We start from the raw sequence: 72,089 nt of genomic DNA on the forward strand, positions 1-72,089 counted from the left end.
AATCATATTGTGCCATAAAAAGAATTTGGTAAGACTCCGTGTTTGCCTATTTTTTTCAAATAGTTTATATAGTATTGGGATTGTTCTTAAAATGTTTGGTAGAATTCACTTTTAAATCCATTTGGTCCAGGGCTTTTTTCTTAGACAGCTCATTGATGGTTGCTTCATTTCTTTCTCCCTAAGACAGGTGTTTTTTTTTTGGAGTGGAGAAGGCAGGGCATTTGGGGTTAAGTAGCTTGCCCAAAGTCACACAGCTAGTAAGTATGTCCAGTATCTGAGACTGGATTTAAACTCAGGTTCTCCTGACTCCAGGGCCAGAGATCTACTCACTGTATCACCTAGCCGCCCCAAGAGAGAGTTTTTTAAGTATTCTATTACTTCCTTTGCCAATCTGGGCTTATATTTTGGTAAATTTTCATCCATTTTACCTAGATTATCAACTGTACTGGCATATAATTGAGCAAAGTAACTCCTAATAATTGCTTCAATTTCATCTTCATTAGTGGTACATTTGCCCCCTTCATTTTTGATACTGGTAGTGTTTTTTTTTAGAATAAAATTAACCAATGGTTTATGTATTTTATAAGTTTTTATCATAAAACCAGCACCTAATTTTGTTTATTAGTTCAGTGCGTGTTTTTTTTACTTTCAATTTTATTAATTTCTGATGTTGAAGTGTTCCATTTTGGTGTTTAATTGGGAATTTTAAATGTTCTTTTTTCTAGCTTTTTTTCAGTTGCATGTCCAACTCATTGATCTGCTCTTTCTCTTACACAGTCTCTCAAAATTTTTTTTAGTTTATTATTTATTTATTCTTAACATTTTCTTTTTAAATTTTGAGTTCCAAATTGTCTTTCTCTTCCACCACTACCCCCTGCCTCAGCCACTGAGAAGGCAAACAGTGTGATGTCAATTATACATGTGAAATCATGCAAAACATATTTCCATGTTAGCCATATTTCCAAAGAAAAATAAAGTGAGAAAATTATATTTCCATTTGCACTTAGAGTTCTTCAGTTCCCTTTCTGGAGGTGAATAGCATTTTTTCATTATGAGTCCTTTGGAATTGTCTTAGATCATTGCATTGATCAGAGTAGCCAAGTCTTTCACACTTGATCATCATTACAACTTGGCTTCTTACTCTGCATAGTGATCTCCCAGTTCTTCTCATTTCATGGTGTGTCAGTTAGTATAGGTCTTTTATTCGATGACCTGTGGAATCATCAAATCTTGGAGTTGAAGGGAAAAATGGAAGTTATCTAGTCCAACTTATTTTTTACTTTTGAGGTTGGTTTCCCTGCCACAAATCTCTTCCCACTCTAATCCATCCTCCACTTAACTTTCAAATTGACCTTCCTTGAAATGCAGGTCTGACCACATCACCCTGCCATTCCATAAATTCCTGTGGCTCTCAGTTACCATCAGGATCAAATACAAAATCTCCTGTTTGTCTTTCAAAGCTCTTTGTAACCTACACTTCTTCCTACCTTTCCAATCTTCTTACCCCTTACTTTGTTCTGAGGAGTCTGCCATCCAATGAAATTGGCCTCCTTCCTTTCGCTAGACCCTCTGCTGCCCAATGCTGAATATTTTCATTGGTTGTCTTAAATACCTGGAATTCTCTCTTTCCTCGTCTCTGTTGCCTAGGATCCCTGGCTTCGTCAAGCCTCAGCTTATGTCTGACCATTGGCAAGAAGCCTTTCCTGGTCCTCTTTGACCTTAGTGCCTTCCCTCTGGGATTGTCTTCAGTTTCTCCTGTAAGGATCTGGTTTTTATAAAGTTGTTTTATTTTGTCTCATACTTTTAGATGGTGAGTCCCTTGAGAGTGGAGACTGTTTTTTTGCCTTTCTTTGTATCCCCAGGCACAGTGCCTGGCATATGGTAGGTGCTTAATAAGTGTTAATTGACTGGATTGACTTTTAAAAAGCTTTAGAAAAAGCAGGATCTAGGATTGCCTTCTTGGAAGGTCCTGGGGCTCCCAAGCCTGACTTAACTCTTGCTGCAAATAGATGAAGTTTCTTCCCCTGAAACTTCCCTACACCAATGAAATCAATGATTTAGTCCCTCTCCGGTCCCTAGGCCCCTACTCAGTCATAAAGAGCCATAGCCTTCTTTTGAGCCATAATTTGCCTCCTTTCAATTTCTACCTACTGACTTCGGTTTGATCTGCAGCCCAAGTCACTTGCATTGGGTGTAAGTTCCCTGGAGGCAGCACTTCTTCCTCTTCTCTCTGTCTGCCTGGGACGACAGATAAGACTCCATGTGCAGAGTGGGTATGTGAATGGTATTGACAGACTGACTTTCCTGTCATCAACACGGGCACAAATTGAGACTGAGTAGATCAAGACTGATCTCTTGAGTGAGATCAAACCCTCCTGCACCTTCATCCAAATCTTCAAGGACATTTAACTCTCCTTGTGCCTCTGTATTGCATCTTCCCCTTTGTCTTCCTCCCCTTAGGCTTGGGTAAGAGGCTAAAACCTCTTGTGTGCTTAAAGAACTCACAGAAGGTGGCACCCTCCATGACAAATCTAACATTCATTTTGGGCAGTGGGTTGGGTGGGTGGGTGGGAATTACCTGATACAGTTCCCAGTCCTAATCAGGTCTCCACTGGCTCATGTCATTTTGGGCCAGGCCTTTGGCTGGAGTATTTCTATGCAAAAGCCCTCAGGGAGCCCATGGGACTGGAATGTCTGTTGTCTGAGCCAGAATTTGCAGTTCCTCCTTCCTTTCCACACACCCCCTTTTCAAGCCTCTCACTCCTTGGGTGGGAGCTCAGAAAACATTCTTCTGAGGCCAGAGAGTGTCTTTTCTCAAACTAGGTAGGAAGCAAGATGTGTCTCCCTAGTAGCCCTTCTCATATGCTTTATCAGGGCTCCAATCCCCATCCAGTCCTCATCCCACCTAGGAACTGGATCCAAGACCTGGCTGGACACATGCTAAGCTGCAGAAGAAAGCCTTACACCTCCTACAGGCAGAAAAGAAGAGGAGCCTGTAGAAAAGAGGAGAGTGGTGTGTGGAGACCACATAGGGGACAAAGGTGGGCTGTAGGGAAGAAGGGAAGAGCCAACATCATTTCTATAGAGATAGGAATCAAGGCCTGGAGCACAATAGCCTTTTCCAGTAATGTTCTTGAGAATTTCCACTCGAGAATGACCACTAGACACCGGGTCTCATGGATCCCTGTCACCCCCAACACTGGCTGCCCAGGACTCTTTCAACTATAGAAGATCCAAGGCTGACACTCAAAACCCTTTGTGATGTGCCCCTAGGTAACTGAAATCCAGATAATTAAAAAAAAAGTATCGGAGTCAAACCAGTATCTTCTTCACCTTTGCTGCCCACCCTGGAAAGGATCTTAGAGATCACCTTTTCTAGGGATTGTTAACCTGGGGTCCATGTATCCCATAGATTTCCAAAGGTCTGAAAACTTGGATGGAAAAAAGTGACATCTTTATTGTCATGAACTGAAATGAAACACACTTTGATTATTTGAAAATATTACTCTGAGAAGGGGTCCATGGGCTTCACCAGCCTGCCAAAAGATTCCATGACACAAAAAAAGCTTAAGAACCCCTGAGCTGGTCCAACTTTCCCATTTCACAGATGAAGAAATTGAGGAACAGAGGGTTAAATGACTTGACTAATACCTCATTGAGAGTAAGTGGTGGAGCATGGATTCTACCTGACTCCAGACTGAGTTGCATTTTCTACTGTAATGTGATTCCTTTTAGGGTGAACTCTAAAGAAATGGTCCAAATGGGTGTGTGTGTGTGTGTGTGTGTGTGTGTATGTGTGTTTGAGAGAGAGGATGGAAGGATTGAGTACAGGGGACAGACAAGAGTAGAGAGTTGATATGTTGATATTATCTCTTTCTCCATGGGAGCTCTGAGGAGTTTCTGGCAATCCTATCCACTGACCTTAGGGAAGGTCTGTGCTTGGCTCAAATAGAGAGAGCTTCCCTTAGGCCAATACCCTCTACACTTCCCTTCATTCCCCTAACGACCCAGTGATCCACAAAGAGCAGCTCCCAAATCAGGACCAACAGCACCAGTACTTGCAGGCCCCCCACCTGGTTGTCATGGAAACAGATTCAGATTTACTTAGGAGGGTAAAGTTAGGAGCTTCCTCCCTTCCCCTGACAGAGGCCAACATTCCACTTCCATCCATGTCTCATCATCTAAATTAGTTTAGCCTAAACCCCATTTCTTCTTCTCTCTAGACCCCAGGGTACCCCTCCCCCTGCCTTTGATCAGACTCAATCAGGCCATGGGGCTGGGCCAGGGCTGGGTCCCTGCTGGCTAGCAGCTCGGCAGAGAGGCTGGAGCCATAAGGGCACTTGGACCCCCCCCCCCCCCCGGGAGTACAAAGCAGGGTGCGGGGGGGAGGGGAAGGTGAGGCTGTGCCAGGGGAATGTTTCTACAGATTAGCACTGGCACGGGTGCAGAGAGCAGGGGCAGTGGTGGAAGGAGCATGCCTTCAGGAGGGAGCAAAACGCCAGGCCAAGTGGGAGGGAGGAGAACAACCCAGGGGAGCTGAGGGCAGCCCAAGAACAGGAGGCCCTTTTCCCTCCCTGCCCCCAGAATTCAGCCTCACTTAGGTTCTGGTCTCAATGTCATTGCTCCCTCCCAGGGTTGCTCTCTGTTCCTACTGACCCTCCACTTTGTGTGTCCCCTGGACAGAGCCAGGCCTTTGTTTCTCCAGTACATAACCAGAGGCAGAGCCCTCATCAGCAGGGACTGAGCTCTGGGTACTGGTCACTTTATTTCCTCTCACGTTAGTTCAGATTGTTTCATATTTGGGTTCCTAACTTCACAAGAGGGAGAAGAAGAGGGAAAGGGATGGAGAGAGAAGCAAACAAGAGAGGGAAGAAAGTATACGAGAGGTCCGGGAAGTGGGGATCCTAGGGTTAGAACAACAGAGGAAAGGATGTAATAGAAGTAGTTGTGTACAGAGGGTTAAGTGATAATGCCCACAAATGAAAATCTTCAGTAGGAAAATAAATTGATTATGAGCCTGATGCCCCAGGCCTGAAAGTTAGCAATGGGGTCTGGGAGAGGCATGTTCCATGGTAGTAGGACATGAGCAAAGAGATCTTGGGGATGAGGCTAAAGCTTCCTATATTCTTCCCCCTACCCCGCCTCCACCCCCATCACTGAACCCCTGCTTATGGACAAGTCTGGAGTTGAGGCAAGAAGGCGGGCTTCATGGATTAGTCCAAAAGTCTCCAGCAAAATAATGTGTATTCCCCCCCCACCCTGTCCTGAGACTGTCCACTTTGGAGGAGGGCTTATGCCAGGGCAGACAGTAGAGATCATCACCATCCTCTCACAGCTCATGTACAGCAGAATGAGGTTTGGGAACCTTCTCAGTATCTGCATTCTGGATCAATTCAAACAGAAATGTCACCTGGTTCTCATAGGCTTGGATGGAGATCCTTTCATTTAAGCCATGGACACTGGGAAACAGAAATGGGGAGAGGGGCTGTATTACTATAGTATCTGCTCTCACACAAGCAGTATAGAGCCCCCTTGAGGCTACCAGTCTCTGTCCCTGCAGGAGTAGGAGGGGGAACAGAAAGGAACAGTATACAAGTGATTATGATTACTTCTCAATGATTCCACTCCTAGTTTTTTCTTTTAAGTTTCAAGTTATATTTAGAAGACAAGTTCATTTGTAATATTAAAACTTTCCATCAAGGGAAACATTTTATGGTTACCTATCAGTATCACTGAAGACCATTTACAGTTTGTACTATTTAACCAATTATAGAAAAGTCACGTAAACAATATTGATCTGGTGTCCAATCCTTCACAAGTATGCAAATCGCAATCACTGGATTATCAACATTTCAAGCATAAACAATATAAAGTCAGTCATAGTAGGATGAGGCACTTTAGTCATGACCCCCAAAAGGTGGATAAGTATAAGAAGCCATAAGAAAAATAGTTTTTAAGATTCAACCCGTCCTACATTTCAGAAGTAATCCCACAGAACTTCAAAATGATCCTTGCTGTCCTGTCTCCCTCCCTGCAGATTGCTCTCCCGTGGGAAGACTCCCCTGCATTCCTTGGGGGCTAGATATATCCACCATGAAAATCCCTCTCCTCCTTCCAGAGATCCTCAAGCTATGAGGAAAATAAATAGTTTCGCAGAAAGTCCGGGGAAGACAAATATTCAAATGAAGTTGCATGTTCTGAGTATACACTGACTGATGGGAGATCTGCCAGGGGTATGCAGGGAGTCAGTGGGGTCTGTCATCCTGGGATTAATTTTCTGAATAACTTATAGGTAATTAACTGAGAGTTGACAATCATCTCTTAGAATTCATAAAATATTTTCTCCTAAGAACTCTCATGTCCTAGTGAAGTGGGAAAGAACAGAAAATTCTTCATTTTGGGGACATAGAGACTGAGATGCAGAGAGTTTATATAATCTACCTCTGAGTGGATTAAAACCAAGATTGATATTAGACCTCAAGAGTTTTGATTTTCTGGGCTCTTCCTACTCAACTTAGACTCTTACATGAGTAAGATGCTTTATTAGGACAAGGACCAGTTCTTATACATTTTTATATTCCCTACAGTGATTAACACATAGAAGGATCAGGAATTCTATGTAAAATGATTCACCTTTCTGAGTGTTGCTGACTTTAGGGTATCATAGATTTAGATCTGAAAGGAATGACTTACCTAAGGTTACCAGTGGCTAATCTGTGATTTGAACCCAGGCCTTCTTCCTCGAAATCCAGCATGTTCTTAACTTTCCCATAGTACTCAACAAATATTTGCTAAACGAATGCATCAGTAAACAATTTCTTTCCAAGAGAATTTAGGTGTCAATGCTAAAAAATGCTGGAACGGGGAAGACCCTGGCACAGAGGGCAGTTGGTTGGGTTTATCCAAGTTTCCAGTTTTCCTTTATAAGACTTTATGCTCTTTTATTCCATAAAGGGGGTGGGGAGGTTAAGAGAAATACTACCCATCATCCCACTGCCTCATCTTCTGCTCCACTCACCTCTTGAAGCTCTCTTCAGAGAGAGAGACAGGGTTAAATCGATAGAGGCCTGTGGAGATGTTAGCGTAGTGTCGGACATCAGTGTTGCCAATACAAATTCCTGGGGGAAGAGAGACAAAAAAGGCAGTCAGGCAGTGACCTACCATAGAGCTATGCCTAGAAATTCTTAGGAACCTGTGGCAGGGCCGGATTCCTTAGCCACTCTTCCATCCCCTATTTCCATGTTTCATACAATTTCTCTCCAAATAGGGGGCTGTGAATTTGTTTTTATATATATGTATGTACATATATAAGTGTGTGTATACACACAAATGTACATTATATATGTATATATATATTTATGCAGAGAGACAAAGAGAGAGAGAAACTATTTTAACATAATTGGTTTCCTTTGTAATCCTCTCTATTTTGCATTATATATTTAAAAACATAACTTCAAAAGGGTCTCTAGGTATCGCCAGCCTGTCAAGAAGATCTATTACCCCCAAAAAGCTTAATGGCTTCGGCTCTGCATTTGAGCCAAAGTACATGCTATGCTTTGTACCACCTTCCCCCTCTACTTCCTTCCCTCCTTCATCTTTATCCCACATTTCTACCTTGAACCTTTGCTCTTCGCTATGTCTAGACTCTACCCTTTGCAATTTCTCAGCTACTTCTTTTCCACCCTTTAAAGCCCAACTCAGATAGCACCTCTGTAAGGCTGTCTATTCTGATTCCCTAGGAGGTAATGACCTCTTTTTCCTCACAATTCACCTTGTCCACTTCTCTCTCTCTCCCTCTCTCTCTCTCTCTCCAGTCAACAATATTTTATTTTTTCCCCAACTGCATTTAAAGACAATTTTTAACATCCATTTAAAAATATTGAGTTCCAAATTCTCTTCCTCCCTTTCCCCTCCCTGAAATGACTGATACTGTTCATAAAATCACATCTCTCTTATGCACTTATCACCTACCATTTGCAAAACATGGTTCTCTCCAGCTACTATACTATAAGCTCTGTGAGGGCAGGGACCTTTTTTTATGTAAACTTTATATCTCTCTCAGGGCTAGGCATGGTGCTCTGTACATAGTAGATATTTAAGAAATATTTTGTTAAACAGAACTGGAGATTTTCCTTAAGATCATTAAAGTAAGGCACTAGCTGGCAAAGTGGATAGAGTGCTGGACCTGGAGTTGGGGAGACCTGAGTTCAAATCCAGCCTCAGTTGTATTACCCTGGGTAAGTCACTTAACCTCTGTTTACTTCAATTTTCTCATCTGTAAAATGTGGATAATAATAGCACCTCCTCCCAGGGTTGTTTTGAAAACCAAACTTGTAAAGTGCTTTGCAAACCTTAAAGTTTAGATATACCTTAAAGATATGGATATATATATATATATACACACACACACAAACACATATTTATATATATATGTCTGTCTGTGTGTATATATCTATATCTGTATATGAACTTTCAAAAAATAACCTTTGAAGTTATATAAATGTTATTATAAAGTAATGAACACAGTGTCCTATCCCCCAACCCCCAGCTCTGGAGCCTCATTCCTAGTCACAGCTGTTGGGGAAAAGCTAACTAGGCTTCATTCTCCCTCAATATTGGGGGAGGAGGGGAAGAAAGGAGAGTTTACAATCACTTGAATGGTTCAAATTTAGGACAAATCCACTTGCTATCTCAGCTGCAGTAGTTTGTGCAGACTTCCCCTCAAAAATCTCTCTCCAGACAACTCTTTTTGAGAATTTCAAACCTAGCTGCAAGGTTAACCTAGCTGTTAACCTTGGGGGGACTGAGGCTCAGGGTGAGCAAAGTGTGCTCCCTCATGGGAACAAAACTAGTTCTCCTTTCACCTCCAGGATGGCTGGTGGGATTTATTATTTCTGTCTCTTTCCTATTCTTTCCTGTTTGCTCTCTTTCTTCTACTCTGATAGAAGAAGACAGTTAACAGTTAAAAGATCCACCTGGGCCAGGGGAGGAAGGGAGGAAGGCAGTCAGCTGTTTCCAGTCATGAACAGCTGGAGTGAGGGTGAGGGGAAAGGGAAGTCAGATAGGAAACCCTTCCTGGCCACCTTTCCAAGTGCTTACCCCTTGTGAAGTCATTACCTGGGACAACAACAGAGACCTCTGGGAAGACATCTTTTATGGTCCTTCTGAGAAGCTGGTAGCCAAAGGCCTCATGGTCATAGGGGCTTAGGGGGAGGGGGTTAAAGGCATAGAGCACTTGATACTGGACTCGGTCATCAGCCAAAATATTCTGGATCATCTCTAGCACCTTTTGAAGGAAACATAATGGAATTAGGACTTCCACCCAAGCACCCTGGAATCCAAACAGTACTGGTCTTTTAGCTTCTGAAAGACTCAGTCAATCATTCAATCAGTAACCATTTACTGAAAAAAATTATGAAGTGCCAACTCTACCAGGCACTTTGTTAGACCCTGGTGACACGAAGACAAAAACTGAAATAGACTTTCCTCTAAAAGAGCTTACATTCTAACTGAATTGGAACCCTGGGAGGTAGTTATCAAAGATCAACCGAGATTACATTTCTGTGCATGACTCAGTAGGTGTCTACTATGTGGTAGGTACTGTGCTAAGGGGTAGGGATACAGAGAGGAAAAAGACAGTGTTTTCACTCAGTCTCATGGAGGGGACAACATGCAAACAATTATGTACAAACAAGATATATATATATATATATGTGTGTGTGTGTGTGTGTGTGTGTGTGTGTGTGTGTATGTGTGTGTGTGTGTGTGTGTGTGTATGATCAATTGGGGGAAGTTGCAGAAGGAAGACAGAGCATTAAGGAGGACTACAGTAGAAAGGCTTCTTGTAGGAGATAAGATTTGAACTGAGATTTGAAGGACACTAGGAAATCCAGGAGGCAGAGATGAGGAGCAAGAGAATTCCAGGTATGGGAGGGCAGCCAGTGAAAATACCCAGAATAGCACCAGTTGATTACTTCCAGGAGATGGAAAATTATTCGGTACTTATGGGTCATAAACTCAGCAAGAAGGGCTAGAACTTGGTGGGTTTAAGTGAGATGGAAGAAATAACTCCCTCATATAGCTACCACTAAGAGTAAGATCCATGCAGTTGAACAGATCAATTTTCAGAGCCCTGACTACATGACCACAAGGGAAGAAGGGAATGGGAACCCAGGAGTCTTAGAATTATGGAGTTGGAGGAGATCTTACAGGTCATCCAGCCCACCCCATAAGCAAACATGAATCATCTTTATAAGATCTCTCTTTTCTTGGGGGGGGAGGGAATAGTCAATCAGGGTTAAGTGACTTGCTCAGGGTCACACAGCTAGCATGTGTCTGAGGCTGGATTTGATCTCAGGTCTTCCTGACTCCAGGGCCATTGTTCTATCCACTGCATCACCTACCTGCCCTACCTTTATAAGATCTTTGACCCTAATTATTCAGCTTCTGCTTATAGATGTCCTGTAATGAGGAATTGCTATGTTCACACACAGTACCTGGACATCCCAGGTAACTTAACAACAATTTATTTAGCACTTACTATATGCCAAGCAACGTGCTAAGTGCTTCACAATTATCTTCATAACAATCCTGAGGTAGGTGCTAGTATTATCCCCATTTTACAGATAAGGAAACTGAGTGACCTATTCAGAGTCTCACAAGTTGGCAGGTATCTGAGGCTGGATTTAAACTCAGGTCTATCCTAATTTCAGGTCCTGGGCTCTATTTCCTGTGCCACCTTTGTTGCCCAATTGATCAAATAAGAAAACTTTTGTAAAGTGCTTAGCACAGTGCCTGTCACATAGTAGATGCTTAATAAATGCTTGTTCCTTGCCCTTTTCCATCCTTGATCCACAAATCTAGTCCCTTCTGCCTGGTAACTTGAAGAATGTTGGAGCCCTGTTACTGACACTCTCCCCCATTTCAGTATAGTAACTCTCCTTCTTCCTTAGCAGCTACTCTTGACCTCATCCTGAGCTAAGGAAAGATTGCTAGGTCACAGGGGGAAGCTTCGTTTTATGCAAGATGACTTGGATAGTCTCTTGGGTAAGTTTTAACATCCCTGTGCCTCAGTTTCCTTGCAGCTGCAAAATGAGGTGGAACCAGAAGACTTCTGAGGTCCTTTCATCTCTCTAAATCTACAATCCTCTCTGATCTTGACTACTGGGGTTCCAAGTGAGCACCTAACATTTAGGGGCAACGGGTTAGAAGTTGTTGAGGCAAATTTTGGCATGATGCAAGGAAAAACATCCTTTGAAGGACAAGAGGGTCCCTAATCACTGATGTGAGTGATTGTTATTGTTTTTCAGGCTGGACTTATTGGGGATGTTGTGGAGGGGATTCCTCTTCAGATGTAGGTTCGAGTAGATGATGCTTGAGGTCCTTTCCAATTTAAGCATTCTATGAATTCCAAGCAGTGTTATTTGCAGATGAAGGCAAACAGCTGTTTCTGATCCCTCCTGAGAGTAGGATGAGGACAGAGATGCTGGTGGAGTATGAAGGGGAGAGGAGAATTTGGATCAGACACCCAGAAAGACTTCCAATGGTTTTGAACTTTGGGCTAGATGACTGAAAGTGATGGTGCCTTTCTGTTTTTTGGGAGGGAAAAAGGAGGGAGAGGAGAGACTCTCACCTCTCTGGACTGGAGGGGGTGGTGGTGGTGTTGTCTCACCTTGAGGAAGGGAGATGGACATGATGAACTCTGAAGGATCTGTCATATTAGTGATTAAAGTCTCACACCGTTTCCCCTCCCTGGGGACCCCTGCTTCCTGTTTGTAACCAGCTACATATAGAACCAGGAAAATGATCTCAACAGTCAAGTCAGAGACTGGGAGGGGAGGGGGGGACTTAGACTAAGCAGATTTTCTTTGCTTCCTCTCCCTGTAACTATACAACTTGGTCTGGGGTTATCAGAGCTTGCAGCCCAAATCAGTCATGCTCTAAGGTGAATGTGATGAGAGAAAGCTTTTAAGATCTGGTCTCAGGAAGTCTCAGAGAAGTTAGGTCTGATGGGATCCCACTGGAACTATTTGGGGTGGACCGGGGAGATGGTTTGGGGTGATCAATATCTCACTCATCCTTTTAGGGGCTGTACTGGGACTGGTACATTTTCTTTATGGGTATGTTCCTGACCTAAGACTGTCTCTGAGAAGGGCTGGGAGTCATGCAGATGGCTTGGATTCTTTCTAGTGAGAAAGAATCTAAAAACATTACCCCATTAACTTTCCCTGTAGAAGGTAGATGTCATGCCCAATTCCTGTAGTGAGCACGATTAGTAGCTGGGTCCAGGGAGGTGTTCTTATTGAATCCAAGCCCAGTTGCCTCTTTTCTCTAGTCTCGTATCCTCAAGGACCATCAGTCTAGACCTTGGAGGTCATCTAGTCCAATGCATTCATAAAACTTAGAGATGAAGTGACATAAGGTAGCGAGCAGCCAGGAGTGCAGCCCAGATGTGTTGGCTCCCGATCGATCACTTTGCTGTGCTGCAACTTTTCAGCTCCTTCCTTTCAGTCCAGCTTCTCCTTAGCACCAATGGGACCTTGGACTTCGAAACCCAGTAGAGCAATCCAGGTAAATGAAGGGCCTTGTGCTCTTCCTCTCCAGAACTGCTCTAGCTCTTCTAGAGTGCAGGATAGAAGCCATGTAGCTTTATATTTGTCTCTAATCACACTATCCATGACATAATCTCCTTCCCCTGAACAGAGGACAAGGAAAAAAGGAATGGACTGGGATGCAGGAGCCTTGCATTCTAGCTGCCATTCTTCCCTTCTCACACTAACTTGCTGTGTGAGAATCAGGGGGATACAGTGCAAAGAGTCTTATGTTTCAAGTCTGGGAGACCGAGGATAAATCTGGACTCCGCTACTGACTAGTTGTGTGACCTTGGGTAAGACAGTTTATCTCTCTAGGCCTTAATTTTCTCATGAGTAAAATGAAGGAGTTGGAACAGAGGATTTTGGAAGTACCTCCAAGTTCCAAATCTATGAACCCATGATAGATAGACAAGTCACATTCCCTTTCTGGACCTTGGAAATCTGTAAAATAGAGGGTTTAGAGAAGTTGGTTTCTTAGGTCTTTTCCAAACCTGAATCTGTGATTCTATCCTATAAGCTCCTTGAAGGCAAGGATAACATCTTATAGAATCTTGAGACTTGGGAAGGACATTATAGATCCTCTAGGCCCTTTTCCCACCTCATGAAAGAATTTCCTCTCAGATAGATGTGTCAAATTCAAGCCAATAAAATCCTGAACTGGATTAAAATTATCACTCAAAAATTTTTAACAAAATGAATAAAAATACATAGATAGGAGCAGTGAGGCAGTGCAGTGGATAGGGTACTAGCCCTGGATTCTGGAGGACCTGAGTTCAAATGTTGACTTAGACTCTTACCAGCTGTAGGACCCTGGGCAAGTAAATGAAGCCCAATTGCCTCCAAAAAAAAATACAACATTAGATAATGTTAATTTATGGTTTTCTAAGTGAATATGTGGCCAGCAGGGATCCAGATTCTACTTGAGTTTGACACTTGTTCTACAACATCATCGACGGGTCATCTGGTCTTTGTATGCTTCCAGAGATGGGGTGGTGTTCACCCTCTCAAAAGAAGGCTCATTCCATTTTCTGAATAGCTCTAATAGAAAATTCTTCCATATTTTGAGACGAAGTCGGCTTCCCAGTAGCCTCCAGTGGTACCTTTTTTGCACACCCCATCTCTTGTGCACACATAACAGGAGATGAATGCATAATGCTTACTGAGTCATCTTGTATAAGAAACGTCTCTTAGCCTTAGATTCCTCATCCAGGAAATGAGGGGGCTTATGATCTCCAAAGTTCCTTCCTGCTTACAGAATCTGTGAGTATGCAGCAGTTCTTTTTGTGGTGGCCAAGAACTGGAAACTGAGGGAATCAATTAGGGAATGGCTGAACAAGTTGTGGTATATGAATGTAATGGAATACAAATGTGCTATAAGAAATGATGAGCAGGAGGACTTCAGAAAAACCTGGAAAAACTCGTATGAACTAATGCTGAGTGAAGTGAGCAGAACCAGGAGAACATTGTACACAGTAACAGCCACAGTGTGCAATGACTGACTTTGATAGACTTAGCTTTTCTCAGCAATGCAAGGATCGAAGGCAATTCCAAGAAACTCATGATGGAAAATGCCATCCACATCCCGAAAAAGAAATATGGAGTCTGAATGCAGATCGAAGCAGACTATTTTCTTTTTTTGTTTTGTTTAGTATTATGTTTTTCTTTCTCATGGTTACTCCCTTTCATCTAATTCTTCTATACAACGTGATTAATGGGAAAATATGTTTAATAGGAATGTTCGTGTAGAGCCTATATTGCATGCAGCCTTGGGGAGGAGGAGGAGAAAATTTAACACTTATGGAAGTGAATGTAGAAAGCTAAAAATAAATGAATTAACTTTAAAAAAAGGATCTATGACTATGCACAGTCCAAGATAAAGCTGAAATGCAGGGATTCAATGGCATGGGCAATAATAGGGAGCTATTGTAGATTCTTGTGCAATCATATTATGAATGATTGTTTGGGATGATTCTATCCGCCATGGATTTCCTTTGTTGCTACATTTATGTTACTGTTGTTTGTCCTTCATTTTCAAAGAGAACCAATGACATCATAGGTGAAATCTTGACTCCTGCATGAATTGGATTTAAGTGAGGCAGAGTTGCAGAAAGTCGTCAGTCTCATTCTCTCTTCTAGAGTCATCGAAGTCCAGTGTCAGGACAAAGTCAAGATGGCTGGTAATGGCCCAGGTTGCATTGGATGACCTTGGTGTCTTTGATGTCTAACTAAGCTCCAACCACTCTACAATGTCTACTTCAAGTGCCTTCATGGCCATTGGAACAAATTGTTCTCATCTGCCCGTTCTACCTGGAGAAGTCTTCACAAGCATTTATGTACTGTTGAAAACTTGTGAAGTGCTGTACCTGTGTCATCACATTAAGTCCTCACAACAACACTTCGAGGCAGGTGCTTTACCGATGAGAAAACTGAAATAACTAGTAAATGTCTGAGGCAGGATTTGAACTCAGGTGTTCCTGACGCCAAGTCCAATGCCCTCTCCACTGTGCCACCTAATTGCCCAATTTTGTAATGCCAATTCTCAAACACTTATACGGGAGTGCTTTATATGGTGGTGCTGGTTTGGGAAAAGAAGGTGACTAACCATTGAGCTTCAGCATTGCCGAGGGCTTTTCAGACAATGAGGGCTTTCCACAGATACCTGTGTGTGTGTGTGGTGTGTGTGGGGTGTGTGTGTGTGTGTGTGTGTGCTGGGGGCGTGGGGGTGAGGATTCCAGAGAGTTTCATCTAGACGAGCTTAGGAAGGAAGGCCCCTGTGGCCTAGGCACGGAGGAGAGGGAAGAGAGCCAAATCCAGGTTGATATTTCCATGGTCATGAGGGAAAGGTCCCAGCTGGGTGGAAAACATGCCCTTGGAAAGGGCAGGAATGGTGCTGGGGTGGGAGAGAATGAGTGGAAAGAACCTAAATTTGGGGAATGCTGGGATTTCCTGAGATAATGGCTCCCCCTTAGGGAGAAGTCAGGAGACTGGGGTCCCTGCTCCAGCTAGACTGCTCTCCAGTGCGTGACTCTGGGCAAAAGGCTGAACCTGTTTCCCCATTTGTACCAAGGGGATAATCAGCTCTGCTATGTAGTGAGGCCAAAACAAACAAACAAACAAACAAACAAACAAACATCAGATGGGAAAATGCCTTAAACTGTTGGAATGTGAGACCCTTGAGGGCAGCTGCTGTGGTTTTGTGCCTTTCTTTGTATCACCAGCACTTAATAACCACATATTAGATGCTCAATAATTTATTTATTTTTTTGCCTGACTTAGGAGGAAGGATGCTGGAGAAATTCACATGGATCTAAAAATACTCTTTACCTTTTCCTCTCATTTGATTGTGCATTTATATTTGAGTGGAGTTAGTATTGCTACTATTTCTATTGTTACTAATAGTTATTATATATAATAGGAGTTAGTATAGTATGTAGGCCATCTACACAGTGTTTCATGTGCATTTATATTTGATAGGAGTTACTATTACTACAATTTCTATTGTTACTTAATAGTTATTATATGTAGTAGTCGTTAGTCTATATAGAGTGTATACAAATTATAGTGTTACATGTATTACATATATGTCCATACCTGTGCACATGCATCATACACATTTATACATTAGAAAACTATTATATACATACTATAACACTATAAACACATGATATACACATGTATGTATATACACACGTATGCATGGGTTTGTTCTTTAGTTACTTGAGTCATGTCTAACTCTTCACGTGTGTGTATATACACACAGACAATACACACACACATATACACGTACACACAATAACATATGTGTATGTATATGTATGTCTGTGTATGTATGTATAGTATATTCCCAGGCTGTCTCTCCCTCTGGGGGCAGGGGTGTTTTTTTTGTCTTTCATTGTAGGCACTTATTAAATGCTTGTTGACTGCCGTGGTTTTGGAGAGTTGTCTAGAAGCACTGAGAGGTTAAGTGCCCTTGCTAGGGATACACAGCTAGTTATATGACAGAAGTAGGACTTGAATGCAAGTCTTCCTGACTCCACGTCTACTGTGCTGTGCTGCCTCTCTATCCAGGCTAGTACCTGGGCTTAAATACCTGAGGAGCTCTGGTTCACTTTGGCTAAAAACAAAAGTTTTTATTTGTATGCCTAACTTTAAAATGTCTCACTTCTAATATAGTGTTTAATTCTGTTTAGTCATTTCAGTCATGTCAGACTCTTTGTGACCCCATTTGGAGTTTTCTTGTCAAAGATGTCAGAGTGGTTTGCCATTTCCTTCTCCAGCTCATTTTACAGATGAGGAAACTGAGCCAAACAGGATTAAATGACTTGTCCAGGGTCACACAGCTAGTACGTGTCTGAGGCTGGATTTGAACTTGGGTGCTCCTGACTCTAGGGCCAGCGTTTTGTCCACAGCACCACATAGGTCCCCATTAGTTTTAATAGTAGTTACTTAAACTAGAATTCTAATACATAATATAATAATAGTATTATATCATTTTTTACAAAGTTAGCCTACACTTCCCCTGGCTCCACTTCTTCCCGGACTTGACTCTTAACCTTCTGTCATCTGATTTCTGAATGCACCATCCAATTGAAACTACCCTGTACAAGACAACCAATGATCTCATAATTGCCTAATCCAATGACCTTTTCTCAGTCCTCATCTAGCTTGACCTTTCTACATTTTTAATCTCTCTTCCTTCTTGATACCATAACCTTGCTTGGCTCCTGTGACTGGGCTTTTCACTGGTTCTCCTGATCTTGAACACCTTTGCTGGTTTACCAGTGCCTTAACTTGGCTCTCTCCCTTCAGGTGTGAGACATCCTGTGAACCTTTGTCTTTGACCTTCTCCTCTTCCTACACTATCTTCTTTTGTAAGATCATCAGCTTTAATGATTACCTCTATGCAGATGACTCTCATATCTATATATCCAGCTTCAAATTCTCCCATAGGCACAGATAATCTCCTGCCTCAAATTATATTTAGCTTTAGAATGTGTTATAATAAGATGTTTGTTATTATGTTGCCTTTTTTTTAGCAGCAGCAGCAGAATTTTCTTTTCTTCTGAACATGGTCTTCCTCAGGGTGATATTAAAACAAGACCTTATTGTTGAATGAGGAATGAAGGCTGTATTGTTTGGGTCCGTATAGCCCTACTCCAGGGAGAGGTGGCCCAAGAAGACTCATGGACGTCAATGGGGAAGCTGACTTAATATTTGCCTGGCTAATCAAGGCTGACTCAAAAATCTTAGAGCTAGAAGGGATGTTGGAAGCCATCTAAGTGAACATTTTCCTTTTGCAGATAAGAAAACTAAGGTTCAGAGAAAAATGACCTTTACTAGTTAAACCCACATTGGGAAAACTGACAGTACTAGACGAGAGTCCTAAATGTATCTGAGCAAAATCACATAACAAGTCATATTTCTATAATGTTTTAAGGAAGGGGTGGGGAACCTGAAGCCTCGAGGCCACATGTGGCCCTCTAGGTCCTCGGGTGCAGCCTTTTGACTGAGTTCAACTTTTACAGAACAAATCCCCTTAATAAAGGATTTGTTCTGTGAAGTTTGGATTCAGAGGGCTGCACTTAAGGACCTAGAGAGCCACAGGTGGCCTTGAGGCCAAAGGTCCCCCACCCCTGTTTTAAGGCTTATAAAGTTCTTTCCTCACAAAAATCTTATAAAGTCATAAATGAGAGTATTACCCCTATTTTATAGATTGAAAAAATTGTAGCTTAAAAAAGGAATCCCAGGATCATGGAGTTTAGAGCTGGAAAGGACTCTAGAGGTCATCCAGTACCACCCCCTATTTTTACTGATGAGGAAAACGAGACCCAGAAATGAGAACTGAAGCGTTGAGACTCCAATTCAAGCCTGCTCATTGTTCCATGTTCTTTCTACCATACTACCCTGAGTCTCTTATCCTCATGAGAGTTAAGTCCTGCTTATTAAGGACATAAGGGGAGCACTGAAACTGCGTCATCCCATAGCTCTTGAAAAAGGTTCATTTGGAGGACCTGTTGGAACCACCTTATTTCTGAGTAAACAAGCCCTGAGATGAGAGTGACAAACTCTGGGTCATGAGCGTCATACACCTTTGCTACTCCCCCCCAAAACTTCTGGATCATACCTCAGAGATGGTCTGGCCAGGATGGATCCGAAGATTGACTATTGCCTGGGCGGTCGGGGGGATGACGTTTATCTGAGGAGAAAAAAAACGACACATTTACATTACATGTACTACAGTTTGAACCAGCTCTAGATCCCTATATACCCAGACAGGCTCCCTTTACCCAGCTTCACAAAGAATGACTGTTGAGAAGCCAGAGAGTATCTAGGTAATGGAAATCTCCCATTAGTCAATGTTCTGGAAAAATCAAGTTATAGAAAGCAGAGGATGTTAAATTTTATGCTTTCTTTTTGGAGGGGGAAAGGCAGGGCAATTGGTGTTAAGTGACTTGCCCAAGGTCACACAGCTAATAACTGTGTCAAGTGTCTGAGGCTATATTTGAACTCAAGTCCTCCTGACTCCAGGGCCAGTGCTCTACTCACTGCATCACCTAGGTGCCCCAAATTTTATGCTTTGGTTCTGTTTTTCTTTTCATCTTGGGCCTTGGGTAAGAGAGTTGCTGAGCAAGGGGACACATGCTCATTCTCAGGGCTAGAGACAGAACTCAGTGTGAAGTCTATGAAACTGGTGTCAATCCCTTCCTTTCTCTGGGCCTTGGTTTCTGCTTCTATCTAATGGGGAGGTCAGACAGATGGTGTCCAAGGTTACTTTCCAACCCTGTGATTCTGATTCCTGCCTCATAGCTCTATTTCCAAATCTCCTCTGGGTCTCCAATGAAATTACTGAGAAAGTCTCTAGCCATGGAGTTTCTTCCATCTAGATGCATCATTGACTGAAAGGCCTTTACAGGTCACTTGGGCCAACCCCTTATTTTATATAAACAAGAAATTGAGAGGGATGGGAAGTGACTTATCCAAGGTCACAGAATGACTTAGAGACAGACATAGAACACATATCCCTTGACCCCTAATGGATGGTTCTTTCATGAAATCATCACCTGGGGAAGGTGGAGTAAACCAGGGATCCAACCTCATTTTACAGGCAGAAACTGAGACCCAGAGAGAAGTGACTTGTACAAGGTTGCTGGACTAGCCAGTGACAGAGTGAAGAATTGTATCAAGTCTCAGGTCCCTGAGTCTTGGGCTCTTTCCAACTGATTCATTTGTTTACTCGTATCAGACTCTTTGTGACCGTTTTTGGGTTTTCTCAGCAAAGATATTGGAGTGATTTGCTACTTCCTTATCCAGCTCATTCTGCAGATGAGGAAACTGAGGGAAACAGGGTTAAGTGACCTGTCCAGGGTCACATAGCTAGGAAGTGTCTGCAGGCCAGATTTGAATTCACGTCTTCCTGACTCCAAGCCCAGTGCGCTATCTACTGCACTGCCTAGCTGTCCTGGGCTCTTTCCATTTCACCTCAAGGAGACTCTGGGTATTTCAGAGGAATTCCATTTCAAGAACACCTTAGATAAAATGCCAACATGTTTCCTAGAAGTGGGTAATACCCATTGGCATGTTGACACATCAGCATGCCTTAGTTTATTATATCAATCAATGTCATATGGGGGAACGGGACATGGGTCCAGTGGATGGGGAATGGGGATGTGGATGGGGATGTGTGGATGGGGAAAAAAGATAAGAAAGTCTGGAGCTTTATCGAAGGCTGGGGGTGGGGAGGGAATGAGGTGATCTGTGGCCTGATTTTATAGATGTCTACGAACCACAAACTAATAGAGCCACCTGCATAGACTAATTCTACTTGGCACAAGAGAAATGAACCATGGCTTGTAATGGGTGGAAGCTATAAGCAAGTCATTTTCAGTTCTATATAAAGGAGTTCCTCACATTTTTAGGTGTCTAGAGACTGAATGGAGGTAGTGAGCAGCCTATCACTGGAGATGTTTAAGCAGAGTTGGATGCCCACTAGTCAGATATGGTGTGGAGGTGGGGGATGGGGCTAGATGGCTTCTGAGATAACCTCTGATTCCGAGAGTCAAGGTGCTTCTGGTATAGTATAAAGTACGCTGCATAACGAGAGTGTTGATGTAATAATGGTAATGATGGAAATGATAATAACTAGCACTTATAGAGTACTTTAAGTTTTATATCCACTTCCATTATTAACATCTATTAACTCATTTGATCCTCAAAACAACTCTAGGAGGTAGGTGCTATTATTATCCCCTTTTACAGATTAGGAAACTGAGGTAGGTAGAAGTTAAGTGACTTGCCCAGGGTCACACAGCTAGTAAGTGACTAAAGTCAAACTGTACTTCACTGAAATCCAATTCACATGAAAGTCAAGACATCACCCCTTGATGTCGTTGGTCCTCTTCGAGAACAAAGAACATACACCAAGGTCATACTGGAAGTCAGGTCTTCCTAACTACAGGCCTAGGGCTCTATCCACTGTACCACTGAGTGGTCAAGGTGTAGAAAGGGCCAAAGAGTCTGGTTTCACATCCCAGGTCTGCCACTTAACCTGTGGGAAATTTGGGAAAAATTATTTAACCAAATCAAGTCATAGTTGCCCTATCTTAAAATAAAGAGATTCGGCTAGATCATCTCTAAGGCCCCTTCCAGCTCTCAAATTTGGTTTTTCTAAGTCTGAATGTATGAGAGGAGAGGCCATTTCCCATTCTACAATTCTCCCCTGGTGATGCTTGTGTCAGAGGGAGGATGCTGATGGCCTTTTGTGAGGATTGCTTAATTTGGTTCTGAAGAGACTGCTTTCCCTCCAGCAGGCCAAGGGCATTAAAATGACCTGTTCTTTGGAAATTCAGGTGCTGTTTCTATTCTGGCCACTGAGCAGCACCCTTGGTTCGCTGAATGACTGCTGTCTCTGTGCCTGGAACTCTTTTGAAAGGAAGCAGTCAGCACTGCTGTCCTGCTTTTGAGATTGCCTAGCAGAGCAGGTCTGAAGTCCCTTCCTGGCTGGACTTCACTTGGTCCCTGGGATCTCTGCATGAGCTGTCTCCATTGTGAGGAGGAAGCTATCATTTCCAGGTTTAAAACCTGCCCATTCCCTTCCATGACAGGAAATCTTGGAACTGAGGGCAAGATGCCCATCATTCATGAGCCAGGGAGGCCAGTTCAGAATGGGGGCATGGGGTGAGGCTGGGAGGAAAGAGAGGACCTGGAAATGTTATTCACAGAATTTAGAGGTGACTTTCCCAAGTCATGTAGCAAGTTTGTGGCAGAGCTAAGTTTCTTACCTCCCAGCCTATGTATGCCCATTTCACAATTCCACTGTATTCTGGAGGCAGGGAATGACCCCCAAACTGTCTGCATTGTGTAGTGGGAAAAGGCCTGGAATGGACCTGAGAAAGGTAGATTCTCAACCTCCATCTGTCACTGAACTAGATGAATTACTCTGGGCAAGTCACTGAAATCAGGCGAATTCCTTCCTCTGTCAAATGCTTGTCCATTGTTTACATTGTTACATTGTCCATGTAACAAATAAATAATAAATAAATAAACCAAGCAAATGAATGAATGAATAAATGGAATAAAAAACAAATAAACAAAATGGGACTGCCAGTTTCACCAAGCTGATGTGGCTTACGGGCAGGCTCACTGAATTAGAATAGGAAGGAGACTTATAGCTGGATGTGGGGGTGTTTGAAGGGTCTAAAACCAAAGGTATTTTTATTTTGGGGAAGTATCACAGGCAGATTATTCTGCTTTGTAAATAGCTTGGGGTTGGACAATACACTTTGCCAAAGAGGATGCTGAAAACTGAATTCCCTTCCAAAGCAGACAGTTGACTTTGTCCTAGGTCAGTAACTCACATCCAAGGCACATTTATCTGTATGGACAAAGTGAGTAGTTAGAGCCATGCTGAATCACATTCTAGGAACACAGGGTGGGTTAACACTTCCAGAGGCACTGGAGGTGTGCCAATGGATTAAGCCAAGAGGATATGGGAATGGTGTTGATCCTATTCTATATTTGTCTGAAGTGTGCCATAGAAGGGAAAGGGACCTGTGTGGGACCAAGGAGAGAATTTCTTCAGTCTCCCAGATGGGGAGTAAAGCATCAGGAACTTCCTGGGGGTGTTACCTTGATCCCTGCATTGAACATGGTGACTGCCGCAGTGGTTCGGAGCATCGCATTAGTGATGGGACTTTTTTCAAGTACTCTGAAATAGGAAGGATTGAGGTCAGACCTGAGGAAGAACAGCCCAACAGGGAAAAGGAATAAATCCTCTGAACCAGGGAAATCTTAAAGGGCTAATATCCATATGGGCTATAGGCAATGCCCTTTTGGAAGGAGGGAGCTGGTAATATGGGGCTGTTTGGACAGGGCCTGATTAAATAAGCACAGCAGGCTGGGGTAAGAGGACAAGAACTCTTTACCTGCTCACAATGGGTCCAAATATCCACAGGTTGGTCAGGATTACATTCAGTGGGAAGCCAAACTAAGAGGGGAAAGAGCCAGGTTAGCCGAATTTCCAAAGCCCAGGGCAAAGGGGTTGGCACATGAGGGTCAGTGTGTCTGAGGTCAGGATCTCCCAGTAATCTAGGTCTATACTAACAATGCATATTGGGGCCCCTGTGATCAGGACCTGGCTGGGCTTTGTTGGCTCTGTGAACACTGGGAAATAATAAGTGTGAGGCTGTGATTACCCATCTGGGTTTGTCTGTCTGGTTAATGGACATGGTCAGACCAACCTCCCAAGGGGCACAGAGTAAGCTTGCATTGTTGAGTGCAGAGAAGGAATACCTTCCACCTGAGGGTTGTGGATCAACCCAACATTATGGTATTGGTGTGGGAGGTGGGGTCGGTAGTGGGTCCCCTCAGCCATGGCTTAGTCCTAGGCAAAGATGAAGGGAGGACAGAGGATTCTGGAGCCTCAGATGATCTAGCCATTCTTTCCTCAGCAGAGAGTTCCTCCCCCTCCCCTATTTCCTACGACCTCCCCAGACCCATACCTGTCCTGCAAGCTGCTCTAACATACTCTTCTCAGTCCCATATCCAAACATATTAGGCATTGGTGTTTGTTCCAGCCTGAAAAAGACATCAGAGTGACAATGTGGGGACATGGAGAGAGTATTGGACTGGAAGTCAGGAACACTTCTCCATTCTTGCCTCAGACAGTATCTGTGTGACCATGGAGAAGTTACTTACCTGCTCTCAGCCTCAGTTTTCTTACCTATAGAATGGAGATAATAGTGCCTACTCACAGGAGTGATTGGGGGATCAAATGAGGTAATGTCCTTGAATACTTGGATATAGTACAAGAATAAAAACAGAAAAAAGTCTTGCATAGCAAACAGCTTCCACTACCAAAGTTCCTTCGGTACTGATGTTACACTTGCCTCTTCATTTACTTTTGTTCTTTCTTTCTTATCCCTTTAATTTGGTGTCTGATCATCTGCTTTGTGTAACCCGATCCACCTGACCCTGTCTACCTGGCTTGCTCTGATTGAACCCATGCGTGACCCCAAATGGACAGATCATTCCATTCTCAATTTCTGTCTATGTAGGAATCTCTGCTATCACCTGGCATGACTTCCAGCACAGTCTGAAATGGGGAAAGCCTGTGCTTCCAGAGTAACCCCTTGCTGAGAGTTCAAGGCAGAGCAGGACCACTCACCGGCTGACGGCTGCTGCGAGGATGCCAATGCTTGTCTCCTTTGGTGGGGCCGATGAATGGCCTGGAGCAGATTCTACCTGTAACCTGAGGTTCATGCCACCTTTCTCTGACACTGAAATCCTGGCAGGACAGAATCAAATTCAGTAAACACTTATTAAATGCCAGCTATGTGTAGGGCACTGTGCTGGCCCTGGGGAACTATAAATTTTCAGATAGAAACCTCAACGTTGAGGAGTTTGCAGTTTAGTAGGTGGATATGACCTATGCATAAATAAGTACAATGACAAAATAACATATAAACTAGAGGTTCAAGCAAAGTGCTATGGTTAAGTCTGGGTGGAGAGAATGGAAGGTCTTTGCTAACTGGGGAGGAATATCAGGACTGACTTCCTCAAGGAAGTAGCAAGTCAGACTACTGCCATCCTCTTGGCCATCACCCTTCTTCACATCCTAATGAAGACAGCCCAGGACCCTGAACACAAGAGACTCAGGAATAGAAATGCTTCCAGCCCAGTGGCCTCAGACATCATGCTGGGAATCAAATTCTGTGGAGATGCAGCCTGGCAACTGCTCCTGTAAGTGCTACAACCATAGCTACTGAAGACCCAGATAAGAATGTTCTTCCTGCCCAAGTCCTTGGCACTGTCAAATGGTTCAACATCAGGAAGTGATAGGATGTTATCAGTAGAAATGTCCTCAAGTAGTAGGCATTAACATCTACTTTGCTACTTCACCCTAAGGACCACAGGACTCTTCCACCCGACTTGCAGATGAAACCCCCCACATATTATCTCCCTCATTAGAATGTGGCCTCTTTGAGAACAGGGACTGCCTTACCTTTCTATTTGCCCCCTTCAAGGCTTATCACAGTGCTTTGCACATAGTAAACACTTAATACATAATTTATTTATTCATTTGTTGAATTGGGTTTTAAAGAATGAACAGGAACAATGCAAATGGGAAGAACGAAAAAAATAAAAAACGAACTGAAGCTGTGTATGATGACCAAATTCAGTCCAGGAGAAGAGCTGAGGAAATGCATGCCTCTCCCTTCTTTGCTGATGGGAACAATGGGTGTTGAATAGAGCATATGTTATCTGATTTGGCTGATGTGTTGGGTGCTTGGTTGTTCCTTTTTTCACTCCTTTTTATCCTTTCTCACAGTGCATGGCTTGATGGGTTGTAAAAACAAAAGTATCAATAGAAATTAAAACCAAATTAAGACTCCTCCCAATAAAGAGTAGGTACAGAGTCAAAAGGTGATGGAAGCAGTAGAGTGGCCTAGTTGTAGGGAGCATTCTAGATGCAGGAAGCAGCATCAACAAGATTCTGGAAGTGGCAATGCTTGAATGCAGGGTACAGATAGCAGTGTAGTCTGGCTAGAGCATCATGTACATAAGGAAGAGTGGCATGAGAAGACTGAAAAGATAGGGTGGTACCTGATTGTAGAGCACTTGAATGCCAGGCTAAGGAAATTGAAGTTTCCTCAGTAAACAGTAGAGTATTATTGAAAGGTTTTGGACAGAGAAATGACCTGCCTGGAATCTGCCTGGGCTACTTTTTTTTTCCAATAAGGAGAATCACAAAGTTTAATTTCCAATATGATATAATTCAGCATTTAAATATATATACTTATACATTATATAATAGCTTCATCTAGTTTTTAATATTATAATTTTCAATAAGTTTATATATAAGTTGTTACATGTGAAAATAATTTTAGTTTATTTTTTCAAAATCTATTAAAAACTACAGTACCATTACAACTTCAGTACCTTGTTATATTCATTCATTACCTGCATTAGAATTCGCTAAAGCATCCAAGTTAAGCTAGAAACCAAATGCTAAAGAAAAGCTGCTATTAAAACATTTTACAATATTCCAATGCTGACTAAATGAGAAATGAATATATAGTTGGAAAATCAGCAACAAATGAAACGTTAAACTTCGGTGTGAAAACAATGTTCTTCATCCATATATCTGGGCTTCTATTATGCTCAAGTGACAAGGTTTCTAAGTACCAAATCTAAGAAAAGATGTTGTTTTTACTGACGAAATGCTTCTAATTGTATTCGGCTTGGATCATCCTGATGTCTAAGCGCAATTCCACTACGCAGCAGCAGCTCAATATAAGGTGGCCAAAAGGAGTCATTAATTTTTACATATGGATCATGTGGAGAATGAAGTAGGCTATTTATAAGAATCTCTAAAATTTCATGCATTGTCATTAACCATGTGTTTGGCTGACATTCTCTTTTTCTCTTCCTACTTCCATTTTCTTCAAGAAGAGGAAAAAGCTTGTCTAGAATCTGACCCAGAGAGGTCAAGAGTTTCTCTCTATGTCTTCTTATTTTAGTCATTTCAGTTTTCAGTTCAAGTAAAGTTCTTTGCTCACAAACTGCCATCCCTTGATTTTTTAGTTCCTCACATTTTTCACTGAGAGATGCTACTAGCTCTCCTTGTTCATCCAACCATCCTTGCTCTCTTCTTAAGTCTTCCAGTACTTTCTGATTCTTTGACAGAATCGTGGACAGTAACATTTCAAGATCATGGTCTAATTTTTGCAACTCTTCTTTTCCTAGTGCTACTAGATTTTCTAGATTCAGTGGGATTATGTCAGGAGTTCTTTCCAGCCACTGATTGTATCCTGCTGTTAGACTCTTTAATTGCATCATTAATAATGTTAGCTGAGTATCAGAATGGTTAGGTCTTTCACCTCCAGCAAGTGCTATCTCCTGCTGATATTTTTCCATCTGTTTCCACAGCTCTTCACATTCTTCAATAATTTTATCTTTCTTATCCACAACATATTCTTTATCCTGAATATCATCTGGAGTTAGATTTTGCTGATTTACTGCCATGCCTTTGGTTAGTCTCTTTACCTGGCAGCATTTGGCCTCCAGCCCATCCCCACCTAGGCTTACCCATGGGCAGGCCTGGGATCAGCCCCAGCAGGGTGGGAGTGAGGGGGTGGGGGAAGACACCCCATGCCAGGGCCCTGACACAGACAAGAGGGAGGCGTGGGAGCAGGAAGAGGAACACTCTTCTCCTGGCCTCTCCTGGATAGAGTCCCCTTCCCAAAAGGTCATCTCCTCAAAATGCCCTTCCCCCTCCCCCCCCCCGCCCCCAGGCTGCCACCCACCTGGAGCCCAAGTGCAAGAGGCACCCTCCCCCCTCTCCCTCACTCCCCTCCTTGGTCCTGGGCTACTTCTAAGGTTCTGATTGGGTGTCAGTCCTGTGTTGCTCAGAACTCAGGTTGAACAATGAGATGGAATGGAAAGTCTTGAGCTATTGGACTTAGGGAGGGAAAGGCAGGAGGGAGCTAAAAGAAGATATGCCAGCATGGCCTAAAGCCACTGGGCTCCAGGGGCAGAAGAAGATAGATGGGACCCCTCCAAGACAGGGTTCTGAGAGAACCAGAGCAGTGGGAGAAGCAAGAAGTTGTGGTAACTTTACTCACAGTGCAAAGGGTTTCTCGACGCCAGGCAAAAAACCATCCCTGATAGAGCCTCCTTCATCTATGATAAAGGACAGCCGGACACCACGTGACTCCAGTAGGGCTGCAATTTTCTTTGCTCCATGTTTCCCAGATACCTGCATATATCACAGACACAGACCCATGTCCCTTCCCAATCTGGTCTCCAGACTATGTGTGTGTGTAAGGAGAGGAAGGGTACACACAGCCAAGTGTGGCAAATCTAAATCCTTCAGTACTCTCTTTGTCTTGCAGAGGATGGAGGCTAGGTTTTGGAAGATTCTGCCTCACACCCATCCCCTGGGAGGTCTGCCTGTGGGAAAGAAGCATGATGTTCTAACAGCTGAAGGACAAATAGAACTAGCTTAACATCTAAAGCCCTAGGGAAGTCAATACTCCAGGGAGCCATCCTGAGTCCTTGGGGGGTCTGTTAATGGATTACCTCTTCATCATGTCCTAGGGAGATGTAGAAAGACCTTTGAGGGACATAGTTTCTCCTTAGCAGCAGTTCCATGGCCTGTAGGATGGCCTAAAGGACATAAACACAGACTAAGGAAAGGGAGGCTGTGAGGAGGAGATACCAGGAAAAGTGAAACCAGGAGAGTAATGCCATTCAGAATCCCAGGTCAGATTTCCCCAGGATTAAGAGTTGGAGATTAGCAAACCTCTCAACAGGACGGGCAAACTCACATCATGTCAGAGCATTTGGGGCAGTTTCCAGAGAATAAGGCTGGCAGAAGAAGAGAGAACCCAGTGGGTTTCCCTCGTTCTCTGGGAAAGTAAAAGATTCTCAACATGGGGCAAATGCCTGAATGCTCCCTCCCCTCCTTGCTCATTCTGGGTATTGTGAGGCAAACCATAACAGAGTTCTTGTTGTCCAGTGTGCCCCGGCCATAGATGAAGCCATCACGCTCCAGCCCAGAGAAGGGTGGCACCTCCCAGCCATCATCAGAAGCAGGCACAACATCAATGTGAGCAAGTAGCATGTAGGGCTCCAACTTGGGATCTGATCCACGGATGGTGAACAGGTGGCTGTATTCTCCCACGATTTCATGCTGGATGAAGCTAGTGGAGAACATGGAAGGGAAGACTGGGGGGAAAGAGAAAGAGGGAGAGATGCAGGTGGGGTAAGGGGAGAGAGTGACAAACAGAAGCAGAAAGGGGGGAGAGAAGAGAGAGAGTGAATGAGGAAGAGTGAAAGAGAGTAAACAAGCAAGAGAGAGAATAATTTTTTTCTTGGCCACCATACTCCATCCTGTACCCTCCTTTTAAACTACAGCTCAGGGCAATCACCTCGAGGAAGGCTTCCTGGACTAATCAAGTCCATTTTCTTTTTTAATTTAATTTGATTTTCAGTTCCAAATTCTCTTCCCCTCCCACCTTCCCCACCTACTAAGAAGGCAAGAAACAGAAAATCTATTAAAATATGTGTAGACATGCAAAAAGATTTCATATCAGCTGTGTTTCAAAAAAAGCAAGAAAAATAAATAGAAGAGTATATACTTCAATCTGCACTCTGAGTCCATTAGTTCTCTACCTGGAGGGAGATAGCATGTTTCATAATGACTCCTTTGGAATTATGGTGTTGATAAGAGTTACTAAGTCTTTCAAAGTTGATTATCTGTTGTTATTGTAGAAATTGTTCTCCTGGTTCTAATCACTTCACTTCGCATCAGCTTTTACAAATCTTTCCATGTTTCTCTGAAACCATTCCCTTCCTCGGTTCTTGTATAGTACAATAGTATTCCATCACATTCATATACCATAACTTGTTCTCTAATTGATTAGAATCCTCTCAGTTTCCAATTCTTTGCTACAACAAAAAGAGATGCTATATTTTTATACATATAAGTCCTCGTCCTCTTTCTTTGATCTCTTCGGGGTATGGACCTAGTAGTGGTATTGCTGAGTCAAAGGGCATGCAATTTAATAGCTTTTTGGGCATAGCTCCAAATTGCTTTCCAGAATGGTTGGACTAGTTTACAGCTCTACCAACAGTGGGGGATCTATTTTCCTACATCCCCTCCAGCATTTGTTATTCTCCCTTTTTGTCATCTTAGCCAATCTGAAGAATGTGAGATAGTACTTCAGAGTTATTTTAAATGTGCATTTCTCTAATTATTGGTGCTTTAGAGCAGTTTTTCATCTGGCTATTGAAAGCTTTGATTTCTTCCTCTAAAATTACCTATTTATGTTTTTTGACCATTTATCAATTGAGGGCATGGCTTATATTTTTGTGAATTTGACTCATTTTCCTACATATTTTAGAAATTAAACCTTTATCAGAAAAACTTGGTGCAAAGATTCTGTGACCCCCCCATTTCCTGCCTTTCTTCCAATTTAAGCTGCATTGGTTTTGTTTGCACAAACCCTTTTGATTTTATGTGATCAAAATTAGCTATTTTACCACCTATGACCCTTTCTATCTCTTGTTTGATCATGAACTCTTCCCTTATCCATAGATCTGATAGGCAACTTCTTCTCTACTCCAACAATTTGCTTATGATATCATTCTTTATGTCTAAATCATGTCTCCATTTTGAGCTTATCTTGTTAAGTACTGTGAGATTTTGATCTATGCCTAGTTTCTGCCAGACTACAAAAAAAAATTTCCCAATAATTTTGGTCAAATAGTGAGTTCTTGCCCCATTAGTTGGGATCTTTGGTTTTTTCAAACACTAGATTACTGTACTCATTTGCTTCTGCTTATTGTATACTTAATCTTTTCCACTGATGGATCTCTCTGTTTCTTATACAATACCAAGTTGTTTTGATGATTATAGCTTTGTAGTATAGTTTGAGATCTGGCACTGCCACTTCCCCCTTTCTTCTTCTTCCTTTTTTTTATTTAAATTGATTCTCTTGATGTTTGTTCCTCCAGATGAATTTTGTTACAACTCTTTTTCTAGTTTCTATAAAGTAATTCTTTGATAATTTAATTGGCATGGTACTGAATAAATAAATTAATTCAGGTAATATTGATACTTCTATGTGGCAGGTTGTTGTTCAGTTGTATCCAACTTTTTGTGACCCCCATAGATCATATTGTCCATGGGGTTTTCTTGGCAAAGATACTGGAATCATTTGCCATTTTTCCCCCAGTGGATTAAAGCAAAAAAGAGGTTATGTGACTGGCCTCGCGTCATACAGCTAGTAAGTGTCTGAGGCTGGATTCCAAGACCAAATCTCTCCATTGAGCTTCCTGTCTCCTATGTGACAAGTAGATCCCCTTAAATATTTTATACTATCTATAGTTGTTTTAAATGGAATTCCTTCTATTTCTTACTGCTGGGTTTTGTTGCTAACATATGGAAATGCTGATGTTTTGGGGTGATCTATATCCTGAAAACTTGATAACATTGTTAGTGGTTTTGATTAGTTTTTTGGTTGACTCTCCAGGGTTCTCTAAGTAAACCATCATAACATCTATAAAGAGTAATAGTTTCATTTCTTCAATGCCTAAGCTTACTCTTTCAATATCCTTTTCTTCTCTTATTGCTATAGCTAACATTTCTACAATACTGAATAGTAATGGTGACAACAGACATCCTTGCTCCACCATGCCTCATCTTATTAGAAAGGCTTCTAGCTTATTGCCATTACAGATAATGCTTACTCTTGGTTCTAAATCAAGGGTGGGGAACCTGTGGCTTTTAGGCCACATGTGGCCCTTTAGGTCCTCAAGTGCAGCCCTTTGACTGAATCCAAACTTCACAGAACAAAGGGGTGGGATCCTAAAGCTACATGTGACCTTGAGGCCACAGGTTCCCCACCACTGTTAATTTAGATAGACACTACTTATCATTTTAAAGGAAACTCTTTATTCCTGTGCTTTTGCAAGAATGGTGTTGTATTTTGTCAAAAGATTTTTTCTGCATTAACTGAAATAATCATATTATTTTTTTGTTTCAACATAAATGTAAAGTCAATTTTACTTATTCCTAATATTGAACCAGTCTGAATTTGTGATATTAAATTCAGCCTAATAGTAGTATATGATCTTTGTGATGTATTGCTGTAATCTCCTTGCTGGTATTTTTTTTTTGCATCAATATTCATTAGAATATTTGTCATCTTAGTTTTCTTTTTCTGTTTTGACTCTCCCTAGTTATGGGAGGTAACAAGACCATATTTGTGTCATAAAAGGAAATTGGTAGGATTCCTTTTTTAAACCTAGCTTTTAAAATATTTTGTACAGCATTAGAATTATTCTTTAAGTTTGACAGAATTCACTTGCAAATCCAGTTAATCTTTGTTTTTTCCTTAGGGAATTCATTTATGGTTTATTCAATTTCTTTTTTCTAAGATAGAGCTACTTAAGTATTCTATTTCCTGTTCTGTTAGTCTTGGCAATTTATAATTTTGTAAAATTCATGTATTTAGCTAAGATTGTCATTTTACTGGCATATAGTTGGGAAAAATAGCTCCTAATAATGGCTTTTATTTCATCTTTATTGTAGATTCCCTTTTTTCATTTTTTGATATTAGTAATTTGGTTTTCCTCTTCCTTTTAAAAATCAAATTAGCCAATAGTTTATCCATTTTAGTATTTGTTTTTTTTCTCTAAAAAACAAAACACCAAGATGCTTTCTTAGTTCAATATTTTAATTTTTTACTTTCAATGTTGTTAATCTTTCTTTTGATTGTCAGGATTTCTATTTTGGTGTTTAATTGGGGATTTTTAATTGGTTAGTTGCATGTTGAAGTTTTTCTCTCTCTCTTTCTCTCTCTTTTATACATTTTCCACTACATTCTGCTTTGGTCTCACAGATTTTGGTATGCTGTCTCATTGCTGTCATTATCTTTAATAAAATTATTGATTGTTTTTATGATTTGTTCTTTGACCCACCTATTATTCAGAATGAAGTTATTTAATTTCTAATTAATCTTTAATCTGTACTGCAAAGGCTCTTTATTGAATGTGATTTTTATTGCATTATGGTAAGAAAAATACATTTAATATTTCAACTTTTCTGCATTTGTTTATAGATTTTTATGTCTATGGCCAATTTTTTTTGAAGGGGATATGCATAGCTGAGAAATAGTCATACTCCCTTCAATTCCCATTCAATATTTTCCAGAGGTCTATAACATCTAACTTTTCTACAATTCTCTTCATCTCATTAACTTTCTTGTTCATTTTATTGTTAGATTATCTAAATCTTATATGGGTAAATTAAGCCACCTCCTCCCCTATTATAATGTTATTATTTCCTCCTGTAAGTCATTTAACTTTTCTTTTAAGAATTTAGATATTATTCTATTTGGTGTATATGTGTTCAGTATTAATATTAATTCATTACTATGGTCCTGTTTAATAAAATGCAGTTTGCCTGTTTGTCTCTTTTAATCAGGTCTATTTTTGCTTTTCCTTTATCTGAGATCATGATTTCTACCCTTGCCTTCCATAATAGATTCTGCTCGAGCTCTTTATTATAACTCTATGTGTATGTTTCTCTTTCAAGTGTGCTTCTTGTAAACAACATTTTATGGGATTGTGGTTTCTAGTTCATTCTGATATCATCTTCCATTTTATGGATGAGTTTGTTAACTGTGTATTTCACTCCATCCTATTTTATTAAACATACTCTCTCTCTGTCTTATCGTTACCCTTTTTAAAGAGTCTGTTTTGCACCTGATCACTGCCTCTCCTAATCCACCCTCCCTCTTGTTCTATTCCCCTCTCCCTTTTTCTGAACCCCTTCTCTGTTGGGTCAGCTGAATTTCTATACTGACTTCTATGTATGCGTATTCTCCCTCTTTGAACAAGTTCCCATGAAAGTGAGGTTCAAATGTTGCTCAATCACCCTCCCTGCATTGCTGCCTCCATTGAGTAATTTCTTCCTTTCAAATCCTATTTACATGAGCTAATTTTTCCCCAATTTTTTCTGTTTCCCTTTTCTCCTCTCCCCAACCTTCCATTCTTCTTTTGAGATCATCCCAACATACCAGATTTGCATACAGGCTTTGATACGTTCTGAGGGGTTACATGTATCATCTCCAAGTCCATTTTCCAACCTGCTAGCATACTCTGTGACTTTACATCTTCTTCTTTTTAATTGTGCAACAATGTTTCTGATAAAGAATGCCTGTCAGAGCTCTCCGGTTAAATCTTTACATTTGATGGGATCAACATGATTATTATTATTATTCTTTTAATACAAAGCTGTAGGATTTTACACTTGGAAAGGACCTTGAAGATTGTTTAGTCTAACACCCTCAATTTACAGATGAGGTTCAGTAAGGGGTGGTCTAGGATTCAAACTTGGGCCTTTCACCCTAGATTCCATGTTCTCTCTACCACACCACACTACTTGATGTATCATAGGCCAACTGGTAGGGTGCTATGGGCTCAATGACTGGAACATAGTATGAGATTAAGAAATACTTCTTCACAGACTTGTAGATGGCAAATAAATGAGAGTAACAACTGCTGTATCCAGAGCCCTTGCAAGCAGGTTTGACCCTAATATATACAAATCCAAGGAGTTCAGAGCATTGTCTCTGGATCTTTTCCTGAACCTTAAGGTAGTTCTCTAGGATACACAAATCTCAAAGGATGCTTTTTGTAAAAACTAGGTCATATAGAAACTCCAGGGGCTCTATGATTTTGGTGTTCTCAGTACTCCCTCCAATAGTGCCTATCACAACCCATCATCCCCACCCATTCTGTGCAACTCTTGTTCATCATCTTCCACAAATGAGACATGGGATCTGCTCAATGCTGTGATTCCCTTGAATTACCAGCCTACTGGTCTTTTTCTGTATTCTGTATTCTCTTCTTTTTTTTATTCCCTACTCATTTTATTTTTCAGTTTTTATTTTCTCTCTCCTCCCTCTATTAAACAAAAAAAAAGGAAAGAGAAAAGAAAAACAAAACCCTTCCAATAGATATGCACAGTCAAAGAAAGTGAATTCCTGTACTCGGCCTTCCAGTCTCCCTTGATCTTCCAAAGAGGAAAAAATTAGGACTTCTATTTCTTTCCCTCATTCTTCCCCCAACTTTTGCACCTAGGCTAGAAGCAGTAAACTCTTTACCACTGGAGGAAATGGGGAGCATTAGTCTTATCAATTGGTCTTGTAATTCTGGAGAAGAGGGTGTCCACCTTTAGCATGAGGTATACCTCCAAGGAAATGGTGACACAACTCACTCACTATTCTAGAAACTTGCAGAGACAGAAGAAATGCCTTTGGGTTATGCCTTTTAGGTTGTTCTAGTTGGCTCTCTGACAAGCAGATCTGGGGCAAAGAATGGAAAAAAAGTCCAAATGTGATAAGCCTTCAAAGATCAAAAGGACCAACTTCTGATCTTTCTCACCTCCTCCCATATTGAACAGGAATAGTTCCCACCAACCCAGTCTCTATCTCCAACAAAAAAGTTATTCAAAGAAAATGAACCCTTCTGGCCTAGTCAAAAGTCAAAGGTCATGATCCATCCTGGAGCAAGGACCTTGGGCAATCAGCTCTGAAAGGGGGCCGAGTCTCAAGAGAAGGTGCCCTATTCCCATCACTTCCACATCTAGAGCTGTTCTTGCTGTTACCTTTCTGAAGGTGTTCTCCAAACTCAAGCAGGGCTGTGGTGTTGATGTTGTCAGAGGTGAAAGCCACTGTGGGTATCTGAATTGCTTCTGTTGGGAGTTGGAAGAACAAAAACCACAGGTTAAAGCCCACTAATAGGATTTCAAGTTGAAAAGTTTATTTTTAGTGATTTTTATCCAGTTGCTTCATTTCAAAGATGAAGAAACTGGAGCCTGGAGATTGGAAGTGATTTGTTCAACAGCTTAGCTTCCAACCCAGAATCTTCTGACTTGAACACACTTTCTGTTAGACCATGCAGTTTCTTCTGTATAAACACCCAGTAGAAGGTATGTGCACATATTTCTAGGTTAATGATCAGTCATTCCACTCTTACCCCCGACCTCCTGTGAGATATAAACAACTCTGTATTAGATGTTAAGAGAGGAGTACAGTGTGATATAGTGCAAAGGTCATTGGATTTGGAGTCTGAGGACCTGGGTTCAAATCCTGGCTTGGATACTTATAAGCTATGAAACCCTGGACAAATCTCTTCTTTGGGCCTTACTGTTCTCCTCTGTAAAATGAGGAGGTTGGACTAATGATCTTAAGGTCTTTCCTAGCTCCAGATCTCTGACTCTGTGATCGTAGGAAATAGAAGATTGGGCAACTAATAAATCTTGGGCACTGGCTGTGAAATGAGTATAGATCTGAATCCCCACTGGCCCACTCGACTACAGAATTAGAAGGGACCTCCAAGGCCACATAGCCCAACCTATTGTTGAAGGGGAAAGATATTAGCACTCTACTCTTTGCTTTAGGCACAAGTTGTCCAGAAACAATTTTGCTGAATTTAACATTAATCTAATATCCAAGAATTTCGCTTGGAGAGAGGGAGATGTCTAAACGGAGGTAGTACTACTCCACTTTCCCAATACTCTGAACATGTCTCTGAGGTAGAGAAATCTAGAAGAAGGAGGAGATGGAAGAGAAAGAGGAGGAAGAGGAGAAGAAAAAAAAGAAGGAAGAGGAAGAAGAGGAGGAGATACAAAAGAAAAATATTAATGGGTTAACATTCCAGAAGAGGTGAAAACAAAAGTCAGGATCCCATTCCAGGGATCAACCTCCCCAAGGATTAAAAGAGATTCCACCCTTCAAATCAAAATACCTATTTAGAATTTTTTTAATGAATAAGTCAGTCAATAAACATTTATTAAATGCCTGCTATATGCCAGGTAGTATGGCAAATGATAGGGATACAAAGAAAGTTAAAAGACAGTCTCTACTTTCAAGGAATTCACAATCTAATTTCAACAAATATGTACAAACAAGCTCTATACGGGATATATTGGAAATAATAAAGAGAAGCAGGAACTAGGATGAAAGAGGATCAGAAAAGGCTTCCTTTACAAGGTTGGATTTTAACTGGGTCTTGACGGAAGCCAAGGAAACTGGGAGGTGGAGATGAGGAGGGAGAACATCCCAGGCTAGATACTAGCCAGTGAAAATACTTGGAATGAGGAAATAGAGTGTCTGGTTTGAGGAAGAGCAAAGAGGCTAGAATCTCTTTCTCTTTGAACGGAATAGAGAATTTCCTAGGGTGACTGCTTCAGGTGTTGGGGAAGGTAAGAGCCTAAAGAAGACAAACTACTGTGACCACACTTATTTCCCTATGAAAAAGTTTTGTTATCTTCGTCATTCACCTTTCCAAGGAGGGCAAATCTGGTAAAGATTTTAGATCAGAGATAATATTTTAAAACACTTTCAGTTTTGTTAAAATAGAGGTTTTCAACATTCTTCTGCACGATGGAAGGGATTCTTGGCCATGTATAATCCTGAAACCATGCTGACTGGGTCTATTACAAAGTTACATCACATAATCTCAACCAGGCCCTTATTGAAGCAAGCCAAACCTTTTACAGCTCCCTAATTAACTCACTCTCCCACTCTGCAAAGCAGCTCTTCCAAATCTTTTCATCCCTTCTGGAACCTCCTATGGCTCTCTCTCTTCCCACCTTCTCAACTGAGAACCTAAGCTCATATTTCACTGAAAAAAATGTAGGCCATTGGAGAGAGCTCCTTCCTCTAGCCTGTTCCTTCCTCATCTCCCATCACTCAGATGCCTTCTGCCACCACTTCCTCCTTCACTCCTGTCTTACATGAAGAGGAGCCTGTTCTCCTAACCAAGACAAATCCCCCACATGCACAAATGTTCCCATTGTATTGCATCTTCTCTAGGTGATCATCCCCTTCCTCATTTCAGTTATATTTGATTTCTCCTTGTCTACTTGCTGTTTCCTTGCTGCCTACAAACATGTCTGTGCCTCTGCCATCTTCAAAAACCCCTCCCTTGATCTGTTTATTCCCATTCGCTATCATCTCATAGAACTCTCTTCTGGCTAAACTCCTTGAGAAAGCTGACTGCAATAGGTGCCTCCACTTCCTTTCCTCTCAATTCTCTTTTAATCTTTTAATTCTTAAGTTAATCACTACAATCTGGCTTCAGTCTCATTGTTCAATTAAAACTGCTCTCTTCCAAGTTACCAATGACTTCTTAATTGCCAAATCCGATGGCCTTTTCTAAATCTTCAACCCTCTCTGCAACCTCAGGTGCCATCAATCACTCTCTTCTTGATACTCTTCTCTCTAGGTTTTTTGGACATGTCTCTCTCCTGGTTCTCCTATTACCTGTCTGACCACTCCTCAGTGGTCTCCTAACCTTGAGGTTAGGGTGCACAGTTTATATATCCTTTCAACAGGGGCTGATGTCACCTCATCATTTCAGCTGTGGACAGAGGAAATACCTCTTTTATCACACCAACCCCTGGATTTGGGCTATCTAGACAAAAGAATCTGTCTCCACTTAAGCTTAATATAACACAGTGGGCTTCCCTACTTTAGGGTAAATTACTTGCAAGCTTGGGTGGGGGCTGACCAGGACAAGGACAGTCAATGTAATCTCGTTATCAGTAACGTCCTTCTGAAGAAAAACTGCATATGTATTAGGGCATCAAGACATTACAAAGAAATGTAAAAAGATACAAATAGTAAACATATCCTTTATAGACACAACAAAAATAGTCTATGTGTCCCCAGCAGTTAGCACAGTGGGTGCCATAGGGTAGGTACTTAAAAATTTTAGCAGACTGACTGACACACATGACAAGTGGTTATTTAACCACTGCTTGAAGTCTTCCTAAGGAAGTGGGCTTTATTTCATGAGGCAGTTCATTCCACTGTTCAAACATTCTAATTGTTATTATGTTTACCCTTACTTCAAACCTAAATCTACCACTTTGCATAGCCATTGTTACTAGTTCTGCCTTTTGGGGCTAAGCAAAACATGTCTAATCTCTTTTATTCTTTACAATCCTTCAAATACTTGAAGGCAGCTATAATGTGGCCTCTAAATTTTCTGATCATTGAATGGTATGGTCTTAAGTTTCTTACCATCCTTGATATCATCCTCTTCTGGATGTGCTCCAGTTTGTCTATATCTGTCCTAAAATGAAGCATCTAGAACTGAATACAGAATTCCATATGGGGTCTGATCAGGGTAGAATACAACGGAGTACTCCTGATTCTACACATTGCTTCTCTTAATGCAGCTTAGGATAACAATAGCTTTCTTGGTTTCCATGTTAACACAGTTGGCTCATACTGAGCTTGTGAAAAATGTAAAGCATTAAAGGCCCCAGGAACTGTTGTTTAGCCACACATCCCTCCTCCTGTACTTTTGAAATTGATTTTTTGAGCCAAGTGTAGTATTTTGCATTTTTTCCTATCTTTAAATGCCACTCAATGAATACAACAAGAATTTTAGCTACAGCAAACCTCTTACTGAGTAGAAAAGAATGGTTACTAAAGATTTCTATAGCTGTAACCACTCTCTCTTTCCCACAGTGATTGCTCTAAACTCTTTCCTCCATCCTTAAGTCTCCAAATACTGTTTATTTCCAATTCCCATACTTACAGGGATAATTGGTCCTCCTAGTTCACCGATCCAGCCATAAAGCTCTTTACTTCTATCACTTTTCAACCAGTTAGTGTGTCATAAGTATCAACTGAACACTTCTGATCTGCTAGGCAGCTTAGAGCAATACTAGCTTTTGTAGCAGAGGGAACAATACATTGGGTTCAAGTTTCAGCTACAGTGGTTACTAAAAATTGCTTTCACTTCTACAGTGCTCTATAATTCCAGCATCAGATGACTTTTCTATACCACTTCATGGCTAACAAAACGCTTTACCTACACTATCTTATATATGTTTCCTAACATCCCTGTGAGATAGGTGGCACAGATGGTATTATCCACATTTAATAGATGAGGACACAGATGCACAGAGAAGTTAAAGTCACACCAACAGTGAGCAGCAGAGGCAGCATTTGAACTCATGTCCTGAGTCTCAAAATCTAGTCCTTTAAGGCTCTCTACAATCTAGTTCCAATATACCTTCTCAATCTTATTTCATGCTACTCCTTTTCACAAATTCCATAATCTAGACTGGATCCTGGTCTACCTTTGTTCTTTGTGTCCTCTGTGCATTCTCAAAGGCTGCTCTCCATACCTAGAACCTGTTCCTTCTTCGCCTCCCTCTAACTATTGAAATCCTTCTTTTTCTTCAAATCAAGTGAGATATTTGTAAAATGCTTATCACAGTGTCTGACATACAATAAATGCTTGTTCCCTTCCTGCTTCCCCTTCCATCAATGTCCAGCTTAAATGCTGTCTCCTATATCATATATTCTCTTATCTTACTAGCTAAAAATGAGCTTTTAATTCATATTTTCTTATAGAACTTTATCTGGATCTCTCCTTTGCTTTTAAAGGTTGGGGTCCAGAGAGGGGTGTGTGTGACTACTCTCATAAGTTGCAAGGAGTATCTCCTATGCATCTGGCCTCCTACCACTGTGAGGTTAATGAGCCCCCACATGTGAGCTTCCCTTTAATAACCTGCTAGTAGATACAATTACCTAAAATCAAAGGCATTTACTAAGATGGTTTAGTAAAAGAGTACCTATGCAACATTCCTCCCTAAGTATGAGATGTAGTTCCTCAAATATAGATAACATCCAAGGGAAGAGAAGACACACAGACTTGGGTAACAGTGGTAGTGAAGTACACATGTAAGAATATGTGTGGTCAAGATATCTCGAGCCTCTGGTTCTGCGGAGCAATAATGTGTTTTCTCTTTTTGTGGGAATTCTGATATTATTCTTCCTGAGTACTTTGTTTTTATTGGGCAGGTCACTCAGCTATGTTCCTTTGCATGGGTCAGTTCTCATCTGCTAGGGACACTCTCCTTTGTACCCATGGTCAACTATTTTCTCTGCTACTAGGGGTCATTCTCCTTGAAACTGCTTTGTCCTCGAGTAACTGTGACTTTGGTTTTGTGTCTGAGAGGACAGTATGTTTCTCTGTACACTCAACTGTGCCACGTACTGTCTTGAACAAATAAATCCTTGAACTTCTGGATGGGATGTTTCCTATTGGGTAACTATTTCTATTGTTAAGTTGGGGAGGTGAGAGAAATCACTTCTTTCCCCCTCTGCTGCCCTCCAGAGTAGGCACAGTGGTCATACTCCCAGAAACTGTTCCCAACATATATTCATCTGAATGGATTCAAAATGACCCCACTGGAAAGTTTTGTCTTTCAAGGGTTGCCCAGGGGCACGATCATTTGCAGGTCAGTGGCCAGATTTTCATTCTAATTCAGCTAAGTTGGCACTTCATAAAAGAACCATAGGTTGTGAATATGTACAGTTAAACATTTTGCTATCTGCTCCTTACTTTCTGGTATTACATTCTGGTCATACCTCCTGACCATTTCAGAAATTGGATAACTGAGGCCCTTGTGACCTGTCTCCAATCGCACAGTATCAGGGGCATAAAAAAAGATCCAGAATGCTTATACTTGATTGTGGCCTTGTCCTTTACTTCCTTCTATCCAGAATCAAAGAATTATAAATTATAAGTTGGAAGAGATTTCAGAGGTTGTCTAGCCCAAGCCCATTTTATATGTGAGGCGCAGAAGGAACATGCCCAAGGTTACAAAGAAAGTAGGAAATGGCAGAGATGGGATATAACCCAGGTTTCCTCACTCTAAATTCAGTGTTCTTTCTACTGTATCATGCTGTAGTCACATAGTTTAAACTATGTGCCTATGATGTTAAAAAGAAACCATGCCTGATTTGCAGTGAACACCTTGTCCTGCCTCCTCCGGCAATTAATTAATAAGTTCATTCAAGTTTCATAACCAGTCACAGTGGCTAGCTGATACATGTGCCTCTGCTCAGACTAGGAGCTGGGTATGAAACTGTCCCAAATGTGTTTATGTTGGCAGTATATTTTAATCCTTTACTGAGCCCTAGAGAAGGGAGCAGAGCAAAGCTGAATTTGGTGTTGTGGAAAGTCAAGCCCTGTTAACTTCTAGCCCTCCCTCTCCAGCCTCTATTCCTCTTTCTTCTTAGGGATCAGAGGAGGAGAAATTCATTAACTTCAGTCAGATTTGGCTTTCTAACTATTCGGAAAAGCCATCACATAAATTTATGAAGTGAAGAGATTCCCTTTAAAAGGGACTATTACCAAAAGATCAATTATTGTAATGAAAAGAATATTGGTCTACCACTAGTTTAATGGGGGGCAGTGTATGGGGTGGATTTGGCCAGAACTACAGGAGATTAATTCTTTTCTTTTGAGATGATGGAGTAGAATTTTATAGTCCTTTATCCACGGCCATGACTCCATCTTGTTGGTCATATATTCTTGAGAACTGGCATACTTTCATTTTAATTTAATTTTTAATCAATTGGGGAATGGGTAAGTAAACAAGTTGTGGTATATGATTGTGATGGAACACTACTGTGCTATAAGAAATGATGAGCTGGTTGACTTTAGAGAAACATGGAAAGACTTGAGTGAAATAATGAAGAGCAAAATGAGCAGAGCCAAGAAAGTGTATATAGTGACAGTGATATTGGTCTATGACCAACGGGTAACATTCTAATGAGGGGTGGGGGATGTAACTTTGAGTATGTCATTTAGCTCTAAAATGTGCAGCCTTGGATAGTCCAATCAAAGAATTTATTCCCACCCATACCTGTGCTTCTCTACCTGGGTATGAGGGGACAGTTAATTCAATCTATTATCAGCAATGTCCTTGAACTGACTGAGACTGAGCATGAAAATGAGGACTTTAGAAAAAAGGGGAAACTCTGGGTCCTCCCAGATCATTGGTTATTAAAACCATTTCTCTCAATTTGAAGAACAATTCTGAACGACTAAGTTATTCTGAGTATTCTAAATACTCAAATCAACTACAAAAGACCTATGAAGGAAGATACTATCCACCTCCAGAGAAAGAACTGGTAAACAGAAATATAGTTGCATAGTTGTGTGTTTGTGTGTGTGTGTGTGTGTGTGCGCGCGCGCATGTGCGTGTGCACATCTGTGTTAAATGGTGGCTTCTAGGGAGGGAGGGAGACAGTTTGGAACATAAATGGGACAAAAAAATTTAAAAAATCAATTTAATTTTTAATTTCACATTCTCACCCTCCTTCAATGTCCTCCCCCACAGATTAATGTGAGAAATACAATACTCATACATATACAGTCACACAAAACATCACATTCATATACTACAACTTGTTCACCATTCTCCAACTGATAGCCATCCCCTCAGTTTCCAATGCTTTGCCACCACAAAAGAGTTGCTATAAATATTTTTGTACATATTACTCTTTTTCCTTTATTCTCTGATATCCCTGGGGTATAGACCCTAATAGTGGTATTGCTGGGTGAAAAGGTGTGAGAATTAGTATACTTCAAAATGTGACTTTTTATAAACGAACATATTCTTAATGCCATAAAATTCACTGATCATCACACGGATATTTATTTTCTGATAAGTCAAACTGCATGTGTTTCCAGGCCAATAAAGGTTCAAAGTTTTTGGTACAATTTTCCATGTCCCCACCACTTCAATTTTTAGACCTTGCCTAGAAAGCATAACTATATAGTGACCTTTCTACCTACTTTAACACCTAGCTGCCTCATCCTTTGTTGGTTCATTCTTGAGACTGAGGATGATAGAGAAATTCAAAGTCCAAATCAATCAGGTCCTTCCCTCTTCCCCTATCTAATTTCCCTCCTCTGTGTCATCCATAAACTGGAAGGCTGGATTATTGTCCTTTGATTACAGAACCACTTCATTTTATTACTCTTTGTCAGGGAAGACTGCAAAAGGCAGGCCCATGATCTTTAGATCTGGACCCCTAGTTATCACTTCATCCCTCAACCCCCACCCAGACTATCTGCCAATTTCGCACAAAGTCTGGTTGCACAGAATTAGGAGGTATATCTGGCAGATGGGCTATTTGACAGGGAGGCTGCTCAGCCAAGTGTATAGCATTCCATCTTCCAGGGAAGCAGGTTCTGCACAAAAGCAATGAATTAAATGGTCCCTCTCCAAAATCTGAAATCTTAAAGTTGGAAGGGACTTCAAAGACCACGTCATTCAACCCCTATTTCAACAAAAATCAGTTCTACCACATAGCCAGCAAATGGCCATGCAGCCATCATAGGAATGATCCTTCTACCTATGCCTTTTTCATATCCTCTCCACCCCACCCCCACAACCTGCTGACCTACTTTATTCTTAATTTAGCATGAGAATTAGACAGCCCAGGACCCGCTAGGGTGCTTGGTAAACCAAAACTTGGCAGTTGTCCATGCCAAGCAAGTGTCTTTCATCAATATTAGCAATGTGTTATATTGCATCTCTCTCAGTATGTGTGCGTGCATGTGTATGTGTATACATATACAACCATACATATATAAATATATACAAATATACATACATATATATGTATACATACACACACAAAATAGTGATATTATATAGATCACTACATCGGTAGATGGATAGATTAGATAGACACATAGATAGATAGACAGAGATAGATAGATAGATAGATAGATAGATAGATAGATAGATAGATAGACAGAGCAATGGATAGAGCACCAGTCCTGGAGTCAAGAAAATTAACATTCCCAAGTTCAAATCCAGCTTCAGACCCTTACAAGCTGTGTGACCCTGAGTAAGTCACTTAACTTTGTTTCCTTCAGTTTCTGCATCTGTAAAATGAGCTAGAGAAGAAAATGGCAGACCACTCCAGTATCTTTGCCAAGAAACCCCCAAATGGGGTCACAAAGAGTCTGACACAACTGAAATGACTGAACAATATCAACACATAGTGGATCATAGATCCAGAGCTGGCTCTTCCAGACCAGCCAGTCCCACTCTCTCATTTTACAAATGAAGAAACTGAGGTCAGGGAGGTTAAGTAATTTGCCCAAGGTCATGCAGCTGTTAAGTGTTGAACAGGTCTTTGGCATCTGAGCAAGTGCACTTTCTACTACACCACACTGCCTATCCTAAAGAAAACACACTAGTCTCTGTGTTGACACCTGAAATCAAATTCAAGCTCTGATATTAGCTGTGTGACCCTATCCAAGTTACTTTGGTCCTCTGAGACATAGTTTCCTCATTATAAAATAAGAATAATAATACCCATCTCCCAGGATTGTTATAAGGTATCTACTTGATACACCTTAAAAGCATTATAGAAGTGTATGCTATTTTTGTGCCCAGATGAGCTATCCCTGGTCAGGGATTTTTTTTAAAACACATCTTCCTGCCGCTGTCTGGTTTAATCTTTTTGGGGGAGGCTGGAGAGCTTTGCTTTCCTTGGTTAATAAAAACACACAGAATTCTGGGGATTCTGACTGAATTCTACAGTAGATACAATCCTAGGGTTTTCCTTTCTCTCTCTGCACATCTTGCATTAGAGTGGAAGGATGCTGAGAACCATTAGAGGCTTAGTTCTAGCCACAGGCATCCATTTTTTTTTTCAACTTCAACGCCTTTCTTAGAATTAAGTTGAATGGTTCTAGGACCATATATCTCCTTATGATTCTAGGGCTAAGGAGTTCTGTGATGGCAAAATGAGGGACAGAACTAGAAGCAATGGGTGGAAGTTAGCAAAAAACTAATTTAGGCTTCATATAAAACTTCCTAACACAGAGAACTATGTAAAGGTAGAATGGGATGCTTGGGAGGTAGCACATTCCTTCCAGATTAAGATCTTCCTGCACCAACTAGATAGCCACTGGCTGAGTATGTGGTAGAATTGGTTTTTGTTCACAAATATGCATTGAATAAGGTGGCCTCCTCCAACTTTGAGATTCGAGATTTTGAGAGCATGAATTGGGTCCCAGACAAGATCTTTAATAACTTCCCTATGGAGCAGGGTGACAGGGATTTTCTAAGTATCATATACTTCCCCCTGTCAAATATGCTCCTTATAGCTAATTTCTAATAGTCATAGCAGTCTGGGGCCCTTTTCAAGAGAAGAGGATGTGGCAATTGTGTGGGGCAAACACTGCTTCCTCTTCCCCACTGACATCATTCCCTTCTTACCCCAACCAGTTGCATAAGTTTATCTGGTTAGGAGAGTCATGCCATATCATGCCATACTGTGCGAGCTTGACATCTTTGGAGCAGAAAGAGGGGCTGTGGACAAGGGCCATCCCAGATCCCTGCCTAGTTCCTCAATAACAAAGTGTGATATTTAAGATGATACCTGGGGGCGTGGGGGACGGGAAGGGAAGTGGCAGGAGACAGAATGGCCAGGCACTGGGGGGAAGGGGTGTGGAGCTGAGACTGAGAGAGAAATATGCAGGTTGGAGTCCAGTAGGCAAAAGCTAGACAAATGGGTACCAGAAGTTCTTTGGCTGGGGTGGCTTATTTCACTGATACAAGAAGATGCCTGGGCATGAGAAGAAACTGGAGTTGAGTGAGGAGCATTGGACTGTGAAGAGTCCCAAGAGGAGATGGGGGTTCAAGTTCTAGTTTTATGTGACCCTCAGCAAATTACCTACTGTTTTGGTACAAAATAGGAATAAATGGTAACTGGATATTTGGGCCAACTTCCTTACACAGTTGTTAGGAAAAAAATCAAATACCAATTCTGAGTCCTTTGGGGGAGGGACTTGCCCTGGGTCACACAGCTAGTAAGTGTCTGAGGCCAGAGTTGAACCCAAGTCCAATTTTGAGTCTTTAAAAAGAAAACAAAACGTAGATTATTAATGACACAAAGCAAGACAGGGGCTAGCCATATAACAATGAAAATGAACAATCTTTGCCCTTAAAAAATATAATAGTAGAGGGTGTGAGATTGATACACAAATACGTACAAGGTAGAAAATGACTAGGACACTAGAAGTTAGAGTGGGTAGAGACATACAAGGCTGAAAGGGTTGCTTCTTTCTTGTGGAGATCAAAGAATTATTAACTTTTCAAGGTCTCTGGATCTATCCCTTGCCACTACCAGATTCGTTGTATAATAGTTATTTGTGTATAGGTTATATTTATCTCCTCTCCCCCTACTCTTTCTCCTCCCTTCCCCACAGCAAACTGGGACATCCTTGAGGGTTTGGAATGGATCAATTTTTCATTTTAATGCCCCTCAAGTTTAATAAAGTGCTTTTGCACAAAGTGAGTGTTTAATGTTTGTAAATTCAATTGTTAATACTAACACCACTACTACTCTCAGGGAAGAGGGCAAATGGGGGGCCCGGAGGGTGGGGGGAAGGGTATAAGGAAGATTTCCAGGGAATCTGTGAGAAACAGCTGGAGATGCAAGGGAAGCAGGTCTTGGGACCTGAGAAGGTGGCTGCGATCTATCTACTGGTAGCAACGACAGGGAATCTCCTGTCATAAAACTGGGGCCACTCCAGGTCTTGGGAGATGAGTGCCCGCAGGGGACGGGAGGGGAGGTCACCTTTCAACGCCTCTTTCATTGCTGTCAGTTCGGCTTTGGTGAACTTTGCAGGGATCCTAGATGCTTCCGTGCGTCCCCAGCCTCGCAGCTCATCTGGACCCGGGAAAGTGGCGGTCCGGAGCAGCAGCACAGCCACTAGGGCTAGCACCGCCCCCATCACCCCCATCGCCAGCGTCCGGACTCTCGCAGACAGGCCAGCTTTGGCGGCCGCGCCACGACGCGGCATTTCCACGCGGTTCCAGCAACTCAACTGCCTGCTTAAGTTTGGGCTCTAGCGTTCAGACCCCCAACTCTACCCGCCTCGAACTATCCTGGCTCCAACCCTCCTCCTGACTCTGACCAATAGCGGAGAGGGGGGTGTATCGGTGCAGCCAATTATGACCCCCTCCACCGATGCCCCCAGATTTGAAAAGCTTTTTGGGAATTGTAGTTTTCCTCCCCGGAGAACAACAGATGTAGTGTAGAGGTGAAGGGCGTGGTGTCTGGAAGCTTTGGGTCCTGCCAGTGCTAACCTGCTGCTAGACTTCTTAACCACTTTGGTACATTAAACAGAGATAAGAAATCCTCCTCCACTAAATCCTTGTAGGATGCTTCATCCTGACATAAAAGGGACTCTTAGCTCAGGAAAGGTAGGTTATCAAAGCCTAAGAAATGCTTCTCATGTGCTCCTGTTCTTCCAGGACAATTACTAAGTTAGAGAGGCTTCTTGCTAACAGTCAGAATAGCTGCCAGGTGATTCCCCCCCCCCCCCGGAAGATTTAGTGCTGCTCAAAGTCCATTCATCATGTTGTAGAGGTGAAAGGAAGAAGGAATAACCATTCTCCTTGGGTTAAAGTGGGCTCCTTAATACAGCAGGTCACAGTATGAGTGGGTCCTTGCCAGTGTGACCCTGATTATTCCTAGCCCTCCTAATGCAAACTAGTAATTCTGGCTTCTTGAGTCCAGACAAAAATGGTCTTTTCCCTTTCAAAATGCTCTTCCACCCCATCATCACTGGTTTATTCTTCCAATTTCAGACTCACTTTCAGCCAATCAGCAATTGACAAATCAGTGTCCTTCAGCCATGTCTATGTCTAACCTCAGCGAACTGCCTAACTTCAGCCAAAGTAGAAGAGGGAATTGAAAGTACCACCACATAGCTTACCCTATTACCAAAAATAGGAACAATTGAACATGACATATTCCCTGCCTCTCCATCTGAATCACTAAGGCAATATCAATGTAGACTATAATTGTCAAAATGCCTGTGTAGTTCTATATTGCAAAGTATACAGGATTCCCCACATTGAAGGTAGAAGAAGTAAACCATTTATTCAAACACCAAAGAATCAAATAACCAAATGTGCAGCTCCCACGGCCAGTCAGTCCACTTCATCATAACAGTAAGGAACCCAAAACATTCCATACAAAATATCACAACATGGAACCTTAACATCCTGTAACCTCTCTGACCCACTGCTGGAGTCTTCCCCAAAACAAACTCACAGTACAGCTAAGTCAGCCTGTGCAGTTCTAACAACCATGAGGGCAGCCATTAGCAGCCACCAGCAGCCATAACATCTTTCTCTCTCTCAGCATTTTCTGTGTCATAACTTCCCTTTTCTGTCAGGGAGCTCCTCCTACCACATATGTCCCAGGACTCTTGTGACAGTAAGCAGGTCATATGGCCTATTAATGGGTGGGAAATATCTTCAAATCAAAATTACTACTACATTAGGCCCCAAGATCCTTCTTATCTATTACATAGGGCAGTGGGAATTCTGGGATAACTAGTGTCAAAGAACTTTACACAACAATATAAAATGGATAACACAAAATAAGTATATAAAACAATGTCATCACTCCCCCCTTGAACAAATGAGGCTCAAAATCTTGGGTAAGGGGAGAAGGTCTCGTCTTCAAAAGCTTCTTCCTGCTGAAACTGGATGTAGAGCTGTCCTTGCCCCAAAAGATAAGGAGTCCTATTCAACAGGTCAGTTCTTTAGCAAGCTGGCATCTGGAAATCAGTTGATACCATGTCCAGGGATGACACATCACAGTCATAGACAGGTCCAAAGATGACACATCACAGTTGTGGACAGGTCCAGAGATGACATCTGAACACATCAGAGGGTGACATCTGGCTTAAGTGATCAGGCATCTGCAGGTGGATGGTACTAAGCCTGCAGGAAACAAATATCACAAACAAATTCAGCAGACAAAATCCAAAAAGAAACAAAGAGACTATCATAGTCTCATTCATGAAAGAAAACATGAGTCAAGGGTATAATTTCATAATCATTTTCTCCTGGGTAGACTACTGTTACAGTATTGTCTTTCCCATGTGCTATAATTTCTGCAGCCTTTGGATCATTGTCTGGCTTCTGTTTTATCCATAGTTTAGCTCCTAATTTTATTCTCTCAGTAGAACCAAATCCTTCCTTTCCTCTGATAGTTATTTTGGAAGGAGGGTCAGTTTTCACCAGAGGTATTGTTTCACAAGGAATAATAATCAATTGAACTATTCTATCATTTTTACAGAACTGTATAGGTTCTTCACCTAAATTCTGGAGTGTCACAATAATTTCTCTTTGATAACTAGAATTTATCACTCCAGCCAATACATGTATTCCCTGAGCTGCTAATCCTGCTTTAGGCAATATTTGTCTAAAATGATTCTTAGGGATTCTCATACATATCCCAGTAGAGATTTTTCTTATCTCTTTTCTATCCAACCAAAAGTTCTCCAAACAACGCAAATCATATCCTGCTGAACCAGGTATTCCTGGATACGGTAGTGGGACATCTTCCCTCACAGTTCAATACTCAATATTTTGGATCTTATGTGTCTGCTGTTTTCTAATTTGCAGATTCAGGGTCATCATTCTGCCTAGAGGTGTCCTTCCTCATAATGGTCTATTATTCAAATTACATAAAGCAGTGCACAAATTATCTTTCCAATGTTGATATGAATTATTAAAACTTAACTTCTCAACAGTTCTTTCAACAATCCATTCATTCTTTCTACCAATCCAGATGCCTGTGGATAATATAGAATATGATGTATCGATATTGTTTAATACACAATATTTCTTCATCTCATTACCTTTGAAATGTGACTCATTGTCACTTGAATCTGCATTGGGGTTCCATAATATAGACTTATAATATCTAAAGTTTTATAGGTGTTCTTCTGGGTTGAATTCTTTTTTTTATATAGAAATGTTTATTACAAAGATTTTTTTTTACAACTAAGTAAATCACATGGTCATATTGTAGGAAAAATACAAAAGGAAGAAGGAAAAGATTAAACATTAAAACACACAAAAAAGAAGAAAGTGCTTATAGCAACACATTGTGGTTTCCATGAAAGTGCATCAATGGCTAATGCCAAAGTACCAACTTGGTGCTGGCATACTCAATAAGGACCGGTAAACCTTAGAAAGCAAAATGCAAAAGTTCTTTATTTTTTTCTAAAGACATTTAGATGGAACACATTTATGAACCCATTCTGACCATACAACTATTTAAAAATAGTTTCTGGCTACAAAAGGGTACAGATACAATTATTTTACCAAAAGTCTGCTTAAAAGCAAGTCAGATGGTTTATAAAACAAAAATCTTACCAGTTGACTCTTCATACATTACATTGAACTCACCAAATTTAAGACTCTCGTAATCCAAGATTATAGAGTGGATTTAATTCAGGGGCAGGAGTAAAATTCAGATATGTCCCTCTCGTGTTCTTTTCTAGTTCCTAGTTTACATAATCCAGTTATTGGCATATGAAGACTACTTTCAGTAAGTCTCGCGTCTTTGTGTAAAGATGGTTATAATGTTATGTTATAACTACATCTGCAGCTTATATGCTAGTTTGTTATATGAAGTGCTACATATGTGTAATATATTTTGCTCTATTCTATACCATGTGGTTATATAAAAATAAATGTGCTCTCCCAAATTCAACTAAAATATCCATGGCAAGAAAGTACTAGATGAGTATCAAAACTTTCCACATATTTCTCAAACCCTCACCATCAATAGGATAATACTGAGACCAGGTTAACAAACTCCAATTTTCATGGTTGGAGGAGAAATTATTTTAATAACTATATTTAAATGATGGGGATAAGATATAAGGAACATGAGACCAGCTGTATTCAAAACAAATGAGTGCAACTACCATTTTAGGGGGCAAGCAATGCATCTGAATTCTAGAGCACATAGATGCATAGACAATGAACATCTATCAAAGAGCAACCATATTAAAGCATAAACATCACTTTTTTGTTCTACATTCTCTCTACCCTAGGGCAAAAGGGGAAGATCAGCATTACCAATATGTTCCACATATTTCAGTTACTGGGGTATTTTTCCTAGTCCTTTAATCCCTAGATATGAAGGGGACTCCTTAACTCATATTTACATATTTTTAGCTTCTTTGAAGCTTGCCCCTTAAGGCATAACTGTAATAAACTCAAAAGAAACATCTTGACCATTTATGGGTACCCTAAAGTAAGGACTGGTGCTACAATTCAGTAACAGGGATAGCAACAATTAACTAACTGTGTTACACAACAGACACATTACTTTCTGCTTCACTGGTGACTGTTTTTGTATTAGGACAACAAACAAAGGGCTGATTTCCAAGAGTTTTCTGGGCATATCGGAAATACATCATGTGACCCATTACCACAAGAGAGACTGAAATCAACACAAGTAAACCAAAAGCTTCAGGATTGGGTGCCAAGCTGACCATGATGAAATGCACAAGATCTAGAAGATAGTTCATAGAGTTCTGTACACCAGTTATAATGCCTTGTTCCAACTCTATTACATTTTCTTGTAGTAACTGCGTCACAGTCAAATCAAAGGCCCAAAGACCAATTCTAGCAGCAATGACCCCTGCAAACAGCAGACTGACAGAGATTAAAGGTACAGGCTTTGGACTCATCTCTGCATATCCCTTAGTAGGATAAGACTCATTTAGTAAATTGTACATTCCAGTTATGAAGGAAGTTTCAGGTCCTTCTGTAGGTACTAGTGTGGACAATTCCTTACTTTGAATAAATCTAGAACTGATGTCTTCAAAGGGAGAAACTGATAAGTCCAAAGGACTTCCAGGCATGAAAACGGAGACCACACAGAGGATCAAACAGGCTATCTGGGCTATTCCAGAGATTAGACCTGTTCAAACCAGTCCACACTTTTCTCGTAGTCTGGTAAAAGCCACTGTTCCCATAATACCAGTGATAGCTAAGGCTGCCATGAGAAGACTGAGCACTGAGCCACTCAGACCCCAAGTGTAGGCATAGCCAGTAGTGATACAATCAAAGCCCAGGACAGTCATATAGAGGAAAGAAAGACCCATGCCAGCAAGAAACACTGGTTGGTTGTAATATGAGATCCATCCATCACGGAAAGTACGGAAAGGCTCCACTATCTGGGAAGCACAGCCAGGCTCTGTTTCATTCTCATACTCATACTTCTTAGAATCTTTTTCACCCATCAGATGGGATCCCTCCTGGGCTGTCTCAATATCTTTCTGTAAATTCAGTTGTTTCAGTTCTGTTTCATTTGCTTTTGGAGAAGCTTTCAAAGCTAGAGCTGGGGTTTTCTGGTAAACTTTCCAGAGTAAGAAGTACTCTACACACATGGACACCAAATTCCATCCAGAAATGAACCCACAGCCAATCACTGGAGAGCCAAATGTCATTATCTGACCAACAGCCATGGGGGCCAGAATATTAGTTAACTGGTCAATTCTTCGTATTGTAGCATTCATGTCTGCTAATTTGCTTCTGTCATCCCCTGCAACAACAACAATCCAGTCTCTCTGAATTGTGATCCCAGTTGCAGTGCTGGCCAAATTTGCAATATTTGCAATAGTGATGATCAGGATATAATAGGAAGTAAGAACCCATCCACTGTACATGATCAGAAGAGCAACTTTATGCAAGAAAACCATCATTAGGACGATACCACACGTGATGACTGAAACATTCTGTACAATCAAAGAAGTCTGGGCCACTTTAAGCCTTGGATTCTTATCTATCCAATCTCCAATGATGGCTCCCAGGATCAGAACAGAACCTGCCACCACCAGCCCATAGACAGCAGTTAAGAGCAGGCTGTTTCCATAGAGCACAACCAGAAACAGAGATACTGCAAAATGCCACATCCGATCTCCCCAAGTGGATAGAGCATGACCAAAAAAGAGAAGAAATTTTGTGGAGGTAACATAGTCTTTAAAGGATTCACAGCATCCTCCATGAGCATTTTGGTCATTTTCACGGGTCATGACAACAGGTGCTCCTTGTTGACTATTCTTTGTCCTCTGCTGTTGCTGCTGCTATTGATGTTTTTATGTTTTTGTCATTAACTGGAGTGCAAATAAGTGAAGACAGCACCACCAAAAATCAAGGAAAAAAACATGCTAGAAAACTTTAAAAAAATTTTTAAAAATAAAAGGCAACCCATGATATCTCTTTGTTTTCTTTCCAAACTTAACTATCACTGTAGCCGAAGTTGGAAAGCGATAGCCTTATGGCTAGGGGAGAAGGGCAAACAGGCTTCGGAGGGCTGTTGGGGGGCCTCAACAGAGGCTCCCAGCTGCTGAGGCTGTCACCCCTGGGTTGCATTCTTATAAGGACAAGTCACTAGTACACCTGAATAGGTGTCAACACAAGTGCATATAAATTTGCATCCTTTATCTTGGCGTAGTGGTCCAATATGATCTATCTGCCATATCTGGGCTGGAACTTTTCTCCTTGCTATTTCTCCAGTTACTACCCTAGCAACGGTTCATTCCTTTTCCAATAGACATATATGACATTCCTCTGTTACTTGCTTTAACAATGGATAAGAGATACTAATACCTAAATCTTGTGCCCACCGGTATGTGGCATGGACCCCTAAATGTCCAGCCATTTGGTGGACCCATTTTGCTAGTATCAGGTTATCAGTTGGTGTCAGAGTAGGGACAATATGTTCAGTTGCAATCTTTGCTAGTCAATCAGCATGTGCATTGTACTGATGTTCTGGCCTAGTGAGGGGCACGTGGGTGTCTACACAAAAAACTGACAAATTAGTAACCAAAGATATGTCCCATGTATCTTCCTATAGTTCTTTGCCCCAAACTTCTTTACCATGAATTTCCCAATTTTGATTTTTCCACATTGGCATCCACGTAACTAACCCATTAGCTACTGCCCACAAATCAGTGAATATATGACACTGTCTTCCTTTCTCTGTTTTAACAGCTTGATGTACTGCCCTAAGTTCAGCATGTTGACTACTTACATCTATCCCAGTACTTTCCAGAGTCCTCTTAGTACATGGGTTATAGGCTACTGCTTTCCAATGTCTTTTATGGCCCAAATATTTTCCTGTCTGATCAGTAAACCATGCATGTTTCTTCTGTTCTTCAGTCAGTCCATCATATCCATCATTCCATTTTACCAAGGATTGTACCAACTGTTGCCTTGGTTCAGATGCTTTTTCACTTCCATCAATGTCAATGCTTGCAATAGATTCATGTAGAGCAGAAACTCCACTTTTGCCTGTTTTCGATCTAGTCTGAATACACCATTTCCATTTAATTATACTAGCCTCTTGTGCATGTCCAATTCTGTGAGATGCTGGGGTACTCATTACCCAAGTCATAATTGGGATTCCAGGCCTTTATATCACTTCATGGCCCACAGTCAGAGGTCAGTCTCTACCAATGCAGCTAACAACTGCTTTTCAAAAGGTATATATTGTAATCCAGATGAAGGTAGTTTCCTTGACCAAAATCCTTAATGGTCCACTTCAGCTTTATTGTTTCTCCCATAAACTCCAATTCACATAGTCATCTTGTACAGTCACTTGTAATTCCACCAGTCCACTCTGCAAAGGCCATAAATCCAGAGCCAATTGTATAGCAGCTTTAGCTTCTTCAAAAGCTTTACTCTGTTCAAGTCCACAATCAAATTCATATTTTTTTCCTGGTAACTTTATATAAGGGTTTCAAAATTTGTCTAAGATATGGGATGTAGTGCCTCCAATATCTAAAGACTCCTATGAACTTTTGTGCCTCCTTCTTATTGGTGGGGATAGGAAAATCTTGAATCTTTTGTCGAGCTTATGGGAGAATTTCTGGCAGTCCTTTATTCCATTGTATACCCCAAAACTTTACAGTTTGAGCTCGTCCTTGAATCTTTGCAGGGTTAATTTCCCATCCTTTGCTTTTCATATGTTCAATTAAAAGTATCAAACACTTCTCCACTTCTTTTACATTTTCTCCCTGTATCAAAATATCATCTATGTAGTGGGGAAGCTGTGTATCAGGTGTGTTGGTAAGCAAAATGGGCTCTTAGCACTTAGTTGGTTTTTGTTTCCTTTTAGTAATTCAGTGTATTTCATTGAGGCTTACTGCTAAGCCCCGGGCTCAAACCCCTATTAGGTGTAAAACCTATGTGGGTGCGGATTGGTAACTAAGGTGGGGCCCAAGGTGGGACTAACTAAGGGGAGGGCCTAGTTTACACATGAGTTTGAGTGATAGGTTTGGGACATCAGAGGCTCTTAGACCACGTGGGTTCAAGTCGCTTCTTTGTGATAATTTTAGGTCACATGGGTGAGTCGCATGCGCGACTCACCCCTGACCCTGAAAAAGATATAAAACCAGGGGTTGGCTTTCTATTCTTTGGAGCTCTTACCCACAGCAGTGGTGGCGCACCTGACTCTGGGCCAGCCCTTGTTCTGAGCTCCTGGGCTGAACTGAGATGTTGGTAACTATGAATTGTATTGGGTCTGTCTGCTGATGTTTGTAATTTGTTTGTATTTTGCTCTGAAGTTCAGGGTGCTGGTCTTTTCCCCTGAACTAAGTGAATGATATTTGTGTGCTGAATTAAAGTAAGCTTGTCAACCCCTGAACATTGTTTCCCTTAGTTAAGCAGATCAAAAGAACCTGTGCTTTTGCAGCGTGCTGGTAGCATGTTTGTTGTTGGGCTTTCACCCCCACAACAGCTGCTAGCTGGATTGTTGAAACACCAGGTAACTTCAATTCATCTAAATGTTCAGCCAAAATCCTATGACAAGTACTTGGGCTGTGCAGATATCCTTGTGGCAATCATGTCAAAGTATATTGTCAGCCCTGCCATGTGAAAGCAAACTGGTTCCATTGTTTGGAGTCTAACGGGATTATAAAGAAACCATTGGCCAAATCAGTAACTGCATACCAAGTCCCATCATATTTCTGGATCCTTTCTATTAAGGTAACAGTATCTGGAACAGCAGCATACAAGGGAGGAGTCACTTTATTCAATTGTCTATAATCCACTGTCATTCTCCATGTTCCATCTGACTTTCATACTGGCCATACAGGATTATTCCATCAAGTGGTTCTAGGTACTAACACTCCTGCTCCACATATTCCTTTACAGTATTGGTAACTTCATCCTGCTTACCTGGCACGTGATACTGCTTCAAAGTAATCATTTTAGAAGGTTCAGGTAAAGTGATTGGGTCTATCTTTACTTTTCGCACCCAAACTGTATTAATTCCTATCTTCCTTACTGTAAATTGATATCTCCCCTCAGGCAAATTCAGAGTCAGGCCTTTCAATCTATCTATTCCAATGATGTATTCAGGAATGGGTACAATGACCATGGTATATTCTCTCCTAGGCAACTGTCCAATTTTCATGAACAACTTCACTTGTTTGGCTGATATTTCAGCCCCTGCTAGTCCTGTGATGGTAATAGGAGTTCCATGCTTAAATTTGTCAGGATTTCCATAAATCAAGCTAGCCTCTGCCCTAGTTATAGTATTTGATCCATTCTTTCAATATATAGTCAGATTAATATGGAGTCTGTAATCACGTCTGGGTGTTTCTTTAATCTGAGCTGGGCATGGCCTATTCCCCAGTCTCCTTGAAGGTGTGACTCACTTGGATACAAGGGTTCAAGATCTCTAGGATTTGTAGAGGCACTTCTTACTTCTCTATTCCATTTGCTATTAAGCCCCTCATCTTGGTACATTTTGTATAGCTCATTAGTTGGAATACCATCTATTCTTCTAAAATCTAGCCCTGCTTTCAACAGTGCAGTAAACATTTCTTTCTTTGTCACTATTTGTTGGATGTTGAATCCATTGGCTGTGTACCCTTCTTTCCTGAGGAAACTTTTCTCTTCCCCAGTCTCCTAAGTCACTTAACTGTGAAATCTCATCCAGCACCTCTGAGAGAGGGTTCCCTACCTCTGCAATCAGCAAAGTCAGAATCACATGTTTACAAGTAGGGGGTGCTGCCTTAACTATCAAATTCCTATGAGAGACTCCCAACGAAGTTTCATAATAAACTTCGGCATTACCCAACATAATATCAGTCTTCATTACCTTTTCCTTTAACTTACTGATACTGTCCCTAATTGAATACCAGCATCCATTTTCAGAAGGCCACATGGTATCAGCAGGATATTCCTCTTTACAGCCTGTAACAGCCAAAGCCAACAAATTGGTTGCCTGATTAGTTCTTTTCGAATGATAATCCCTAAAAGCTTGCTGTACAAAAGAGTTCTGACTAATACTTATGAATCTCATACAATCCACAGAATCTACAGACACTCCTGCGGTCCCTTCATCACTGATTCTCACCATCCAAGATATTAACGATTCTCCCACTCTCTGGGATAGAGATATCTGTAATTTTTGTAATCTGTAATTTCCTGCTGTGTAAAATCCTCCAAAACCAGTCTAAACTGAGTAGTATCTCCTTCTGTTTCCTGCCTCCTCCACTCTATGGGGCGTACTTCTCTTTCAGAAGTTTGGTGTGATACTGTCTCACTGTCTCTGTGAGAAGTACCATGCAACAGAGTATCACCTCATACCGGAGGTTTTGACATTGTATCCTCCAGTCTAGAGTCTCTGCCCCGTTACTATGATAACCAGATTGACTGCTAGACTCGACCTCAGCTGCCCTGAGGTGCACTTTTGGCCTCCTTGGTTCCCTCTGCCTTCTAGCTGAATTTCCAACAAGGCTGTTAGCTTCCTGCTGTTCGGTGACCTGAGTTTCTCTATCTTGCTGTGCTATAGGCTGAGTATTTTCAGACGTTTCAGCAACTGTCTGAGCCTGAGCTCTCTCTCCTAATTGTCTCTGTGTTGACATACAATATGATAGGCTGTGAGTAAAATCCAGCCTCGTCTAGAGATAGCTCTTGGGATCCCCATTGCTGGCTCAACAGTAACTTTTCTGAGGCATTGGTCCAAATCTCTAGGTCCTCCACCCTGTAGCTTCTGCTTTCAGTCCTCACAGAGAGCAATGGCCTTAGACCATTCCCTTGCTAGGGAACAATAAGTTACACCCTCCAATCCTGGGATAACCACTTCTTCTTCTAAAGCCCTCCTACCTCTAAATAGAAATCTTATACCCTGCGATCCCATCCTCCTAGTCGCCAAATGAATCAGTAAGGCAATAATAACAATGCAGATGATAATTTTCAAAATGCCTCTGTAGTTCTATATTGCAAAGTATACATCCTCCCAAACACTGAGCTAGCTCTGGCAATGTGTGCATCAACCTCAATGTGTATGGGGACGTCCTTGGAAAGTATAGTGCTAAGGTAAGTGAATTTATCAACAGCATTCAAAATTTCTCCATTTGCTGTAACCAATGTATTCCACGTATGGGTGGTGTGGATGCTGGTTGGTGGAGAACCTCTGTTTTCTTGGTGTTAATTGTTGGGGCTGAATTAGCACACACAGCAGAGAATCAGTGCATACTTTGTTGCATCTCAGCCTCATAGGCTACATTGAGTTCATAATCATCTGCAAACAAAAAGTCATGCACCAATTCTCCCTCTACTTTAGTCTTGGCTTGTAGCCTTTTCAAGTTAAATAATTTACTGTCAATGAGGTAGCTGACCTTGATGCTATTTTCATGCTCACTGAAGGCATCCAACAACATCACAGAAAACATCATGCTAAAAAGCATGGGGGCAAGCACATAGCCCTGCTTCGCTCTGTGGTGACTAGGAAAGTTCGAGAGCATCATCCATTGGTTGGTTGGTTGTTGTCCTTTGTCCTCGAAGAGGACCAAACTGACATCACTATGGTAGGGTCAAGTTACAGTCTGTCTGACTGTGGCTGATCAGACCAGTATGAACTTGGAATGCTCTGCCACAGGTCAGGTAGGGGTAGTCCATGTGAACTTTTGGGTTGGATTCTCGAAATTTGCACATCTCATATTTCTTTTGAGCTACTTCAATTCTGCTTTTTCCATAGAGCACTGCACCTTCTCTGAGGAGGGCATGCCATGCTGGGCAATCCTATGCCAGTGTCTTCACAACCAATCATGCAACTGTCATACAATACTGATGAACTTCTCTGGGCAACCAAATTTTGCCGTGATTTTCCATAAGCCCTCGTGACTAACAGTATCAAAGGCCTTGGTTAGATTGATAAATATTGTGTACAGACCTCTCTTCTATTCCTGGCATTCCTCCTGGAGTTGTTGGGCAGCAAACATCATATCAGCTCTTTCTGAAGCCGTACTGGCTCTTGGGTAGATGATCATCTCCCAGGTGGAGCATCAGTTTATTAAGAAGGAATCTGGCAAGAATCTTGCAAGCAGTGACTAGGAGAGAGACTCCCCTGTGATTGTCACAGGACAATCTCTTTCCTTTTCCTTATAGAGACAGACAATTGAGGCATCCTTGAACTCTTGGGGAATAACTTCCTTTTGCCATATAATCTGGAAAATTTCAGTCAGCTTTTCTAGGAGTCTTGCCTTGTAAATCTCAGCTGGAATAGAATTAGCACCTGCCACTTTGCCACATGAGAGGAGCCTAATGACATTCAAAACCTCTTCTTCAGTTAGAAGTTTGGCTAGAGAGGGACTGATTTCAACCTGAGGCATATGGTCAATGGCTTCAGCATTGATTGATGATGTTTTGCTGGGAACACCATAGAAGTGTTTAGCCCAGCCCCCCAGGATCATGTCATTATCATTAATCAATGTGGCTCTATCAGTACTGGGCAGCTGAGATGCACCATAGGTCTTTGGCCCATAAACAGCCTTCAGAGCATCATAAAAATGCTTTGGATTGTTACTGTCAGTATAAAACTGAATTTCATCTGCCTTGTTACTGAGGCAAGGATCCTATATCTCTCTGAACTTCACTTGCACTTACTTTTGATGGAGTTGAATGCTGCCTTCTTAGAGATAGACAGACTATTTTGCTGGCAAACCCTGCAGAATTCTCATTTTTCATTTAGCAGCTTCTGAATTTCCCCATCATTTTGGTCAAGCCACTCTTGATGTTGCCAGTGTTATGGTCCACATGAGTAAATACGATGCTGTACACCAAATTTCTGAAAGATGCTCACTCATTTTCTGCTCCACTGTTGCTGACCCCGTGTTGGCTCAGCTTTCATTCCAAATTAAGAATGAACTGTTCTTGCTTGAAGTACTCAAATCAGTTGACATTAAGTGTTCTTGTAGTTGTCTTGCTTTGGGACTGTTGCTTTTCTGGAATGTGAGTATTTAACTTGGAGAGGATAAGTCTGTTTATGACTAGCCCAGCATTCTGAACTATACATTGCCTTCATCACTTTCACCTCCTGTCTGTCTCTTTGCTTTACAATGACATAGTCTATTAAAAGTCAATGTTTGCTGGGAAGGGGCATCCATGAAATTTTATTGTGTTTAAGTTAATGGAAGACAGAGTTGGTGCTGAGAAGGTCATGAAACGCATAAGTCTTCATTAGTAAGTGACCATTGCTGTTGCTGTTTCTAACTCCATTCCTCCCAAGGACTTTCTGGCATGTCTGATAGTCTGTGCCTCCCCTGGAGCTAAAGTCATCCAGAATTACAAGCTTGTCTTCTTTCAGCACATTAATGATGAGGGTCTCTAGATCTTCATTAAATTTTTCCTTTTCCTCATCAGGTTTTGTCATGATGGACGCATATACATTGATGATGATGCTTTCCTGCAAGTGGCAATCACATTGTCATGAGCCCGTTGTTTACTCCTTTTGGTAGACATACAAGCTTGTTGACTAGAATAGTTTTGATTGCAAAACCTTTGCCAGCAGTCCCCATCACCTTGACCACTCCAGAAAAACTTGTATCTAGCGTTTCTTCACCTACTGCTTCGTCATTTGCCTGTCATCACAGAACTTTGAGGTAGGTAAAAATAGTAAAATGAAATGGGTGATGTCTTTTGACTTGTGCATAAAGTGAGGCACAATTGAATGAAGTCACAGGCTTCACTCTCTCTTCCAGAGTCATTGGAATCCAGTGGCAAGACAAAGTCAAGGTGACTGGTGATGGCTCTGGATGCAATGTCTAATGATGAGTTTGATGTCTAATCAAACTCTGAGCTGCCTTCATGGCCGTCAGTACAAATTGTTCTCAACCTTCCATCCTGCCAGGGAAGTCTTCATATGCTTAGGGTAGACACCAGCCCCAACTCACTGAGAGGTTTGTGACCCCTCAGTTACCCTGAACCTCAGTTAGCCTGACTGCTGAAATGGTTTACTGAGGTGTGGCCGCTGCACATGCTATAGCTTCTTGGGGCCACAGGTGAGAGCTGGGTGAATCAGGTGGACACCAAAGGTGGATGAGCAGTCCTCCCACCAGAGGTGCTAGTCCTTCCTGAACAGTCCTACACCCCAGGAAGATAGCATTGACAACTGAACGGATGAGTAGATGCCTTGAGGAGGAGGAGGAGTCACCCAAGAGGTTTTCTGGAAGGAAATCAGAGCTTCTGTGAGATAGAGATAAAAGTTATGCGCATTCAGATGGGGGAACCAAGAACATTACAGCAGAAAATGGAATAATGGAAACTCAGGAGCAGAGGGCCAGATTAATTAAAATGAAGGGGAATATTATAAAATAGGAGTGGAGATGGGATCCATTTGATGGAGGCCTTTACATTCCAGATTGTGAATTTTATATTTTAGCTTAGGTAGAGGTTCTTAACCTGAAGTCTGTGAATGTAAAAAAAAATTGATAGGTCTATTTCAATATAACTAAATTTCCTTTTAATTTTACATGTTTAATTTTATGTATAGAGTCCCTATGCTTCACTAGACTGCTAAAGGAGTCCATTACATAAAAAAAAAAGATGAAGAGATTCTCTATGTGCTAAAGAGAATAGGGAGCCACTGAATATTTTTGAGTAGAGCAATTTGTCATAAAGTACATCTCAGACACTTAGCACAGAGCCTGGCATGTAGTAAACATTTAATAAATGTTTGTTGTCTGACAGACTATAAGTCCAGTTATTTTGAAAATTTCTTTTTCTGACTTATGATGGAACATTCTGTCCACATCCAGAGAAAGAACTGATGGAGTCTGAATGCAGATCAAAGTATACTATTTTTGTTTTATTTTTAAAATATTTTTCCCCTTTTGTTCTGTTTCTTCTTTCACGACATGACTAATATGGAAATATATTTTACGTGATTGCACATATAAAAACTATATCCAATTGCTTATACTCTTAGAGAGAGGGGGAGGGAGAAAATTTGGAACTCAAAATTTTATTAAAAAAGAATGTAAAAATTCTCTTTATATATAATTGAGAAGAATAAAATACTAATGAAAAATAAATTATTTTTCTTTCCCCTATTATATTGTGAATTGTGTGAGGGCAAGGGCTGACTTATTGTCACTGCCTCCTAATAGGTCTTGCCATATCTAACTCTATTCCCTCCAATTTGTCCATCCTTCATAAGGCCACCAGAATCATTTTCCTTACGCATAAATCTGGTCATATCATTCTTCTGCTCCCCAGTCACTAAAGCTGACACTCCTCCGAGTGGTACCTCCCTAGCTTTCCAACCTTATTCTCATTGCTCACCTATGCATACTCTACGCTCTAGCCAAACAGGCCTGCTCTCTGGGCAAGAAAACATTTTCCTGACTGTGCTTGTGTTCATTCTGTGCCTGGTGCCTGAATGTTCTTCTCCTCCTCCCTCCTGCCTGCTGAATTACTTCCTATCCTTTAAAGCTTAATTGCTGCTTCCTCAACAAAGTGTCCCCTGATCCCCGGCTGGTACCGATTGCTCATTCTTCTAATATTTTGCTTGGTACCTCTCTAATGGACTTCTGTAATTTTTTTTATTGTAGTTACCTGTTTGTTTTATAACCTCCTTATGAGACCGAAAGGTTCATGAGGGGAATGGATTTTTCCTGAACTCCGGTTGTCCCGCAGTACTTACAGTAGCGCTCTGCAAACAGCAGGTGCTTAGTAAAGGTTTAACAGACTGAATTAAATTAGTTCCTCATGGGGAGGGGCTGCGTCTAAAAAAAATTGGCCCTTCTAAGACCCTGGCCACATAAATAGCAAAGGTTAGAGAAAGCCATGAGAGAAAAGGGCAAGGCTGTCAGTCAGAAAGCCAAGAGGTAGGTTCTGAGGACACGTTCAACTCTGCCCACTCTTGTCCTGGAGAATCTATAGAGTTGCAAAGAAAAGTACAGTTAACTCTCCATTAACCAGCTGGTGAAGGTAGGTTGGTGAGATTCTCTTTAGGTGGATTCTCCAAGCCTTCCTCTCCTCGGTTTTGGAGCTTTGTAGAGAGAAGCAGCTCCAGTGGGTACATGCTGATTACTGGAAAGTGCCCAAGCGTTGACAAACAAAAACCCCTCAAAATGCAGCCTCTTTATAGCTCTGGGGGTTCTTGTCTATCGGGTCTTAGGGGAGAGCCCCAGGCAGTATGTCCTACCCGATATTCCTCCAGAAGAGCGCCAATTCAATGAGGTGGTTCGTGTGTGTGTGTTGGGGGCGGAGGGGGGGGCAGTCCTAATTATCCCTAACAACCCCAAACATAACCACCTTGTCAACTCTAGTTTGTTGGGAGATGGAGCAAACCCAAGTAACTGGGATAACTGCATTACTGACAAAATTTCCCTTTAACTCCACTACCCTGCTCTTCAGCACCGGAGTTCAGGAGGGGGCCCTAGGGCGGGAGAGAAAAGGGCTGAAATGGAGTGCGGGGATCAGTACCACAGTTCAGGGCCCAGACCTACAGGGTGGGGGAGGGCAGGGAGAGGTGACAGGCGACTGTCTCCCTCCCCCCACCACTTAAACTCTCCTGCAATCAGATTCTTACAATCTCACCGCCCCGCCCCAAACCCCTGGACTTAACAGTAATTATCTGCCACCCGCCCTAGTCCCTGGGAAAAGATGATGAGCACCTGGGCCTGGCGGTCTTGGGCCGGGCGGGGGGAGGGAGGGGTGCAGGGTACACCCTCTTCTCATCACTCCTTCTCCTTCCTGGTCATTGTCCTCCGCGGGCCCCCCGCGCCCCCCACCTGCCCGTCAAGGCGAGTGTCGAGGTACCGCTCCGGGCTCGCTACATCTCGAGTCCGAGTTACACAGAGGCCGCCGCTCCGCTTCCACGACGGGTAGGTGGAGCTGGCAGGATATACCTCCCCGAGCCGGGAGTGGAGGGGTGGGGGACCCAGGCTGGAGGGGTGGGAGAGGCGGAGCTGAGCTCACTAGCCCCCAATAGCAGCTCCACCCGCAGCCCCGGCCCAGACTGGTTGGTTGCTAGTGGCAAAGGAGATCTAGGGCGGCCCGGCCTCCCCACCCCACCCGCATCTTCTGTGCCTGCTGCGTTTCCACTTTTCCTGGAACCCGGGTATCTCTGCAGGCGAGTGGCTCAGAGCCGGCATACACCCGCCTTAACAAAGCCTGGAGCTCGAAGGGAATGGGAATGGGCAGGAGAGATGGAGTGGTCAAACTCGTGGCTCAGGTCCCAAAAATAGAATGCAGATGGACAGATGTAGCAGCCAACCCAGAGCCGGGGAGGGGGCGGGGTGGACGGCAGCCACGCCCCTCTCTTTGCTTTTGTGCTTTTCGAGATGCTGCTCCGGAGGACGGACGGAGGCTGCGGAGAGGCGTGGATGTGGAAATGGGGACTTTGTGGTGGGTGCGTGCTGGGGTCCCGGCGCCCCGAAGCCTCCCCGAAATCGGCGCCTTGGCTACGGCCCTCCGGTCCTGCTGGCGTGGGAGTTCGTCTTCCCCCGGCCCTACGCTTCTGGGATTTCTCCAGAATAGTCCCCTTCCGCTCATGTCTGTGTCTTAGAGTGGGCCGAGAGTGGTCCAAAGCTAACCTCTCGAGCCAACCCCAAGGAAAGGGCGCAGTTCTGGCGCTCTTCTCCCGATCTCCCCACGCACCCCCAAGAAACAAACAAGATACCTGATCGCCGGGCTCTGCCTTCTGACGGTCACCCGCATCTTCTGTGCCTGCTGCGTTTCCACTTTTGCTGGAACCCAGGTATCTCTCCGGGCGAGTGGCTCAAAGCTGGCATACACCCGCCTTAATAAAGCCTGGAGCTCGAAGGGGATGGGAATGGGCAGGAGAGATGGAGTGGAAGACCAGGTCAAACTCGTGGCTCAGGTCCCAGACTCAGCACCTGAGCGGGAAGGGAGGCGGGGCGGGGCCAGGGAGGGAACGCCTGCCGGTAAGTGGCTGGGTCTCTTTGAAGCCTACGGATCCTTCGGGGGACACTTCTGCCAGGGATACATTTCATGTTATTTTCCTGACTTACCTTTTTAGTAAGATCATGTTCCCTGGGGGTTCTTGGTTTTCCATGCCCCAATCCCCCCTCTTCCACCCGCATACCCAAACCCACCGCGGCCTCTTCTTTTTTAGGATGTTTTTGACCCACCCTTATCCCCACCCCACCTTCCATCCCTGGGTTTTTCTGTTTTCCTCAATGAAACTTCTGATAGGCATTTCCTTCCTTTCTTTTTCTTACTCTTGGGAAGTGGCTCTGGGGGGCCTACCAGCCATGGCATCATTCTAGCCCTGTGTGGAAAGGGCCCAGCTGCCCAAACCCACACAGTATGTATGCACACACAGCGAGATAAACAGTCTGGACTTGGTAAATGCTGTTGGACGTGAATTAAGATGATTTAGGCACCTGTGGAAACACCTACAGAAACTTAAATAGTAAAATTACACGTAGGCTTTAAGGTTTTCAAAGCACTTTGCCGATATTATCTCACTAGATCGTACACAGACTGGTACACCCCAGGATTCCAGCACAATGGCCAGCAATGTCACCTGGAGCTCTCTACCCCAAACACTGTGAATGGAAATGGAGTATCTCAGCAGAGAAGTGGGGGATGGGAGAGAGCTGGGGATCAAACCTTCATGTTTCTGAATGAAAAACTAAAGTCCCAAGACTCCACTACCCCAATTCTCTTGCTAATCCATTCTCTAATCCCTGCATTTCCACTCCCAAACCAGTCACAATCTCAGTAAGATATTAGTGGAAAAACAAAACAAAATGTTAGACTTGGTTTCAGGAGGTCTGAGTTCAAATACTGTTTGTGCCACTAGATACCCATTAGTGCAAATCACTCCTCTGAACCTCATTACTGATCTGTAAAATGGAGAACATAAAATATGTACTACTTAACTCATAGAGAGGAAATCACTTTCTAAACATTTAAAGCACTATATAAATATTGTTATCTCTTACTTATAGGTAGGTGGTGGGCTAGTAGGTTTTTCCTACTCTTATCTCTGGGGAAAGTCAAAGGCAGTAATCTTTTGTGGGCAAAAGCTAAGTTGGAGGAGGAGAGGGCACATTAAACCTCTGACCCACAGAGTCCTACTTGGAGTCAGATGCTATGAAAGGTGGATGGGACCCAGTTTCCCCTTAGCCCATTCTGTTATGACCTCAGAAAGGGGACATTTTCCCACCCTTCCTGCTTTGCAGAAATAACTCCACTCTAGAGGGTAGTGGCAAAGATGTGGTTCTCAGGAGGCCCCAGATGTAAAAGGAGCAAACCAGCAGCAGGTCAGGAGAGGAGAGCTTCTGAAGAAGTTTCCAGCCTAGCCTAGGACTCTGTGTGTGTGTGTGTGTGTGTGTGTGTGTGTATTCTCTGGGCATCATTGATGAAATCTGAAGAATCTGGGAATACCATGTGGAACATGGACCATGAAATCCTCAGAGTGACAGTGCTGTCGAAAGGCTGTCTAGGCTTTCTGCAGGAGGTGCTCTCAGGTGCTGGTGCCTTTCCTTCTGAGATTACCTTTCAGCTACTCTGTATATATCTTCTATGCACCTTGTTATCTCCATGTTGTTTCCTGCATTAGATGGTGAACTCCTCAAAAGCAGGGACTGCTCTTTTGCCTTTCTTTCTGTCTTCGCTGCTTAACAAGTGGAGGATACATGGAAAGCACTTGGCCGACATGCCCTTGATTCTAAATACATACTTAAAGGATCCCAACCAGTAAAATAATTTGTCCTATGTTTAGACATGTTTCCTTCTTTCTCCCTTATCCTTGAAGAGTGGAGAGAGACAGAGAGAGAGAGAGAAAGAGAGAGAATGTGTTTTTCTGGTGTTTTATTCTTTCGTTCATCCAAAAAAATACTTGAGTACCTGCTATGTGCCAGGTATCATGAAGACATCCTTGTGTGGGAAAGTACTTTATAGTTAACCTAAATCCTTCATGACTGCTCTCCTCTTGTTCTGCCCTTAGTAAAGTTGGAGAATAACATGTCACCATCTTTTCTGAGGCTGAAAGACTGTTTTGTCCCTCTAGCCTTTGCTCCTCTGGGATGAATAATTCTCATCTTTGTTTTTTTGTTTTTTATTTTATGTGGGCTGTATGATTCTTCAGAACCTTCCTCCATCATAGCGTTTCTTCTCTGCATCCACTCGTTTTTCCTTTTTAACTTCAGAGCTCAGAATAGGCCTCAAAATGAGAATCTACGATTGAGCTGGAAAGCATACAGTCTTCTGGTTCTCACTGAGGAGTGAGTCCCTCTAGCCAAAATTCTCAGAAAACACCAAGTGGGGGCACCCACTCTGTCTATATTTCTCCAGAGGGAAAAGGAGATGCAAGGGCTGGAGCCGCTAGAATATCTTTGATATTCTGTCTAAAGCATTGGACTGATCTGGCCTGGGTAGGTTGCCCCACCCTCTCCCAATTCCAGTTCTTTGTAGTCCTTACTACCTTCTTATATGCCCAGTTGCTGCCCATCAATGCCCATTCTTATGCCTTACCCGTGGGCCTTGGAATTGAATATTAAAAAAGGCAAATGCTTTAAAGATGAGTCCTGATCCCCTTGACCAGCATGTTGTGGTCATAGGACTGGCCTGATACCAATGGGAAATATCCTACCTTTTGTTTATGAGGAAGAATGATGCCATCTCTTATTTTTCCCCTCACAGTGAACCCTCCCATACTATCACCCTCCCAGAGGTCAACTTCCTTCCTGCTGGCCAGGGTTGAGGGGACATCCTCTCCCTGCTGTGGATGGCCATGATACATTCTGTTTTGGGAGTGAGGGAGGGGAGTGTCTATACCTCCTCTACCACAGGAACACCAGGCCAGAGGCTGCCCTCTCCCTCAACACCTGGACCATCCATCCTAGGACCCTTGGGGACAACATTTTCTGAAGGGCCATTTCCTGCTTTTCAGGCTGTGGGCATTTCAGATTCTCTAGATCTGGTATTACTACAGACAGGTGAGAGACCTAAATGGTGAGCACAAATCAGAAATGGGAAGGTAGTTTTGTAACAAAGGCTTTCAGTCAATTTTGTTAAAGGGTCAGAGTCAGAAATAGGGCCACATTCTGGAAAGAGGAGTTCTGTAAGTTAATTCAACATTTTCCAGTCCTCTACTTAGATCCCCTGACTCTGAATCTCAGGCTCTATTTCCTTCCTCCTCCCCTTACAAAGTCAACACTGGCAGCAGCAGGGATCTTCAAAGAAACCAATTCCTTTTGTCATGGCAAAGGAAGATAATCAGTTTGGGACTGGTTCCTTTAGCCATGGGCAGTCAAGTTTGAAAAACCTAAAGCTGTCCCAGGGCTGAGGTAGGTCTAGCTTGAAAGGAAAGAAGTCAGGTTGAATATGAGCTTGAGAGCTGTGTTCTAATGGCAAGTTCAGCATATCCCAAGCTGAACTCATCAACCTTCCCAAACAGGTCCCCCTACTCCCAGCTTCCCTGTTTCTACTACAGACAGAGAAAGGGAGACACCATCATAATTACTCAGGCTTGAAAACATGGAGTCATCATCAGCTTAGTCCTCTCTTTTGTCTTCTATATCCAATTGGTGTGTTGCCCAGTCCTCTTTTAACTTCAGGGTGTCTCTAGTATGATTGTCAACCAATCAACATTTATTAAGTGTCTGTTGTGAAGGTACAAAACATACATACACACACACTCCTATTAAAATAGTTTTGTTTTATCGATGTATTAGAGATTAAAAAAATTCAATATTACCAATAGAAACCCAGTAGAAACTTTCCTTTTAAACAAGGAAATAGAGTTCAGAAAAAATAAAACAACACATTGGCAATGTCTAATGATGAATGCTCCATTCTGCATCCACTGTTTCCTACTTCTTGCTGAGATGACAGAGGTCAGACACCTATTCCTTCAAAACCATTTTTGTTTTACAAATCCTTGGCTCAGTAATCTATAGTGTCTCTCTGTTACTTAAAGAATGAAACTTAAACTTCTCTGTCTCTTTCCCTCTACAATATGGCCCCACCCTACCATATTTTAATATATCTGTGATTATGTGGATATGTGTTTCATTCACTGGTGTTGACAGCAACCCATCCACACCCACAACACAACCCACACATAAATATGACTCTTTTTTATATCCTATAAATCCCCCAGATGGGACCCCCTCAATATATTAGGGGCCTTCCAAAAATGTCTTGACATCATGTGAGTAATAGCCTAACAGTTAAGTTGTTCATCTGTTATCCTTCATTTTTTTATTTCTTTTTAAAGATTCATCTTTACAACACATTTTTGATTTCTTTTTTTTCATCAGAATTTCTCCCAGTATCCTTCTCCTGTGCTACCCTGATGACAAATAATGTAGCAAATAATATTTTTAAGGAAAAAGGAAAAAGAGGAGGAAGAAAAACATCATCAAGGCCAATCAATAAATTAAAATTTTTTTCAGAAAAAAGTATATATGTAATGTACCACACCTGTGGACCTTCCTCCTCTGCAAAGGAGATGAGGTCATGTTGATAAATATTTAACACCAGCTCTCAAAAAAAAAACCCAAACCCCAAAACTCACTTTTGGGTTTAATCTGTATTGTTAACATTTTCTCCATCATTTTTTCAAGTCTATGCAATTAACAAAACAATAAATTGTGTACTGATTTATAGCATTTGCTGACTGTCAAAGTGTAAATCCTGCAACTGAAAATTTAACAATAGACTCTCCTAAGCTTGTATAAGCTGGCTCTAGCACATCCCCGACTGGGAATGTCTTCTCATACCTCTTATTGGGAGCTATTCCTGCCTTTCGTTAATTTTATTACATTCATTTTTGATTATTTTGTAGTTCTTTCCATTTATATTTTGTAGTCATTGTAAATATTGGTTGTTGGTTTTTTTTTTGCTCTGCTTGCTTCACTCTGAATCAGATTGTATAAATCTTCCATGTTCTTGGTATTCATCATATTTGCCATTTCATATAGCACATAATATTCTACTATATCCATATACCACAATTTATTTAACCATTTCTCAAAAAATGAACTGCTATTTGCTTCTATATCCAACATTTTAAATACATGACTGGCCCTTTTCGTTTTTCAGACATGTATGTCTTTGGTGATATCTTTTATGCAACTTCTGTCACCTTCTTATAAACTCTAAAATATGCCTCTTTCCCCATGCCATGTTTTAAAATTTTTTTTAAGTATTTAATTTTTAAATATGCATTAAAAATTTTTTGAGTTCCAAAATTCTCTCTCTCTCTCTGTCTTGCCCCATTCCCTGCATCGATTGAGAAGGCAAGCAATAAGACATACATGGAAGTCATGTAAAACATATTTCCATATTAGTCATGTTGCCAAAAAAGTGATATAAAGCAAGACACAGAAAGTGAAAAAAAGTATGCTTCAATCCACACTCAGAGTTCACCTTAATAAAAATTAAAAAAAAAATTTTTTTGAGGCAATTGGGGTTAAGTGACTTGTCCATGGTCACATAGGCAGTCTGAAGGCAGATTTGAACTCAGGTCCTCCTGACTTTGGGGCTGATGCTCTATCCTAACTGCCCCTCACCATGTATTTTTGCATTGCTTGTTGGGTGACCAACAATTTCTAATTCTTCAGACTGTGATATTCCATGATTTACAATTCTATAATATTACTGGAAGAACAATGATGATTTAAAAATAGGATTTCATTTCAGAGAGCAACTTGAGGTCATAGAAAGTACATCACTGCCTTCTTCCCTTTTTCTAATACCATGGAGACTCCTGCTCCAGGCTGTGGAAATTTGCCCTGGCTGCAACAGACAGTTGGGCAGCCACAGCCCCTCAGGAGAAAAAGCCAGATGGAGGCCACAATCCTGTAGCACCAGTGCTACCAAGCTCTGAACTGCTGATGCTGGGCCAAGGAATTAAGGAACAGAGGGAATTAGACAGTACACCAGGAAACTAACTCTGTCTCTCTGTCTCTGTCTCCCTGTCTCTGTCTCTCTGTCTCTGTCTCTCTCTCTGTATGTCTGTAGGGAATGTGCAGCGTTCTACCAAGCCTGAGGAGAAAAGCACAGCATCCATCTGGGGCTAGTTCTGACAACCCAAAAGTCAACTAAGGCAAAGACCAAGGCTGGCTGGTGAACCATGGATTTCCCAGTATGGAAGAAGTCTGAGACCCTCTGAGATCCAGCACTCAAAGAAGCCACAATGAGAGAGGAGGGAGTTAGAAATTAAATGACAGAGAAAATAAGGAGAGAAAAGGTGAAGAGACTGAAATTACCAAAGGTTTCAGGAAGAAGACAGCCCAAAGACCTTGAACATAAACCAATAAACCAAAAGGAAAAACAGTGAGAACAGAAGGAAATATGGCCTCCACATCTAGTAAATTATGTCAGGCATCTATGAACAAATACTGCAAAATGAAAGAAAACCATCCAACACTTGATGAGACAGAGGATCCTGTGGAATTTGAGGAGAACATGGGACCAAATAATGCTGTGTCTGTGTGGTTCAACAGAAAAATGAGAATTATGGAAGCAGAATT

General features: G+C 41.8%; 3 protein-coding genes across 3 annotated transcripts; all 3 read right to left on the reverse strand.

Annotated features, from left to right (window-relative positions):
* Positions 1 to 4,691: 4,691 nt before the first annotated feature.
* LOC118846422 (N-fatty-acyl-amino acid synthase/hydrolase PM20D1-like) lies at positions 4,692 to 47,352 on the reverse strand. The gene is made up of 13 exons (XM_036754945.1): positions 47,090 to 47,352; positions 35,272 to 35,358; positions 28,588 to 28,820; positions 28,173 to 28,259; positions 27,716 to 27,849; positions 24,256 to 24,375; positions 23,591 to 23,666; positions 23,015 to 23,076; positions 22,719 to 22,797; positions 18,718 to 18,789; positions 9,118 to 9,286; positions 7,019 to 7,118; positions 4,692 to 5,459 (listed from the first exon to the last, which is right to left on the reverse strand). Exons 1-13 carry the CDS (start codon positions 47,313 to 47,315, stop codon positions 5,330 to 5,332), a joined length of 1,575 nt encoding a protein of 524 aa, XP_036610840.1. The 5' UTR covers positions 47,316 to 47,352; the 3' UTR covers positions 4,692 to 5,329.
* Positions 26,169 to 27,135, reverse strand: LOC118846423 (centromere protein K-like). The gene has a single exon (XM_036754946.1). The coding sequence runs from the start codon at positions 27,114 to 27,116 to the stop codon at positions 26,301 to 26,303; it is 816 nt and encodes a 271-aa protein (XP_036610841.1). The 5' UTR covers positions 27,117 to 27,135; the 3' UTR covers positions 26,169 to 26,300.
* Positions 47,353 to 51,417: 4,065 nt separating the features above from the next.
* On the reverse strand, positions 51,418 to 53,459 carry LOC118847710 (solute carrier family 40 member 1-like). Its single transcript, XM_036756306.1, is given in 1 exon segment — positions 51,418 to 53,459. A coding segment is annotated over 1 exon segment (1,731 nt). The 5' UTR covers positions 53,370 to 53,459; the 3' UTR covers positions 51,418 to 51,638.
* Between the last annotated feature and the right edge of the window lie 18,630 nt (positions 53,460 to 72,089).

Source organism: Trichosurus vulpecula, chromosome 4 (assembly GCF_011100635.1).
Source record: "Trichosurus vulpecula isolate mTriVul1 chromosome 4, mTriVul1.pri, whole genome shotgun sequence".
NCBI lineage: Eukaryota > Metazoa > Chordata > Mammalia > Diprotodontia > Phalangeridae > Trichosurus > Trichosurus vulpecula.

Coding starts and splice junctions, on each gene's coding strand:
- LOC118846423 (XM_036754946.1), bottom strand. CDS start 27,116: ATGGCAGTAAATCAGCAAAATCTAACTCCAGATGATATTCAGGATAAA.
- LOC118846422 (XM_036754945.1), bottom strand. CDS start 47,315: ATGCCGCGTCGTGGCGCGGCCGCCAAAGCTGGCCTGTCTGCGAGAGTC. Junction 24,376..27,715: donor GTCGAGAAACCCTTTGCACT/GTGAGTAAAGTT, acceptor CTGTCCTGCCAG/GATTTCAGTGTCAGAGAAAG. Junction 23,077..23,590: donor TAGAGCAGCTTGCAGGACAG/GTATGGGTCTGG, acceptor TTCCCCTCTTAG/TTTGGCTTCCCACTGAATGT.